Source organism: Ixodes scapularis, unplaced genomic scaffold, assembly GCF_016920785.2.
Source record: "Ixodes scapularis isolate PalLabHiFi unplaced genomic scaffold, ASM1692078v2 PGA_scaffold2__306_contigs__length_199485367, whole genome shotgun sequence".
Lineage (NCBI taxonomy): Eukaryota > Metazoa > Arthropoda > Arachnida > Ixodida > Ixodidae > Ixodes > Ixodes scapularis.
The window spans coordinates 111,094,178-111,159,079 of NW_024609857.1; the positions used below are offsets into that span (position 1 = coordinate 111,094,178).

General features: G+C 45.8%; 1 protein-coding gene across 1 annotated transcript; it reads left to right on the top strand.

Annotated features, from left to right (window-relative positions):
• Window positions 1-21,077: 21,077 nt before the first annotated feature.
• Window positions 21,078-58,535, top strand: LOC115329931 (beta-alanine transporter-like). Its single transcript, XM_042291500.1, has 7 exons — window positions 21,078-21,485; window positions 26,556-26,659; window positions 30,304-30,458; window positions 33,884-34,052; window positions 38,297-38,423; window positions 46,547-46,656; window positions 58,304-58,535. Exons 1-7 carry the CDS (start codon window positions 21,078-21,080, stop codon window positions 58,533-58,535), a joined length of 1,305 nt encoding a protein of 434 aa, XP_042147434.1.
• The last annotated feature ends 6,367 nt before the right edge of the window (window positions 58,536-64,902 follow it).

Genomic DNA, 64,902 nt, shown 5'->3' on the forward strand with positions numbered 1-64,902 from the left:
GGCTCACTTTGGTTGTGCGGTGCACCGCAGAGCTGCCTTGCCGCTTGTAGTTCCCGTGCCGTGCTAAGTGATACTGTGCTGCTTCCCAAATTGTTTCGGCGTAGACGTGCTCTTTTACGGAGCACAGGTGCGCGGCGCGCCGAAGAGCTGTCTTCAAGCTGGTAGTTCCTGTGCTGTGCTTTAGGTGATGATGCTGCCTAGTAAATTATTCTGGCGTAGACGTGCACCTTCACTGAGCACAGGTGTTGCAGTTGGTATTGAGTCCGCTGGTCTGTCGCACGTTTCGTCGACACCAAAGTTTCAACACTCGTTACGCGAATATGCAAGCTGTGTGGACATTTCATCGCGCGCGTTACCTACCCAGTCCACCCATTCACGCCGCTTTGCGACGGCAGTCTGCAGCGGCTCATTACCAGAAAAGTGGTCTCACATCGATTTCAGTTCAGCTCGTCCACGGCAGTCGCCAGACCCCGAAGGAGAGGATTTATTCGGACAGAATGCCACTAAAGCAGTGCAGCTTCTTTAGTGGTCAGGATCGATAGACTCTTTTCTGTCTGTTTTGTTATATTGTCTCGAATGCTTGCTCCAGTCCTATTTTCTATCAATATTTACTATTCTGGAAAGTTCTAGGCCATGCTCAGCTGTCATTGTATGTTCTGGTGGAGGTGCTGCGCACTTTACCCATAGCCCTTCACTCTGTGTCTACCCTGGCGGCTCCTCAGCCGAGCTGCCCGATAACAAGACACGGGTGGCACATTATCCCGAGTCTTAAACCCCCGGCGAGCCGTGAACCAAGTCCTATCCCGAGCCCGGCAGCAAAATTGCAAGACGAGCGAGTACCACAAGGGCGAAACTCTATCCCGAGCCCGGCAGCAAAATTGCAAGACGAGCTAGTACCACAAGGGCGAAACTCGGAAATACACCACGAAGAACTTGAAATCCAAGCCAGGCGCTGCTACCAGCAAGAACCAACGGAATTAGGTCTTTTGCCAGAAAAACCGAAGCTGACTAAACCAACAATGACAACCCTGTCGCAGCAAACCACGTTCGCTCCCACCATCGTTTGAATGCCCGTCGCACCTCGCACTCCGATGCCGTTTCATGCAAGGTGCACAAGACGTCGAGGGCTGGATTGAACAATATGACCATGTCGCCCGCCACAGTGGGTAGATGGACAACCAGCTCCTGCAGAACCTATACTTCTCGTGGAAGAAACTCTGAGGCACTGGTTTGAGAACCACGAATTCTCCTTAACGTTGTGGGAAGTTTGCAAGACCGAGCTGAAGTGCATGTTCATCAGCCAACATTGACAAGAGAGAGCTGAATTCCCGATTCTGTCCAGGACACGGCCCCAACGAGAGCGTCACCACCTTCGTGGAGAATGTTTTGCTTCTGATCGAGCACCCACGCCAACCCTGATGCTACAGAAGACAAGAAGCTAAGAATCCCATGTTCCTCATGTGAGGGACACCTTCAGCAGCCTTGTCCGCAACCCCACGACAACAGTCGAAGGGTTCATATCAATGCAGCTTCCAACATTGAATGCACACTGCAGGCCCAAGCACGTCACTATTAAAAAATCCCCAGCGTCGCGACACTCAAGTCGTCCAGCTGCAACTTCGACGCCAGCCCCCCAGGCATCCGTGACATCATTCAGAACGGTGTCCGGGAGGAGATAAGGAAGCTAGTTCCTGTCATCAGTTGCCCGGCTTTAATTTTGATCGCCGAGATTTTTTCAGAAATTTGACAGGCATTTCAACTGGAGACTTCTTCGAGCGAAGCGGCATCTGACGAAACGAGGGCGACTTATGCCACAAAGTCACAACGACCACCACCGGCTACCTGTTACTATTCAATGCCAATTCAACGAAATACCCCAATGTTGAAGCATTCCCGATATCGAGAAGAACCAGTGTAGGTCCGTGCTGAACAAAGTACACCGAGGAAGACGGAGGTACTGCGAATGGCCAACCGAAAACCACTCTGCTACCACTGCATGAGGCCGACCTTGTCTACTGGAGGTGCCCGTACCAATGAATTGGCTTGCAAGGGTTCGTGCCGAACGACCCTCGACCACGTCTTGACGAGCGTCCGGGGAAGATTGAGGATTATCTTCGGCGGTCTTTGTCCCTGGTGCCGACATCACCCCGAAGCTCGTGATCTACTTCATCTGGACGGGAGGTAAGCACGACAAAGCAGGTGAGCGGCAATGCAAGGATAGTTGATCTGGTGTCGGTTGTCGCCCAAGGACAATACCTAATAATTTGCTGACACTAATTATCTGTGTCCACGCCATGAAGCTCACAATTTCCAACTTTGAGGGAGAATGCCGCTGAGTGACCTTAAGAAATAGAATGGTTGGGTTCTCTCAAAAGTGGACTGCAAGCATCACGAGACTTCACTTTGCCACACAAGACTTGCACAAGTTGCAGTGGTCGTGGGATGCACAATAAATCTCCATTACGAAATGGAAGTGAAATGGCTTGGATAGCAAACATTTTTCCCAGCTATCAAGTCAACGGTACAGCAAAAGGCACAGCCATATAACCAATACATGCCCGAGCTTGCTGCATTGATGCAGAAAACTACCAGGAAAATTTTGCGGATTAGAAGCCAGCCCTGCAGCTTCAGTGCATCAGATGTCAGTAGGCGCATATGACGTATTATTACAAGACGGCATCAGTCGGTTAAAGTTGCTACTCGACCAAACTGAACACCGACGTGCCAGGAGCGTCATCCCACAACAAGGTCCGCAGGTATTACGATTGAACGCCTGACAGGAGACTGTCGCAGAAAGAACTCGTTCTAGAACCTTTAACTAAGAATCAATAATTATGTAATGCAGTGGAAATAAACATTTGATACACTAACCAGATAAACCTATTTCCGCTTGCCTTTATGCCTTGAGAGTTTATACACCAAGAATTGTGTTCACCACACGCGCAGGTCCTCATACCATACCAGACATACCAGACTGGCAGACTTGCTGCATTGGGCTGTACTCATTCCACTTTTCCTGAACACACCTCTGAGCATATACTTTAATCGTATGTGTTGATGCATTGTTATATAGCAGGACACTTCCTATACATAGACCCTTTGCAGAAACCCATCAAGCAACACAACTGTTGCCATTTTTTTTCGGCGTAAAGCACACAAATGGGCCCCAGTTCATGTCAAATGCTAATGCAGCATTCGAGTCCAATGGGCGCTGAGCCGAGTTCACAGTGATGGCGGACGTAACATTCTTGTCGAACAAATGACCAAAGTATGAAAGCCTGGGGTAATTAGAGTAGTAGCTACTGTAATTTGTTTCATCACAATTTGGCAAACAGCAAAGGCTACAGTCTCGGTGAGCCAATAGGCACGTTGGAGAGAGGCACATGACAACATGTCATTCAGAGTGCTCGTCTGCACAGATTTGTCACACACCTTCGCTCTGTCTCTCTGATTGGCTCGAGGGGGCTGTGGTGGTTGTCCTTTTCCAGGTTGCAATGATACGAAGTATAGACAACCCACACTTTTCAAAAAAAGGCTATTGAAGAGACCGAAAGGAATGGTCAACATTTTTCAACAAGACTGCTCTTCAGGCAAGGGATGAACACAAATATGAATAATCTTATCCAGGTAATTATACCAAGTAAATAATTGACTGACTAATACAATGCAGTTTTGATATAAAAAACTATTGCTGCAATAAATCCTACGAAAGAGAAAAAGGTGCAGTTAATCTATGCATACACCAAAACAGTTGTTGTTATTGCAAGTCGAATAGCTTTGAAGCAGGTGCCTGCAACGATTTATTCATCCCCACACTCAATAAAACGTCATCCTCGTAGCTGAAAATAAGTGTGCACTTCGCACTCACCAAAAAAGGAAGAAAGGCGATCGAATGTAGAATCGCCGATTAGCACAAAGGGCGCAGGAGCTTCCTCGCTAAAAGTTGCTATGGTTATTCGGTGACGCAGGCCTGAAACAACTTCTCCTAGGCCCTAACGCGACGTATACCTTTCGCGTCGATTCATAGCCATTTCAATGTTCAAACAAAGCTAAGAGAACGCGAAAATGTCATGCTAAAAGCACTCAAAGTTCTATCGATCCTCGAACGCATCCCGGAATCCGAGCACCGGTACGGCGATACGGCTGATGCTGTCTCACAGGTGTTAATATCCATATGATCCAGAGCGATCTTGCGCAAAAAGGGTATAAAGTCTCATTCCTTATTTTCACAATATACCTGCGTCAGCGAGCACGAAAAAGCCCGAAATCGTCGGAAAGCCGCTGCACATCACGGCTGCCGCGCACCGAACAAACTCGCATCCGCCAGCTCTGGGCGCTGCCATCTTACCTGCGACGTCACGGCTCTTGTGAGGTCACGTGACGAGTGGTCACATTTGCGTAAATTATGGCGGCAACCGGGGGGGTGCCACTTCGGAACTTCCGGTTTATCACTCTAAGCCCCTCTACCTCGTTGTCGATACCACTCATATCTATGACAATTGCTAGATCTCGCTTCCCGCTCACTCTAATGAAGCCACCGGACGGCCATCTTGCATGTCGAAAGATCGCGTTTTTTCAACGTTGCGGAGTCTGGCGGCCGCGTGCTGAAAGAGATGCTGAACCGAAATTTGGATTTCACAAAATAAGCTTGCAGAAGTGTTCAGCGGGGCGCCATAACCCATAACCCAGGAAACATCACCCAAATGGCCATATCTCGAGCGGATGGCCGTGTTTCTGGAAACTAAATTAGCAAATGAGGGAGAATATTGACGTCATCTTATCGCCGAAGAGTTGAGAAGGAGAAGGAATGGCATCGCTCCCTTTCCTTTCCGCACCCTCGCGGAGTCAAAGAGAAAAGAGGAGGAAATGAGCATCGCAACGTCACGCGCCTTTTCAGCCTTATGCGAGCGCGCTCTTCTTTTACAAAAATACGACTATCCGTTGGATATACCGCTTTATGAATGACCTTTTGGGGTTTGTAGCGTCCCGTCCTGCCTTTCGATTCTGCGTTGTTTTCTGAAATTCGATTTTCGGTTCAGCATCCCTTTAAGACACACTTTCTACTCGTTCGTCGTCATTCGTCGAAGACGTTCTTTTAAACCCTGTGCAAGACGTGACACTTGCCGTTGAGAACAAGTGGAAATTTTTACTGAATCATAGATCCGTGGCACGCCGAAACGCTGCGTGTCTGTGCCTGCGTCGCCGGACATGGTTGATCGATCTTATCTGAAAACGCTCCGGAGCGTTCGCGAACTCGGGAAGTTTGCGACGTACGGGAGATGTGACCACGTGACCGCGGACGCCACTCACACTCCGCTCGACGCGACTGGACCCAAAACTCGCCCAAAAATCGCTGCCAAAAAAAATATCATGACGTCTCTTTTTTTCTTGTTTTTTTGTTATTAAGTTTTATGAATAAACTATAACTAACTGCAACTAAAGAATCAAATACATCTTAAATGAAGGTGATGACGCGGTCCAGAAGCTCTTTCAACGTGATTTAAAAACATTGAAGTTGAAGCATTTGAAGCGGTAAAAGTTCGAAACGCAGAGGATCCGTGCCGTTGAAGCGTGCGTAGAAGTAGAAGCGCTAGTTGAAATTACTATTACAATTGAAAACGAGCGTGTTGGTTAATAGATAAAACTTGAAAGTATAAAACAGAAAGGACGAGGACGGGAACAGGACATCTTTCATTTAGCAACAACATAGAATGGCACACCGATAAAACCGCCCCCCAGGGGTCTCAACGTTCTCAAAGAGGGAAAGGAGATACTAGTTATAAAGGAAAGGGAATACACTAAAAGAAATGTTTGAAAAGCGCATCAGTAATCTAGTTCTTTTCGATTACTTAGAATTCAACCTTTGTCATTGTCAGTGATAATGCGGAATTATTCTTGTTTGCAGTCCAAAAAGGGAATTGTACTATAAATATAAGAGTTTAAAAAACTGTAGCGTCACGACGAGGTGTCAATATTCTAGTCGTCTCTGGTGTTAAGAATTCGACCTCTGTATTTGTCAATGATAATGAAGGTGCAAAAATGTTGTTAACAGTCCCCATGGCAAATGATTCGATGATTTCTCTCCCAAATATGTTGTTGTGCCCGCCCAGTATTTTAGTATCAGAAAAATGAGGAGTACAGTCATCGCATGTGCGGCTGTGAACGACAATGGGGTGATACGACTCAGTTGAAGCATTTGATGCTTCCAAGTTATGTTCTCTGAGTCGGTGGTTGACGCATCTCCCAGTCTGTCCAATAAACTGACTGCCACAGCTTAGTGGAATCGAATAAACCTTCCATTCCACGAACTTTTTGGCATGTTTTACATTGCACCCTCGGGGACTGTCGCTCCCATTAACCTTTTTGCACATCTGTTTGAGGCGCATATGACAAGAAAAAACCACACTCGTGTCGAACTTGGACGCGATAGACCTTAAACGGTGCGCGGAATTGTGCATGTAGGGAATCACAGCGAAACGACCTTTCTTTTTTGAAACAAATTGCGGAAGTTGTGGTTTGATAATGAACCTCTCAAGGGTGCAGCGAAGTAGGTCAGCAGGAAAGCCTGCTTTTTCTAACCTCTGCTGCTGCAACTTGAGGCTACTTACGGAGAAATGCGTGCACGACTTGGAGAATGAGGACTTGAAAAGTGGCCTTACTATGCCATGCTTAACGGACTTGGAGTGAGCATCGGTGAAAGGGAGGACTGGCTTCTCCGACCTCTGCTGGAAGGCCCAACAAACACCTGAGGAATGAGGATGCAATCGTAAATCCAGAAATTGTAATCCTTCCACTGAAGGACTTTCCCGGGTAAAAGTTAGCCCTGCCGCACAGTCTTTGAAAACTTCTAAGATGCTGTCAGCGGACGCAGCATCTGGATAAATGACCAAGTAATCGTCAACATACCTAAAAACTAGGCAACCCTGGAAGGACTTTTTCAACTGATCGTTGATAGCCCTGCCAACAAAAAGAAGAAGTATTTCACTAAGGACAGGTGCAAGGCAAGAGCCCATACAAACTCCCTTCTTTTGGCTGTAAATATTTTCTTCGTATTCTACCAAAGTGGACTGTAAATAAGTATCTATCAGGTCGATGAAGCCCTCAACCGAAACACCGGAGGAATTTTGAAAGTCGCAAATTCCGTGTTCATGGATTGCATTTATCGCAGAATCTAAGATGATTTTTGGTTCTAGGCTGTAATGAATATCTTCAATGTCGAAAGACATAACTGAGTGCGGTATGGAAAAAAATTAAGCAAATCGAAGCGGGAGATTAATTCAAGGGAGAATTGGACTCTGAAAGGCTGAGGGAGGATGATATTAGACAAATGTTTTTGTAGATAACGACCCAGAGGCTTTTGCCAACAGAGTACAAGTTCATCATGGATCCTGCTGCCAGTCGTCTTCAAGCATCGTGGAATAAACTGCTCAAGGAAGTCAACACCTTGTGTCTACAGGTAAAGACCACCAAGTTGGAACCTCCTGTGATGCTTTCTACAAAAAGCTCTCCGCTGCCACAATGGATCTGCTGTCGAGGGGACCAAAGTTTACTCCAGATCTTCCTTCGTTGAAGGTAGACCAGCTAGCCTCTGTGCATCAAGAAGCGTCGTCTATACCTGAACATCGATGGCAAGACTTTCTGGGCTCGGCAGTGCGTGCAGTGTGTCACCATCCACCCCCTCGGCCAAGCAGGCTTCCACTACCTGCGGCTGTGCAAGAGCTTCGCCAAGAACACCTAAAATTACTTGAATCTGACAAAACGGGTGTTTTTGTAATTTTGGAGGAAAGTACTTTTAATGATAACGTTCTTGATGCATTGTCAAAGAATTTTGAGCCCTTAAAAACTAGGCCTTCGGGTAGACTGCGTTCGAGGGCAAAGGAACTTTGTTCCTCCTTGAACTTGACCTCTCTTAAGAACGTCATTGGTAGTCCTGCCAAACAGTATGTGTCTGTTTTCTTTACTGCAAAGACTCACAAGTATGGAGTTCCATTCAGGAGCATAATTTCAGAAATTGGGTGTTGGCAAAAGCCTCTGGGTCGTTATCTACAAAAACATTTGTCTGATATCATCCTCCCTCAGCCTTTCAGAGTCCAAAACTCCCTTGAATTAATCCCCCGCTTCGATTCGCTTCATGTTTGTTCCATCCCGCACTCAGCTATGTCTTTCGACATTCAAGATATGTATTACAGCCTAGAACCAAAACTCATCTTAGATTCTGTGACAAATGCAATCCATGAACACGGAATTTGCGACTTTCAAAATTCCTCCGGTGTTTCGGTTGAGGGCTTCATCAACCTGATAGATACTTATTTACAGTCCACTTTGGTAGAATACGAAGGAAATATTTACAGACAAAAGAAGGGAGTTTGTATAGGCTTTTGCCTTGCACCTGTCCTTAGTGAAATATTTCTTCTTTTTGTAGAGAGGGCTATCAACGATCATTTGAAAAAGTCCTTTTAGGGTTGCCTAGTTTTTAGGTTTGTTGACGATTACTTGGTCATTTATCCAGATGCTGCGTCCGCTGACAGCATCTTTGAAGTTTTGAAAGACTGTGCGGCAGGCCTAACTTTTACCCGGGAAAGTCCTTCAGTAGAAGGATTACAATTGCTGGATTTACGATTGCATCCTCATTCCTCAGGTGTTTGTTGGGCCTTCCAGCAGAGGTCGGAGAAGCCAGTCCTCCCTTTCACCAGTGCTCACTCCAAGTCCGTTAAGCATGGCATAGTAAGGTCACTTCTCAAGTCCTCATTCTCCAAGTCGTGTACGAATTTCTCCGAAAGTAGCCTCAAGTTGCAGCAGCAGAGGTTAGAAAAAGCAGGCTTTCCTGCTGACGTACTTCGCTCCACCCTTGAGAGGTTTATTATCAAACCACAACTTCCGCAAGTTGTTTCAAAAAAGAAAGGTCGTTTCGCTCTAATTCCCTACATGCACAATTCCGCGCACCATTTAAGGTCTATCGCGTCCGAGTTCGACACGAGTGTGGTTTTTTCTTGTCGTATGCGCCTCAAACAGATGTGCAAAAAGGTTAATGGGAGCGACAGTCCCCGAGAGTGCAATGTAAAACATGCCAAAAAGTTTGTGGAATGCGAAGAAAGGAAGGTTTATTCGATTCCACTAAGCTGTGGCTGTCAGTACATTGGACACACTTGGAGATGCGTCAACCACCGACTCAGAGAACATAACTTGGAAGCATCAAAGGCTTCAACTGAGTCGTATCACCCCATTGTTGTTCACAGCCGCACATGCGATGACTGTACTCCTCATTTTTCTGATGCTAAAATACTGGCCGGGCACAACAACAGATTTGGGAGGGAAATCATCGAATCATTTGCCATGGGGACTGTTAACAACAACATTTCTGCACCTTCATTATCATTGACAAAGACAGAGGTCGAATTCTTAACACCAGAGATGACTAGAATATTGACACCTCGTCGTGACGCTACAGCTTTTTAAACTCATATTTATAGTACAATTCCCTTTTTGGACTGCAAACAAGAATAATTCTGCATTATCACTGACAATGACAAAGGTTGAATTCTAAGTGATCGAAAATAACTAGATTACTGATGCGCTTTTCAAACTTTTCTTTTAGTGTATTCCCTTTCCTTTATAACTAGTATCTCCTTTCCCTCTTTGAGAACGTTGAGACCCCTGGGGGGCGGTTTTATCGGTGTGCCATTCTACGTTGTTGCTAAATGAAAGATGTCCTGTTCCCGTCCTCGTCCTCTCTGTTTTATACTGCCAAGTTTTATATATGAAATTACTACTTTACTACAGTAGGAGTAGTAATTTCGCTAGTGCAGCGCCGGCGAAAGACGGCGCAGGTTCAGGTTGTGCCACGTCTTACTTCCTATATCATGTTACCGCCAATGTTGTAGGCTGATCTGTTTGCAAAGTCGCTCCGGTTGCTTCCTTTACGTCGCCTAATCGGAGACGCTACACGCCGTCTGTTGAAACAAGCACCGCGAAGCATGTTACAGGGGCTGTGTTGCAAATCTTACCCAAATGAATCCGAGTTACCCCGGCGGGTCGTGTCACGTGACAACTCAAATTGAAAAGCGCTCGACGCGGGTAGGTTTTGGAACGCCAAGGTACAAAAACCTTCCCCTTGAGTAAGATGGAGTAAATTGTGGAACACGGCCAGGGTGGCGCCATAGAGTTATTATAATGTAGGCGCCCCTCGATCCTTCCAGCTCATTGGCATATTGGGTCGGTTGAACGGAAAGGTACTATGAATTTTCTCTTCGAAACTACCGTCCACCTCTGTGCTGTCAGTTCGTCTTTTGCTGATGACGCCGTAGCATTTTGACGCTTTTTAATAATAATGAAATAGTGGAGAACGGGTATTTGCACGCCCCAGTTATGGCAACTGCGTTAGCGTCACATCGGCCATATTTCTCGCTTTATAACTTCAAAGCCACACAAATATTGCATTATGTCTTTGCAGATTCTATTAGTACATATTATAAACGCTAATTTCGGAGAGTTTAAAGAGTAATAAAAATAATCTTTTTTTAATTTGTTTTAAAATAATGCATATTTCGTCGAATGCCCTTGTGTGAGCAATTCTTGTAAATGTCTGCCCCCAACCAGGACAACAATTTTTTTTTTGCAAAAACGAGCTATATACAGGGCAACACACTGGCAAAGTTTGAAAGCCTTAGCTGTAATAGATACGGAAAAAAAATCTTTAATCCAGAGCGTTATTGCCAAATGTGCCGTATTTGCGATTTTTTTCCTAGAAATAACGACTCTAATAGTCGGTCATTCATACCTTTTGTCAATCCGTCCCTTGCCTCATTTGTCAGTAAATGTTTTTAGACCCGCAGCCGGTGCAGTGTTTTTTGAGAGAAGTCGCCCGAAATGCGAACATCGCGCAATACGCAAAGCGCGCACGTGACTGAGAGGGTGCTTATATTTTTTTTTTTCGCATATACCAATATTTTTGTTCCTTGAAACAAGGATTGTTTGTGTGTTTCTAAGCACGTAGCCAGCGAAATTTTTTTTTCATCAAAATAAAAAAAAATGGCCGCAGTACATGGCCGGTTGTTCGATCGCATCTGAAAACGCCCTCCGCCGCTCCGCTCGCCTGTTTCTCGGTGCTCGGTTGTAGTTGTTGAAAACTTTACTGGACATAGCAGGAAAGATTGGGAAAGGAAGGGGGAGTTAAAGAGATAGAGAGTGGGTGTATGCCCTCATTCCAGAAGTCCAATTGCGGCTTGGGCATGCAGCGCGCGGGTCACCAGCAGCTTTTGCACATCGATGACTTCACTCTGCAGCCCCGGTTCCCACTCTTCACTTGAAGGCTCCTTCAGTGGAGCCAGTCCAGGGAGCTTCTTACACTTCCAAGTAATGTGATGCACGTCCGCCCGGGGGTCACCACAGAAGGGGCAGGCTCCCGTAGTGCAGAGCCGTATATTGGGAGAGTTTGGCCAGTGGGTGTGGCGACGAAGGCGCCGGAGAGGAGAAAAGTAAATGAAAGGGAGGAGAGCGCCGAAGGAGCGAGAGAGAAAGAAGGGAGCAGAGAGGAGACGACCGCCATTTTTTAGCAACACTGTCGGAGACTGGTCGGGGAAGAGCACTGCTGAGGCTACGCGTCGTCTGCCACGGGCCGACTTCTTTTTCGCCTGAATAAACGTTTGAGGCCATACGCCGAAAAATCTTCATTTATTAGCTTTTTCACCCACCGAGGAATAATAGAATGCCATTTTCTTGCCAGAGCCAGCGATATAAAAGGCAGTAATCGAGATTTTGATGCCGATCTCACGCGTTCCGCCGGGAGAATGATCGAAGATGGCGGCCCTCCGCACTCAGCTGGGAGCAGCCGGGAGTTCACGCGCATGCGCTCATGCCTTTCGCTCTACGCCGCGTTTTGTTTGACTCACTTGGAAGGAGAGCGTTACGGCGGCGAGATCATAGACTGACCAAACTCTCTCCATATACGGCTCTGCCGTAGTGTACCGGTCGGGGTACCACTAATGCAACTTGGCGGGGGTCATAAGAGTGCCCGTCTGGAGCCTTCTCCAAGTCCATTCTTCTTCCTTCCCAAGCCCCCCGCACGGGCTCGGAAATACGCGCCTGTCGAGTTTCTTCATTTTCAGTGCTTCGTTAAACGAGAGGTCCGTGTTTACTTGACCACCCGATAGGGACGAGTCCCGGAGAATACAGCCTCGGATCGCAGCATTTGCTCGGTTAAAAACGCGGACGTCGGCAACGGTTCGGCCGGTTGACGACCAACGGGTCTCGCCTACTCCGCCTGTGTTTTTAGCACTAGGTTAGAATAAATCTACGAGATCTCGCAATCACTCATCATTTAATCGCAGTGCTGTGGTGCGCACAGTCCCTGCTACCAACGTGCAGTTAGGCCCAGGTTTTTGCGAGACATTTAGCGTGCCGTCGACGTAGCGTCTAGCTCTACTGTATTACGGTCTCTGTTCCAAACATTCTTATGACTTGTTGGACTATCTGCTTTTTTAGAACGTAAGTAGTTTCTTTCACACTGTTCGCCCCGTGGAAGCCATTCGTATCGTGTAGCATTACAGTCTCTCTCTTACTGTCGTGCATGCTGTGCATACCGCGAAACGGTTTTGCTGTAACCTAATGCGTGAACACTGAGGAACATCGCCGCATTTCTGTGAAGTAATCCAGTTGAGAAGGTGTTTGCAACAAGTATTGTTACATAAACATTTTCTTTTAATATGATCTTGTTTTTATACATTCGAATGACATTAATGCAAACGCAGGGTATACCCCGTGACATCGTTTAAAACCAATGCTGCTCCAAAGCGAAAAAACGAAGGTTATAAAGAAGTTTCTCTAAGTCTAAGAAAAAACTTCTTCGTGAAGAAAATTTTCTAACGAAAACGTTCATCTTCGCCAGTTGCCTTTCTAGTGCGTCAGCGCGCGATAGTGTTTGAGACGAAACTGTTCTTCGCGAGCTCAAAAAGTTCTTAGGCGGGTGTTCTTCTTTTTAATTTATTTATTTTTATATATTTATCTATTTTTACCTGGGTGCGTTTTTGGGTATGATAGTTCGGGAGGAGGCCGCAGCGCTGCGTGACTCTGATCTTCTCCTTTCCTGCATGTCTCGTTCTTAGAGTTATGGCGGCAGAGAGGCCGCGGCACCAGATATGGCGGCGCTGCAATTCTCTCTACATCGACGCTGTTTGACATTCGGTGTTATCACTGCCTCTCCCACAGTAGTGGGGAAAAGTGGCGATTTTTAAAAACGTGTTCGTCTTTTACTGAATATTATGTGTGAAACAGGCTAACTTGGGTATTCTGAGTAAAACAAACTAACTTTGTCAACAGATGATTTAATTAAAGATGAATTACACTGTCAATTTCAAAGTTCTTGATAATAACACACAGAGGCCCTAATTTGAACACTTCGCCAAAGAGTCGTCGAGTAATTTAACCGCCATGAAACACAACCAAATAAAATCAAAAACTTCCGAAGGCACAAACCACAGCCTCCTTTATACTTATAATGCCTGCCCAATCTTTACCTTCCCCAAGCTTTGGCGCCGTTGCTCCTGCTTCACGCAACCACCGCCATTGGGGTCATTTCTTCATACAATGAATGTGATACTTGTCCCCTGCGCACTGGCTACTGCCGGAATATACGTAGTTCCATTGCTTTCGGAACCGATATTTCAAAGCGGGTGAGCAGCAACATGTGTAGTTTACAAACGTGAATAAATGCAGTGGGCGGTAGGTATAACCCAACACAAAATGCAGACGAGCTAGTAAACTTTTACAATCTCAAAACGGCGAACAATGAAAGTTTTTATTTCTACAGACAAGGACCAGACAAGGAGCAAAAGGCAAAGAGGAATTGCAACGGCCAGGGTCATCTGAACCGGTTTGCTGATCTTGCGGCCGCGGCTGTGGCTGCGGCCAAGAGGGATTTTTCTGTCACGTGACCAGCTCCATGGGGACAAGGAAGTACCTAGCGTCCCTGCCTAATGGCGGAGAAATCCGTATCGCTTCAAGCACCAAAGCCTAATTTCGCTCGCAGAAACTGACTGCTGGGACTTTCAACTGGAGCCCAATTGACCGCACCCTTATACTGTAGGAGCGGCAGATAAAGTTCCGGCCAGGAAGGGTGAAAATGAGCCGAAATAAAGAAAAAACCACTCGAGATGAAAGCGGTGGCAGAATATTTATATACCTCCGCCAGCGCCGGCGTCTCGCGCCTTCTACTGTGGTCGAGAGGTTAGAGCGCCGGTACTTGCCGTCGCGGCTGTGAAAGTCCAGCACTCTAAAAAAAAGGGAGCAGCCTCTCTTAAAGAAGGAACTCGCGTGTCCCTTATATTGCTCTATAAAGGGAGAAAATTTTCTCCTACAAAACGGGGAGGAAAATTGCTCCCCTAAAAAGGGAGGAAAGTTTCCACCTTTTTCTTCTCAATGGAGGAAACTTCCTCCCCTCGTGTAATTGATATAGCTTCCAACAGATGGCGCTAAAAACGGCAAAAAAAAAAAAAAAGTCGGAGAGGCGTTTTTTTTTTTTTTTTTTTTTAGGTTCTGCCGACTTTCGAACGCTAATTGTAGAGATGCACATACGTCACTGAACACACAGAATACACGGAACACAAGCAGATCAATCCCACGTACATAACAGCAGCAACGCAGCCACACCGGGCCCTCTCGCCTCTCTACGTACGCTAAGTTCGCACTAGCTCTATATATGGCAGTCTTATTTTTCAATCCGACTTTTTCGGTGACTGCCATCATCTTACTTAATACATTATTTGAATTATCTTGTGGAATAGCCCCCATCTCTTAATTCAACACCCTGAGCAAAGCGAATGTAGATCATTAGGCTACTTAACTAAAATTTAATAATTATCTTCTTAATAAGTTCGATTAATCATCTTGACAATGCAGTGCTGAAATGCAGTACACTGTGGTAAACATTGCAATTAAGCTATTTCTTGATTGCAGTGTTCAGTGCCAGTGCAATTATTTTCAGTTTTGGTGGGATAATTAATCATTTAATTGTTTCACAAGTTCAACGGATTTTCAAACAAACAATATTACTGATTTTAACAAGACTCGTTCGAACAGCAGAGAAGATATCTTGTTTCATGCTTTTTCACCGGTGTTACAAAAATTTAGAATTGTTCTAATATACTAATCTGGAGCGTTTTTCCTATAAAAAGTAAGTGCCGGGAGTGATAAAGACCCACGAACCATGACTTTGGTATCCTCAGCAGACAAGTAATATAAAATTGTCTTCGGTGATATAATGCAACTTATTGAAAACATCACATTGCCCGAGTCAGAAAGTTAAAAAGCCCGTGTTGAGAGTTTTAATAGATCGTTTAGTCACTCCCGCAACTCCATACGCAATCCGTCATGGTAGCGGAGCCGCGTTTTCATGTTTTAGTAGAACGTTTGCAGCCCGGTGCAGAATATAGCGTTGTGAAAGCTAACCTAACAGAACTCTTTCGGACACTGAAGCTAAAATAGAGGTTCGTAAAGAAATTGTTAGTAATCTTCTATTCATGTCTCTATCTAAATAGTATTTTAATTTATTATCGAGTGCTTATGTTCATGTTTGCTCTTTTTATAAGTACGTGCAGTACGTTTGCGACGAGTTTGAAATCCAAGTTGTTGAAGCCGGGTTCGCTTGGTCGTGTACTACAGCCGCGTTTGTTTCGCGACACAAAACAAATCGCGTGATAATAGACTAAGTCGGCCGCATAAAAAAAAAAAGAAGAAACAGAAACAAAAAAACGGAGATTTTTTTTTTTTTTTATTAGTGCGAGTTTTGACATGTAGCAGGACATGCGGCGCAGCACAAACTAAAAAGAAGCAGCGGTGAACCGTCGGCTGTGCGGAATCATTCGTTCCTTCCAGCCCGTGAATCTGCCCTCCTCCTCCACTTTGCCCCGCAACCAGAATGAAATATCTGTACTACCCTTTCTTCCAAGTGGACTCTTCCCGAATGCATAGCTGGCCTTGCTTCCCGGATCCGTTGCCTCGTACCTTCCCCGAATCGTCATTTCAGTGTCGTTTCTTGTGCGGGGCTAAGGTTTTTGAAAAACGCGTGTTCCCGCAAGCCGGTCGTGGTCCCGATGTGGACGGACTACAGCATGTGTCGGACGGAGTCGCTCGCCGCAACGCAGTGCCCGTTCCTATCAACTGGATATGCTGTTCTGTTTTATACAGAACCGAAATAAACGTCTCGCGGATTACCTTTCGCTGTATGGTACGTACGCTTTATTTCAAGAGTATACGTTTCTCGCGAAGGTGACGGCAACCAAGCTACCAAGCGCTCAAGTTGCCGTCCCCGCCACGAATATAGAGGAGGAATTTTCGTCCCTTTTTCAAGCGCCACTACGTCGCGCTGCATGTGGATCAGTGATAGGCAGGAACGGGAGCAACTTTCTCCCTTCTGTAGGCGACAAGGCGGAAAATCGTTTTTTCCTCCATCTCTCCCCCTTTGTTTTTTAGAGTGCGGGTTCAAATCGCGTCAATAACTCTTTTTTTTTTTCTATTTGACTGCACTCCCACTAAGCATGTAGACAAGGCCATATAAGCTCTTTAAAACCATTGGGCGAGTGGTTCTGACTCACCAGTTCGTTGTTCATGACATCCGAAGAGCTCGTACATGTCCCAGGCTTATTTTACCAACTTCCGCCACGCCTCCAGCATCTGCCGTACACTCCGCGGAAAGTTGACAATATCTTCCCATGCCCGTCTGTTCGTTCGCCAGGTAACTGTGCTGCTGAATTTCCCTAGAATTTTTTGTTCTCGTTTTCCAACTGCTCTATACTCCGCGACAACTTTTCTTGGCAATGCAGTGGAAGGTACAGGCCCGCGTGCCCTCTCCCATTTTGAGCGTACGCAGGCTCTCCTCCTCCCCCATTTCCGGGGAGAGGAGGAGAGCCCGCGCACACTCAAAATGGGAGAGGGGACGCGGGCCTGTACCTTCCACTGCATTGCCAAGAAAGGTTGTCGCGGAATATAATTATTTCCATTTGTTGACCAAAGTCATTTTAGGTGTTTGCGTTAGAGAGAGGGTTTGCGATGTCGACGCCTGATTCATTTTTGCATTCGGTTGCGATCGTCTGCTATTCTAACTAAAATTCAACAAGTAATGTGCTAATATTACAAAACGATTGCTACAACAAAAAGTAAAGGGTAAAAATATACCTTTTATCACATTCCATGCAAGTAAAAGTATGATCTCTTTTATTTCGGTTTTACTACTTTCTCAGACGTTTGACTTGCTGCCTTGCCTGTAGGATTTCGCTCAATCAATGCATCCACAGCTGCTGTTCTGTTTGTTTTTTTTCGTTTTGCATATTTTGTAAAAGTCTTTTTTTTTTTTTAATTGTCACACCTGCAGTTTTTATTAGTACTAAACGGGCGTCTCCTGTTATTGAAAGGAGTCGTAGCAAGAGCGTTGTATATTTAAAAACACATAAAATTGTAGTTGCTGGGGAAAGGATGCTTGTTTCGGCTCCGTTTGTGTGAAAGCCATACTGATGCTGTTACCTTGGTTTCCTTTAAATGAACATTATGAAATGATTGTATTAGCATGTTAACTTGCCTCGATCTTTTTTTTTTTTTTTTCTTAGCGATGTTTCGATTGAACAGGTGGGACTAACAGTAATCACCGTGTAAGGCGCAATAGTGCAAGTGGATGATTCGTAAAAAGGATCACAGTTAAAAAGTAAGACGCGCGCAAAATACAAAAAAAAAAAGTTCCTAGCGCTATTTGAACCCAGAACTTTCACGCCGTGACGATACGTACCGGCGCTCTAACCTCTCGACCACAGTAGAAGTTTTTTTTTTGCTTTATTGCGTGGAAGGATAAACATAAACCACTTATTCACTGTTCACGGGCATGGTTCTATGTCATTTGTTAAGTCAAAATTCTTTGATATCTATGAGACTACTAAACAAAGGTAACCATTCCGGAACTACTTCTTGAATGTCATACACACTTTTGATACAGGTTACAAGGTCAATGAAATGTAAGCGTACAGTCTTTGGGTACAAATTCTCATTTCTAATGTCAACACGTGATTTCCACATGCTGTATAACGCTACAAGCATCACCTGATCGAAAGGAAAAGTATATTTAGATGACACAGGAAGAAAGACCATAGTAGAAGGCGCGAGACGCCGGCGCTGGCGGAGGTATATAAATATTCTGCCACCGCTTTCATCTCGAGTGTTTTTTTCTTTGTTTTGGCTCATTTTCACTCTTCCTGGCCGTAACTTTATCTGCCGCTCCTACAGTGTAAGGAGGCGGTCAATTGGACTCCAGTTGAAAGTTCCTGCAGTCAGTTTCTGCAAGCGAAATTAGGCTTTTCTGCTTGAAGCGATACGGATTTCTCCACCATTAAACAGGGACGCTAGGTACTTCCTTGTCCCCATAGAGCTAATCATGTGACAGAAAAATCCCTCTTGGCCGCAGCAGCAGCCGCGGCCGCAAGGTCAGCAAACCGGCCTGGGGTTACATCCGCTACGAAGTCACCGAAGTAGTGTGGAACATATAGCTCTTCTGGGGCTCACGTTAGGGACAGACGCACTGTGCCTATCGTCAGGCACCCGTCACTACCTCGAGGTGCGCGAGAAAGTTCTGGGCAGTTAAGTACTAAGTGCTAGCTAAGCAGCACCGAAAGAGGACCTGGAAGAGCACATGGGCTTGTCCAGTTTTGACACCAGGACCCGTTTGCTGGAAGCCAGTTAGCTTTAACCGTGGTAGTAAGTTGACCGCATTTCTCTACTAGGTATGTACAAGTACCTAGTAGGGATAAAATTAAATATCGCCTACTTCGACTCTAATGGAAATTGGAGCGCGGTCTAATTCGGAGTGCCATAAATTTCCGGTCAATCAAGTCAAGACAATCCCCTAGGATTCCAAAGGCGTTGCCATGTTGATAATTACCGCGACCCTTTAGGCTTAGGAATGGCAACAATCGAAAGACGATCTAGAAATACGGTGAGATAATTGCTCATGCTCTGCGATGTCAGTGATGTAAGGGAAAGCGAAAGCCTCCTGCACCATTCATTGCTAGAAAACGTGCCTGATAGTGCAGCCAGTGCTACATATTTGTTCCAGAGCGAGCGACGCTCGTCCGGAGGGGCACCGCGATGTTTCCCTTCCCCGCCATCCCTATACTCCGCTGGTCACGTGATCTAAAATTCCCCCTCGTGTGGTAATACGGTTAACTTTCTGGCGCGGTTAAAGTTAACCAGCTTCGCGGAAACGGGCCCAGGGAGGCCCGAACCAAGCTGGGCTTTGAGTGAAGCCTAAGCATGATGCATAAATAGGGACCAGACAGGCCTTCTTTAAGTCGCAAAAAGGTGCCTGCCGCATATTGTAGAGCAGCAGGAGGTAGAACTTAGGACGCTGTTTTTCCTCGAAATGAGCTCCATTCGCTTTCCATGGTCCCGGGTGTTGTTTGGGTCTTGAGAAGTGACAGCCCCGACACGTTCTTTCCCACAGCTACCACGACCGATGTCACAGACAGCACCAAGAATGAAAGAACGCATGAGTAAGAGCTATTAGTGAGTTTTAGTATTGCGTATACGAGTGAACGCAAGCCCTGTGCGTTTGCGTTAACGTTGCGTGTTTCACACTGCGCGCACGGCGGAGCCCAAACTACGGCCTTGGAGTGGCGCATTGCAACTTCGCGCAAGCGCAGCGTGGAGAACACAACGCTAAGGCAAAAGCACAGCACTTTTGCTTAATCGCATACGCAATACTAAAACTCACTACTAACGGCGCTTACGTTTTCTGCTTTGATTGGGGAAGCGGCACACACTTGTGGTGATAGCTGGGAACTGGCAATTGGGCAGGCATTATACCCTAGGCCATGCACAAATATGTTGTATAAGAAATTCGTTTCAGACATTTATTTATTTTGTTTATTTATTTCGGGCTACCCCTCAGCGCTCGAAGGCATTGTTGCAGGGGGGGGGGGGGGGGTACATAGTTGTGAAGGTAGAAATACACTCGCGCATATGTACCAAAAAAAAAAACAAGAAAAACGCAAGCACGCAGGAAAACACACTTGAACAAAAGTAAGCCCAGAATATGATAAAAGAAACATCGGTTACTCGCATTCCAGGCACGTGCCAGATAAAAATATCAGCTGAGGAAAATATGCGCTAACAGCAAAAATAAATAACTCTCGCATGACGCTTGACACAGGAGTAAAAAAGAACACACACACAGATGTAGTTTTATCAACTTTGTTTCTTTTTGTTCTTATTCCGAAAATCTTTGTTTTTAATCCGAAAATGCGTACAGACAAATTCCCTCATGAGTGACCAAATCGGCAGCGCACGTAGCTGCCACGCGAATGCCCATGGCTTCAAACCCAGCCGGCTAAGTTTTTTTTGTTTTTTTTTCTTTCACTTTTTGCTGCAGTCTTTTTATGCTCCAGTTGATTTTCTGCAGTTATCGTGCTCTAGTTTATAACCTTCCTAAGCGCAAACGTGTCTACGCATTCCCAGCGCCTATCGTGAAGGCGAAAAATGCCAGGTTCTCTGAGCGTACGCCTAGTCGACTTCTGTAAAATGTCAGACACTCAGCATGCGTGCCCAGCTCAGTGGCATGGTACCTTTTGCTGTGTCACTGTGCTACCTCAAAGCAGCTGCAGCGTGAAGCAGCTAGCATCTATCTCGAAACAGCTGTAGCGCGCTGCTTTGATGTAGGCGCTTTTCCGTCGGCGCCGCAGATTGTACGCCGTGCCACTTTTTGTTGCAGGCACAACGTCGCCTCGTGAAACTTGTATTGATTGCTTTACATCCGCCTGTTTTTTTATATTCGTGACACTATAAGGTGGTATAGTTAACAAACGATGAAAAACCGCTGCGAACGCTCAAATAAATCCTTGGTGGACATGCTGAAGACCCAATCTTGTAGCTTTTTCAGGCGTGGTCTCCAAGCTCTAAAACCCTCTTGTTAAATCCGACTCGTGCCGGACGGTTTTGCCATACAATGTTATGTATAGTATGTTAGTTTATTATCCCTAAGTGTTTTATGTCATTGTTGTTTTTTGTGTTTTTTTTTTTTTTTTTTGTTAATTGCAGGTTTTGCTGGAATGGCCGATACAGAATTCGAAGACGTCATCGAAAGCATCGGTGGCTTCGGCAGGTTCCAGAAGACATTATTATGGCTTTACTTGGCACCGGTGTACCTGTTAGTTCCAGGATACTTCTTTGGCCTCATCTTTATGTTGTCGGTGCCTGAACACTCTTGCGTTCTCCCGAGTGCTATGAAGACCTTGAACCTAACAGAAAGCAAAGCTGCATATCTCCGGGACCTTGTAGTAAGCAGCGACAACTGCTACCTGTCCCTGTCCGCTTTCAACGCCAGCTTCATTCAAGATTACCTTCGAAAGGCTGAGGATGAGAACCAAACAACGCCGGCATTACGTGACAAGCGGAGGGTACCCTGTACGCAATTTACGTACGACGACACAGACTACGCCAGCACCGCTGGAACGAAGGTTCGAATTTTTCGGAAACTCTTCCACCGCGTGAGCCAAATGAATTTCTGGCCCTTTTAACTAACCGTATAAATCGTCTTCTTAACATATCAAGCCAAATTTTGCTTCATAAGTGGTCACAGACAGGGCACTTCAGGCATCAACATTTGAAATCACAACTTACCTGCGTAATAAGTAAAAATGTAAGAACATTGTTTTGCGACCTACAGCGTCCGTCTGCTAACAAGAAACGTCTGATTGGCACAAAAGTCGACAGGTAGATCCTGATAAGAAAGGGCACATACACTGATCTACGATAGCAGACGATGTATTTGAGTCAAATGCGGCTCAGGCCCATTTGGCGTGGTGCATAATTTGATTATGCACTATACCAACATTTGCAAGTAAGTTTCATTGTCGGGTTATTTTTTTATATTTTGTTTCGCGGAAAGTTCCGCGTGGGGGGGCAGAGATAAAGGCTTGGTGCCTGACGGGGCGCAGTGGCAAATACATTATACAACAAAATGCGCCATTTACCAAGCCGATCTGTTAGAAGAAAATAGACCGAAACATTTGTGAAACATTTTAGAAATATGTAATCGAAATTAGAGTTTCATATACCATGAAAAAAAAATAAAAGACACTGATCATCGAAAAGGACCAGGAACAAAGACATACGCTTTCGTTGTGGAATACAAGAAATACAAGTATACAATACATCACACTAAAATCAGCCACAACACAGTGGTATTAATAAAATAGCCTATAAAGGATTTCCTCTCACACTTAAACATCAAGAAACAAGGAATGGAAATACGCACAAAAATGGATGACATATTTATAACACTCATGAAGTACACAAAAACTAACAAAGATGAAAAGGCAATTTCACTTGTCACGAGCATCCTTCTACAAGCACTTTGAAAGCTATCAAAAGGTTGATAGAAATCTACGGATATACCTTTACTATTTATTGTTTAATTTATCAAGAAATTTAGACTTTGTCGGCCATAGTTAGTTCTTATTGCCGGCATCTTTCTTATTGGGTTTCGAATAATGTTCGTGCTCAGATTGTATGTTGGTGCAGTGTGGAGCTTGTATCTGTGTATCAATTGTAATAGTTTGAAATCAAATACTTGATCTGCTTTTAGCATATTATATTTATTAAAAAGTGGCTGCATGCTTAAATTTCTTCTGTCTCCTCTATAATTTTCATACATACGCAAGATTTTCGTTTGCAAGACAATTAGTTTGTTGCTATTAGTTTGTGAATAGTTCCCCGAACCAAGATGCCCTAGCTCATTTTTGAGTAAAATAGGGATTAGTATAATGTTTGTTTAAACCAGGTAGGTAGTAAATTGTGTACTTTGTATATGCTTTCAGTAACTCGGGACAGTTCAGCCTTGAGGATATTAACGTAAGTTGACCAAGAGAGGTCCTCGTGTACCACACGCCCAAAAATGTTTGCTCTGAGCGTGATCCAGAAACGTACCTTTAAATGTTATGTTGATAGAACTCTGATCGCGTTTGTTTATCGGCTTAAAAGTAACTTATTTTGTTTTACTGGTATTTAGACCTAATCGATTTATCTCTAACCGTTTTGAGAGTTTTAAAAGATAATCATTGGCTAATTTCTCTACGATCTGTTTTGTCTCACCAGCAAAAAATACATTTGTGTCGTCTGCGTACATTATTACCTGAGGGGAACCAGGCATTTCCGTTATATCGTTTATATAGACAAGGAATAGCAGACGCCCTAGAATAAAGCCTTGGGGAACGCCATGTTTTATGTTCATTTTGCTAGATGACTCATTACTTAAGCATACATATTTGTAGCGTTCATTTAGATAGCTTTTAATTAATTTTAGCCCTATTCCTCGTATACGGTACATATTAAGTTTTTTTTTTTAAGTAAAACATTGTGTTGTTTAGTGTCGAACGATCTTTCTAAGCCCAAAAACAATTCCAGTGCTACCAACTTGTAATCAATGTTTTCAGCAATTTTACCTTTTATGTCGATGAGCGCTGATTCTGTAGACTTTTCCTTCTGGAAACCATATTGAGCAGGAGTTATTATATGATATATATTTTTTTAACTGTTATCCTGTCGTTGAGTCAAAAATCTGGGAGAAAACCGGGAGTACTGAAATGGGCCTATAATTATTTATTGAGGTCTATCCGCCACCCTCGTAGACAGGAGTTACTTTCGTGATGTTTAATTCATAAGGAAAATTACCGCACTCAAGCATCATATTTATTATGTGGGATAATAGAGGACCTATTACCTTCGCGGTGTACTTAATTGGTAGCACTTTTACTTCATTGTCATCAGCTGCAACATCATTCTTTAGACTACCCATTATCTTATCAATCTTAGTTGCATGGTGTCGTTGGAAAAAGCATGATAGATTCTATTTGATTTCCTGCCACCATGCAGTTATTTCAGCTTGCATTTTTTTCCTATGCACGTGCCTATGCTGACAAAATGCCGATTCGTTTTGTCACCACGTGCTGTGCCGACGACACTTTTGTTATTTATGAAGATTTTCTTCACGCTGCTGCGTATTTGCTTCCTGCTCGTTAGATAGTTAATCGTATCCCGTACTTCCTTGTCGTCATTGGGAATACGCAGAAATTTATTTTGATAATATTCACACTTTGCTGTTTTTAAGTCGGAGTTCAATTTGTTTCTAAACTTTTTGAAGTCATCCAATGGAGCGGGATCACGACTTTTTATAAAAGCATGATCTATGCAGTTTTTTTCTCGTATTCTTTTATACAGTTTGCCAGTTATCCACGGTTTTAAATCTTTCTAGGCCCATGCTTACTTTCCCAGAGAGGAAGAGCAGCATCATAACAATGTTTTAGTTTCGTCAAGAAGCTTTAATAGGCCATTATAGGATTGCATTCTCTATAAACGTCGACTCAACTTTCCCGCTCTATTAGGCAGTCAAAAGTACTAAGCGTTTCTTCATTTATTACGCGCTACCAAAACTTTTTCATACCACAATTTAGTTTACCATTTGTAAAAGATCTTACACAGAATATGGGTAGATGGTCACTAATATCGCGTAAGAAATTCCACACTCAGAGACTTCAAAATATTCCGAGATTCCCAGCCTTATTTTAATACTTCTCACGTTTAGATGTATTGTTGAAAACTGTCCATCCGCTCCTTTATACTTTTTAATTGAAAGCTTAACAATCAAAGCAGTCACACTCTGGCTGAAATTCTTCCATCATCATGTCTTTGTGTGTTATCTCAGGGATTGGTTACGTTTCAGTTCGTTATTTTTGCACATCAGTCATGCCAGCGATTCTGAGAACACCTGACGTTTCATCGGTTCATCATCGATACATCAATTGCCGCCGTCATCCCTTGGCAGTTGCTTCTCCCAGACGTCTTTCCTTTGCAGAGGACCGCCATTGGTAGCTAATTCACGCTATTATTTTTTTTATTATTATTTACCCATTCTTGACCATTTTTTAATCGTGATGCAGACTATCTATTTATTCATAAATACTACATGCTTATATTTGGAAATATGGTAGGAGCGAAAAACCACTTCCAATATACAGGAAACAGCAGTCCAACAGCCGACCGTGCCAAAAAATGAACAATGGGCTCTCATGTATATACACCTGGAAGCATAAATACAAATGTCAACCACGCCAAGCCATATATAGCCTATAACAGAATGCATAATATTCTTCCACGTCTGTACGAAATAATATCTCGATATGTTATATGTAAGCAGGGTGTAAGATAGACAGGTGGGGAAACAAGAGCCAAATGAGCGACCGGATTGTGTCCCCGTCGGTTTTCTCTTTTTTCTGTGGCGCCATCTATGTGGAGCACCGCGAACTCTCACTCCGGGTTGGCGACCGGTGGCGACCGGCTAAACTGACGGAGATGAGTTCTCCCGGATTTTGAATCGACGACTGTCGTGCTCTCGGTTTATTTTGCGCACTCTCTCATAAAGTTCCATGCAAATCCGATTCCAATTTTTTTACTCTCGCCGCAGCGCCATCTGTCGCAAATCGGGGGTACCCGCAAGCAGACGAGTACACAATCCGGTCACGGCGCTGCGGTAGGCTTCTATTGGCCGTTTCCCCACCTGTCTATCTTACACCTTGTAGGTAAGGCTAAGAATACTATGGTTACTCCAATGCTTTTTGTGCCCTGTTTATGAACAAAACACCTACTCGCGGTCTTTGTCTCAAATCAGGCGTCCAGCCGAAAACTGAAATGCTAACTGAGCCCCATAAATGACGATTGTCAGTAAATTTACGATGCAATAAAAATCTGCAGTTTGGGAGGATTATTGACGCGTGATACATACCGCATGCTCTTTTGCAGCCCAAATTGAATTTTATTCTGTGTACGTTCGATTTCTTTGCGCCATCATTATGAATAGTTTCGATGTGTAGAGGAAGAGGAAGAGGAAGGAAGAGGCGCAAAACTTCTTTATAAGAGTAACAATGGAAATATTCGAGTGATTCCCTAAATCAAATGGCTAATACATTTTTTTACGAAGAAATTCTAATTGAGCAAATGTAACCACTCAGTTAATTAAAGACATACTGCAACCGAACATGTGCCGCGTAAGTTCTTGATACGGTCTATTTAACCACTGCCCAAATATGGGTCAATTCTTGTCAAAAGAATGGGAGAAACAATCGATGAACGACACTCTGGCACTTCCTTGTCCCCCATCGACCTCAGGAACGGGACCGATCAGGACCTTTCACCCTGTAGTCATTTGCTTACGCTTGACGGAACTGCAAGGCAGCTTACCTCGACATACGACAGCGAGTTGCCAGTACCGCAACCAAGTATTGTGTAACTTGGTTGCTGCGGTAACATGCATCTTTATCTCGACGTTCTACGTTCCAAACGTAATCCAACAAACGCGTGCGAATGTTGTTCTTATAGTTGTAATGACTAAAACCATCTCGGTCGTCATCCAGACATCTCCGAGCTGAGTCACTCGGTCTTTCTTTTAATCTGGCAGACTAATTACACCGGCCATAATAAGTGACTTCTCATCATTAAATGTATCTGGCGTTTGTCTTTATTTCTTCTTTCAGTGGGACTTCGTGTGCGACCGGGATCACTTGCCCAGCCTTGTGTTCACCATGAGCAGCGTTGGTTGCACAGTCGGAGCTCTTCTATTTGGCATTCTGTCAGACAAGTGAGTAAACATATGATTGCAATTTTTTTGTTTGCTCGATCTCACGAAGCTCGTTTTTTTTTCAGCAGCAAGTTTCGCGTGCTTTTTAGAAACTGTTGGTCAGACTTTTCTCACAATACGATACAATCATCATTTATTTCGTAATAAAATATGTTACAATGTCATTCTTACAGTGAACTTCCAGCACATACGGCATTCATGCACGTTCAAAATCGCTTTGCCGAAAGTGAGACGGGAGACATGCGATCTGATCTGCCGAAGCCAGGCTTGCGGCACCAACAACTTGCGCTAGATTGGTCAATCGGTTGAAACACTGTCTAATAGACCAAAATCACTAAGCATTCGGCGCGTGCGTGATGCCGCCATAAGTTTAGTTCACGCGAGGCAGACGGCCGTGCACGCGAGGGCTCGTGCCGTCTCGTGCTCCACTCGCGCAAAGCTCCAGCGGGGGTGTCGCACGCGCAGAAAGACAAGTTCCCTCAATGCATTGCGGCAGCGGTGGGGTAGTCAAAATGGCTTGTGAGGTCGCTCTACTCTGTTCAGCTTATTGTACACCAGGGGTGTTCTTTTTGAAAGGGCTTTGTATTATCTAGACTGAAATCCGTAGTCCAGCAGACTCACCGGAAAATGTAAGCTCATTGTGCTGTGAACTTCTCTTTTATTTATTTATTTATTTGCTTTACCCTCAGGGCCCGAAGGCATTACAGAGGGGGAGAGCAAAGTTGGGATCAAAACACTGTAATGTATGGATATTCACACTCAATAAAAAAAAATGATTGGTTAGAGCAGACCTAAAAAGCACACTCTCGGTTATGGATGCAATAGGTCCGGAAAGGTGGTTCCAGTCGAGGGATGTCCGAGGAAGGAAAGAAAATTGGAATGTAGATGTGATAGCGACTGGCATCTCAACTTTGGGCTGATGATCGTGACGAGCAGAAATATAAAAGGGACGAGTGATTAATTTGTCGCGAAGCACAAAGTTATGAAAATAAATTTTGTGAAATAAAGAGAGGCGTGAAAGCTTACGTCGCAGGAAGAGGGGCGGAAGTGACAAAGTAGTTTTCATAGAAGTTACGCTAGATGTATTATGATAATTAGAAAGAATAAAACGAGCGGATCTATTTTGAATGCCCTCCAACGCGGTGATGAGAATTGCCTGTCCGGGATCCCAGACAGAGTCTCCATATTCTAACTTCGGTCGAACTAGAGTTGTATAAAGAATTAGCTTGAGGGAAACAGGTGCCAATGAAAAGTTCCGCCTGAGGTAGCCTAACATGCGGTTAGCTTTAGATGTGAAATACTGTACATGTGTTTTCCATGAGAGATTAGAAGTTATCTGTACACCTCAATATTTGTAAGAAGATACCGTGTCAAGCTGGGCCTGATTGAGAAACTAGTTCCGAGTTTCACGTGACTGCCGAGATACACGCATGGACTTACATTTGTTAGTATTAAGCGTCATAGACCATACGTCACACCACTGGTAGATAGCGCTAATGTCAGACTTAAGTATGATGTTATCGTGATCATTATGTATCTCACGGTAAATCACAGAGGCGTCAGCAAATAAACAAATAGACGAGGAAACATTAAGAGGGAGGTCGCTAATATATATTAGAAAAAGTAAAGGTCCTAAGACAGATCCTTGGGGAACCCCAGAGGCCACAGACGAAAAGGAAGATTTGCTATTATTTACTGTAACAAATTGTGACCGAAATGATAGAAAAGATTGAATCCATGCAAGAAAATTAGCATCTATGTTAAGTTTGGACAGTTTCAGAAGAAGTAGTTTATGAGATACTTTATCGAACGCTTTGGAGAAATCTAGGAAAATGCAGTCTGCCTGGGATCCTCGGTCCAGGATGCAGTGAAAATCATGTGTGAATGATACAAGCTGTGTCTTGCATGAAAATGTTTTTCGAAATCCATGTTGGGATGTACAGAAGAAGTTGTTAAATTCTAAGAAATTTGCGAGGTTGGAAAATATTATATGCTCAAGGAGTTTGCAAGGAACAGTGGTTATAGAGATTGGGCGATAATTTAAAGGGGAATGTTTGTCACCAGTCTTGTGAATGGGAACCACCTTCCCCACCTTCCAATCCAAAGGGAGAGCATGATCTCTAATCGACTGATCAAAAAGTTTAGTTAAAATGATAGAAAAGTAATGCTTAGTATTTTTCAAAAACTTCGAATTAACACCGTCCACTCCCGCTGAAGACGACAATCTTAATGTTTCAATGACATGATCGACACCAGCACAGTCAAGCGAGATGGGGTCCATCGGCAAGTACTCTGAAATGTCTAAGAGACGACACTCCGTGCTTTTCTCACTAGAAAAGGATTGAAGAAAAACTCGTTCAATACATTCGCACACACTTCGATTGGCATAACATCCCCACTTTCATTTTTTAGACTAACAGAAAAATCTGTTTTTTTATTCATGATGTTCCAGAATTGTTTAGGTTTTTTTATTAACATATCGGGTATCCAGCCTATACTTCAGTAAATGGTATAGAAAAATACAGTAATGTACATGACCGTCAGTGCTAACGCCATTTCGTTCAAAAGATCTAGGGGCTCCGGTTCACATTACGATGTATCGCAGCGGATGCTACAAGTCGCCGGAGCCAAGCTATAAGCATTTCAGGTGACCTCCTGGTTGCAGAGACCGACGCACAGAGTGTGAAGTCACATGATGCGTGGGAAGCACCGAATTGGCTAGAGGGTGACCTGTAGTGTCCATTGCGGCACATCGTGAGGTGAAATGAAGTTTAGTGTGCCATCAAACACTAATATGCAGCACTAAATTGAGTAGAACTATTCGATGATATGCGCTTTTCTGTGAGTGATCTGAGATAACATGTCAATCATGTGCTGAAGCTAAATATAGCGCACAGTGTACGCACGATGTTTCCACAGTCTCGGAGCTAACGGGTAAAGTAGTAAGAATAAGAAAATTGCTGAGCAGAATTATAGACGAGGCTCGTACGTTTTTGGTTGTGCTTTTTCATACATTTTGAGCAGAAAGGCTTACGTATAGCGCCACGCAAATGCTTATCGCTTGTCCGCTACAGGTGCACCTATACAATAGCTTGTCTCAAAGCAGCCAGTTGCGCTAGAGTCCTGAGAACAAAGTGTATGTGTTTCGAATTTTGTTGCAGATGACTAACTTTACGTGTGCCACCGTCATTTTCTAGTTTTTGTTTTTTAAGTAGCTCAGAGCAAGCACCATTTCACCGCGCGCAAAGTGGAGAACGCCACGCAAGGGGCGTTGTTTATAAAAAAAACAGCCTTATTTTTGAGTAAACGCAGCATCTCCCCTAATTTAAGAGTTCCACTTTACTAGGTAATATTAGGAGGCTGTTAGGAATGCGCTTTGGCCGGGCCTACAATGCTCGGATGTGTAATAAAAAAGAAAAGGAGTTCCATTATCTTTTTTTTTTTTTTTTTTTTTTTTAACAAAGTGCCACTGGCCTAGGTAGGCTTAGCACAGCCAGATAAACTACTTCTGCGAACGCGTATTTCAAATCGTGGGAGCCTGTACATCAACAGATTAGGAAAGTGAGTAAGTCCTAACCAAAGAGCGGCAAACAGTGAGAGTTGCCTTAAAGATGTTTTCGACTGTAGCATCTTGCCCGTTTCAGGATTGGCCGGAGGTACACCTTCTTTGCGCTCGTGCTCGTCGCTGCAGTGTTCGGATTATCTTCCATCATGCCGACACACTTCTTTGCATTCATCGTCCTGCGAGCCATACACGCCAGCATCGAGCCGCAAATATTTCAGCTGCCCCACATCATGCGTGAGACTATTTCATCGTTTACACTTTTCGCAACTCCAACACCCTACGGATGGCGGGGCAGTAGTTCCAAGATGGCGGAAGTGACGGGGATAGATTCTCCAGGATGTCCCGTGCGCTTTGTCACTAATCCTGATCGATAAGCAGTAATGAAGTTACTTGGCAATAAATACGACAGCGATGGACCTTATCTGAGCCGAGGCGCATGCTCTGGTGCTAGCTAGAGTTCCTGTATAGGCCCCTACGGGAATTAGAGTTGCAAGTCTATTTTCCGCGCGCCGCAGAGCCGCTATTCGCCGAGATCCGATCACGTGAGGAGCCGGGTCAAGTGCCGTGCAGGAGAGTAGACGTTGCGCGTGCCCCGGCATACGTTCCCCTGCTTTTGAGCGCGCCGTGCGACTCGGACGCGCGGCGCCGTTATTCGCCGAATTCAGTCACGTGAGGGGCAGGATCAACATTTCGTGCAGGGAAGACGGCGCTACAGGGATGAACGCGCAACTCAGGCTCCCGTAGGGATCCTATACAGGAACTCTAGTGCTAGCTATCGCCTAGGGCCATCTACATGCTTGTATTTGAACTATTCGTATTGTTTAGCTCACGCCCTCTATTTTAGGCTACAAGATGTACTTTTCTGCAAATAGAGCTTGTGTACTCAGTAACGTTGTAGTTACGATCCTGTCCAGTTCGAAAACGGCTAAAACGGCAACACTGCCGGCTAGCGAAAAGCTGTGTGCCTTGTCACACTGCACGCAAGCAAACGAATGAAGATTCACGAAAGTCCTGATCTTTTGCAATGGAGAAAAGATTCCTTTCTGCAGATACGAGCAATTCAGCGTTTTCAACGCCCACACACAAAAGAAAAAGTGCAAAAGGTCTTTTTTTTTTCTTTTTTTTTTTAGCGTTTACTAGATAGCGTTGTCTGCATCAGAGCTTCTGGTTACGCTTGTCTTCTGTCTTAATCCCACAAATGACAGGTCTCTTCTCCAGAAGAGACCTATCAGTAAGTTGATAGCGCAGTAATAAGTTGTGACAACTTATGACTGCGCAGTTTAAGATGCATGCCCCATTTAGAGCTTCAGATCATGTGCCTGGGCTCGGATAAGGTCCATCACCGCCGCGCTGTGCCGTGAAGTTGCCGCATGGAACCACTCCGCAATGTGTCGCGGGAGCTCAACATCAAAAAACATTTTCTCGCTTAAAAAAAAAAAAAAAAAAATATTACTTTGTTTAAATTTTATAAATCACAAGTTCATATGGCGCTCTATCGCTTGAGTGGTCTGGCATATTTTTACTTAGACCACCTCACTGCAAAAGTTGCAGTTTAATTTAAACCAAAATGCCGTTCTTGAGCAACTTTACGCTTTAATATAACAAAAAAACTTTTTTTTTTCTACGGTAGGAAGCTATTTCATACAACAAGTATATCTACAATAGATGCGGAAAACACTCTTAGCACAAGTATACAAACTCCGAAATTGAAACAAAAAACAAATCTCAAAAACGGCACACTTTCAGCATTTTGTCTTCAATTAGAAACAACAAAAAAAGAACACTATATCATTTAAAATCGGACTCAAATGAAACAATAATGCCAGTAGAATTGGACAGAAAAAATTGTGCGTTGAAAACTAAAGATTTGCACTTTTGGCAGTTTGTTTACTTGAGTCTAGTTTCGCGCCTCTTCGGGAAATTCAAACGGCACTAGCGCGGCCATCAATTTTTTTGTGGACGAAAATATTTAGGCAAGTGGCTATTCAACAGATAAGGAACCCCTGTGATTTTTTTCGAAAGAATCGGTGATGGTCGAGCGTCACGCCTGGGACGTTTGGCATGGAATGACCGTATTGCGTATAAGAGCAAACGCAAGCACCCGTGCGTTTGAGTTCGCGTTGCGTGCTCGACTCTGCGCACGCAACGCAGCGCGCTATGCGTACGTACGCTCGCTATAAATTTTTGAGCGGTTACGCAGCGGTCCCCTATGTGTCCCCTTCACGTTGCCACCGTCGTGCGCGTCTGGGAAAGGGCGAGACTTTCCCAGACTGAAAAATAGAAGCCCTACTTCGAACTTATGGCCGTAGAGTTTTAAACGAAAAATACAAAGCACGTTCACAGCCGCCGCCCAGAAAGGTATTCAGATTATTTGGGAAACGATGGGATTTACGACATCGAATAGATCTCTTCTAGAATCGAAGGGATACAAGCGGCGTAATGCCGCGCCAAGCAGCTTGGTATACTGTTGTCCTCTATGTTTCGGTTTTGATTCGCCAAGCTCACTTCACGACATCCCGTCACGACCAAATACAATGCTTGCATGATCGAGTAGACGACTCTCTTAAATTTGTAACACTTTAGGTGTTACCTATTGATACGGGGCGCTTCAATCTCCTCGTTAAGAGGTTTTTCATGGCCGCTGGAGATTCCTGTTTCTACGGGGACTCTCACAAAGAAGAATGGGTGCAATGCAAGTGGGCGCTGACTTTATTTTTATGCAATGCTGAGATACACTCAGCACTGCAGGTCAACGGTGCGATTAAAACCAAAACCATAGCCACTCCCCTTCATGGCCTCCCAGGTACCGTAATGCAACTCGCGGAGTGTTGTTTCCTGGGATTTTTTGAAGTAGTCTATTGGCTTGACAGAATGCGGGCCTTTGAGTTTTTGGAGAAGTTTGCATACGCACATCTAGATGGCGCTACAAGTACTTACGAATGCGTTTGCGTTTCGCTGTACTAAAAGTGCTAGATTAACGCACTCCGCAGCGTTCCGCTAAGAGCTTGCATGAGTCTTACACGGGTGTACGCAAAGATCTTTACGCTATTCTAGAACTCTCTATTGTAAACTGACATTCGAACGTAAAGATTAGACTTGCAGTTATATTTTGTATATAGTGTGCATATTACACGCATGAATGCCAGGAGTGTGAGAGTGTCCTTTAGCATTGAGTAGCGAAGCATCTTCTCAAGCCTGCATGCCGTGACATTCCTTTCCGCTATGAAGGCTATAGGAGTGATGATGCGCTATTCAATTTGAACAATTCTTACATTCCTAATAAATATATGGTATTATTGCACCGGTCCCATTAAAAAAAAACTCATGGCATGTTTTATCATTTTCTAAACCATTGGTAGCCTATAACATTCCAGAATAATTCGATAAGATACTCAGGAACCTATCGTTTGCGAAGAACTATGTCATTGTTACACTGACATTTAGAGGCTGTGGCCGGTTTGACGGTAATCTCTCTTATTGTGCTATGTGGTTTAAAAGAAAGCTATTAAAGAATTATTGTGAAGGTCAGATTTATACTCTACTTCGGAGAGTCGGGGGGGGGGGGGGGGGGGGGGGGTTATGGTGCTCAACTAACAAAGGGCGCACTGAGATGGTCCTATCTTCAAGAATCCTGTACATCACGTTCCTTACCCACCCAGTTCTGGAGCTGGTGGGCCCCAGCGAGAGGACCCTGGTTCTGGGTGTTGTCTGCATTGCCTGGACTCTTGGGCTCTGCCTCCTGCCGTTCGTGGCCTATATAGCGAGGTCTTGGTTCACTCTCGGCCTCATATACTCGGCCTGCGCTACAGCTAACTTGCTCTATTATAAGTAAGTACTTCTGCGGACTGTTCCCCCAGAGTTCTTACCTTACCCAGTCTCTATTCTAAGCGAAAACATCTGAGCGTCGAGGTTATCCCGCAGACCAAAATTTGAATCACATCGCGCTTTATATTTTATTGAACAGTTTTACGAAGGCAAACTTCTTTGTTTTTTTTTGTTGATCTGCAAAGCACCCGAAGTTTGCCGCAGCTTTATATTCTGAAATTTACTCAAAAACGACCCCAAAACGAGGCGCCTCTTGTTGTCGTTGTCCTTCCTTTTTCTCTGCTTTTTAGCGCTTTTAACACACCTTCGGAGCACGTGTAGCGATAGTTCGTGCTGCAGAACCCAGAGATCCTGGGTGTAATTCCCATCACTGCCTGTTTCGATTTGGATTTCTTATTCATGAATCGGTAACAGTCTCGCCATACTCTGGCACACTAAACTCGAGCTGTCTAAAGAACGAAAGATTATATTTAACCAAGTAGTCAAATTTGTCTTGCCTAAAACGAGATTCCACGGCTTTGCAAAAGTGGTGGAATATTGTTCGTTATTTTATTTTTTCTTGTCCCAGGGTTTACAGTATGTTTTCTAATAGCCGCGTCCCACTAGAGCGATAAACAGCAACCAACGACAGCGACATACGACAACGAGCGACAAACGTTACTGACAGGTAGTCGGTTTGTCGAAGTCCGCCGTCCCACCTGGCGGACGCGACGCAGAACACGGGGAAAGGAAACTTGTTTCCTAGTGGGGCTAGAGTTGTGAACAAAACACTTCAAAATACGCAGAACGACAGAGTCTGGCGACGCGGTTTTCGCGTTTTCCTCTTTGGGCGTAAAACGCGCCGACAAACGCGGTTAAAATGAAGACGATTACTTTATTTCTTGATTAGTCTTAGTTTGCCGTTGCCGACTTTCCGCTAGCAGTCGTGACAATTGACATCAAACTTTTTCGAAACTAGCAAATCATTCCTTTTTCTTTTTTTTTTTTTTTTTTTTTTGAGGGGGGGGGGGGGGGGTTGTTCGAGGCATTTTTGGCGATAGCCACAAATTTTTACGTCGATCCTGAATATGTTTAAAACTTGAATTCCAGATTATCAAAAGCAGGTTTTTTTTTTTTTTTTTGTGTGTGTGTGTGTGTGTGTGTGTGTGTGTGTGTGTGTGTGTGTGTGTGTGTGTGTGTGTGTGTGTGTGTGTGTGTGTGTGCGTGTGCGTGTGCATGTGTGTGTGTGTGTGCGTGTGTGTGTTTTTTTTTTGGAGAGGGGGGGGCTAATACGGCTTTCCGATTATCACAGAACGCTATGACAAGTCTCCCGTCTGCCGGAATGGCTTGCCGGAATATCGTGTCCTACTTCGTGACGAGCGGTCTTATTTTGGTCAGTCCTCGAACGTCGGTGCATTTATCATGATGCAGGGGCGTAAACCTCGGCGTCTTGAAGCACCACCTCGCGCACCAAGTTTTCGCGAGCAAAACCAGTCACGGCGAATTCCCTTTCGCAACACGACCACCAGCAAGCAAGCCATGACTACAACGAGCATTCGAGGGATGCGAACTGCAGGAACTGCGGCAACGGAGGTTACAAGCGGGGAGGAGGAAAAGTTTGTCCCCGAGAGATGGTCCTCGGTGGGACTGCTTGCGGTGCTTCAAGTTCAAGGACAAACAACACCCTGTCCGTCGTCGATCGTTTGTCTTCGCTCGTCGGCGTTTGTCGTGGGTGTTGATCGTTACAGTGGAACAGAATCAGCGCCGGGCAAAAATCGGTGTTTCTCGCTGTAGTGGGACGAGGCTATAACCAGCTCGCCTGAAAACTTTTGCACTCTGGGCTAGTTGGTAGTTTGTACCTTTGTAAGCGGTCGTCGCCACCTTTAAGAACAAAACTTCCTGCATGGAAGAATAAAATAATTTCTTCTCTCGCCGCGCCATTCCAAGGTGTTAACATTTTAAGCACAACTAATTCTGGGTTTCACTCACCTGTAGACCACGTGACTGAGTAGGAAAGCAAATTACGAAGGCCACTCTATCCTTAAAGGGGCCCTGCAACGGCGTTTAGACTGGTTTTGGATTTGCACCAAAGCTGAGGGCACTGAACGTAGTATCTCAATTAAACCATTCTTTTCTTGAATTTCGCTTTATCTTAAAAGTTATAGGCAAATTAATATTCCAGAAAAAGCAAAAAATAACCTCCTTCATGACGTGCTTAGTCCTGGCTTGAGTGGCCGTTAAATAGAAAAGGGGTAGTGAGCTCAGTGAGCGCTCACGGCTGCCGCACTCCGTGTCAACGCTCGAGGGGGCGCCACTAAAGCATGTGCTGGATAAGCTGGATGAAGCGGTCGGCCAGGGCGGCTCGCAGTGCATTGGCTGCACGATTAAACACTAATTCAGCATGACCTTTCATTGCCACACAAACGACAGCAAACACGGGGCAAAGATTAGAACGGGAGACACTTCGCAGTCCCATACCGCCAAACGGCCAAACCGCAAGCAAAACCAGCTCGCCGAAGGCCTTCGGAAGCAGTCACCCTCGAGCCCATACGACCGCAGCGCTGCCGCGTACATCCGGGGCCTTTCTACGCGGGCCGCTCGTCGGTGCCTGATCCCACTACCCCTTTCTAGTATGCGCCGCCTATTCCACCTCTTTGTAGCAAGCCGTGCCTTATTCGTCTTACTAATACACTCTGCTGTTTGACGTTACGGGGGACGACAGCGGGCGCTAGAAGCTATCTGGGCCAATCCAGCGTTGTTAACCATTCATGTGACCGCGCGTCGCCGCGCACCTTTCGAATGTCATGTGACACTCACTTGACATTGGATTGGCTTCGTTAGTCTTTAGCGTCCTCTGCGGTCCGTCATCTCTTCCTCTTTCTTTCTTTCGGTTTGTCTTTGTACAAGTGTTCCTATTTTTATGGGACTCGCATTAACTCGGATACTAACAAGCCTTCATAAAGGGAACAAAAGATTTAATCATTTCGTTTCAAGCAGAAAAAAAGCTGTGGCTTCCTACGTTGCAACACGCCTGTTTGCAGCTTCTTCCGAGCCCTTTTGTGTGTGTGCACTCGGGCCTGCGTGCTTGTGTGTGTGTTTATGTGATGTGTGTGCGTGTGGGGGGGGGGGGGGGAGGGAGAGGGATCTTTAAGATATATATTATTGACGCCGGATGTGCATTCTTTTCAGATATTCATGTCGAAAATTATTACCTCAGATAATGCAACATTTATCCCATTTCGGTACATTTTAAAGACCTTTCCAGAGCTTGTCACCCAACGAAAAAAAAGATGCGGAGTCACTGAGCTTCCAAAGCATGGGCAGCCTCTGATATTCGTTAGAAGAAATCTATTGTTCATGCTGAAAACGCCTTCCACAGCCCAGTATACAATAATGGCATCATGCATGCAGAAGACGCGATTTGTTGGAATTGCCCACTAGCATTGTACTGATAATCGAATGACTTTTGTTGAGTGAGGCATTTTTCGCCAGTGTAATAATATAATGTTACGAGCGAATTGGACGGCGTTCTGGCTGGTTACGCAAAATTTCTTGTCACCCGTGGTTTTAACACTTTACATGTTTACTTATTGTGCCTTTTTTTTTGCGGGGGGGGGGGGGGGGTGGAAGTTAAAGGGGTTCCAGCATTTTCTAGGGATTTTAGCTCATATAATGCAGTTTTTTTGTGAGTACGAGTATTTGTAAAGGAAAGGCAATATTCTAATTTCTGTCTACCTCTGCGCCTTCAGAAACCCAGTACAATATTTTTTTTTTCATTGCCGTTTATCTCTTTTTTTCCTACAGAACTCGGACACTACATTTGGCAGAAAGTATGCTTAAGCCTAGAAATGAAGTCAAGTGTTCACGCTATGTTCACTTTAGCGTTGCAAAGTTGATTTCTAGGCTGATGTTTTTTATGTGGTAATATGCCAAACTCCCTAAGTAGGCTGCGGGGGTTGTCTCTCGCAGAACTGTGAGAATCTCTCACAGAACTGTGAGAAAGTGGAAACTTACGGGTTTTAACTTTAAGTGTATAATGTTTGTGAAACTCGGAATCAATAAAGATAACTAAATTATGAATCATGATCTTGTCTTGGATGTTCCCATACGTAACTAATGAATTAAAGATCGCCATTTTTTATGCTAGACATCAGTCAGTGGAGTTTATTTATTACACGTTTAAAATATCAGCACGCTATTATTTAAGCAATTACTCCTTTGTCCAGAAGTGGTTAAAAAAAAACTTTTTTTCTCGCTTTGTTCTTAAGAATACTTCCAGAATCTCCGCGCTGGCTCCTGTCCCAGAACCGAATGAGCGATGCAATCGTCATCCTGAAACGGATTGCAAAAAGAAATGGTGTCGAACCACCGGAGAATCTGGCGTCTGACCTCGTGGTAAGTCCAGTTAAAAAAAAAAAAAAGAAAAAAAAGCCTGTCTTCCTTCAACTTAGATCTCAATGTTATTAGGGACCGCATTACGTCCAACACGTTGTCAATAGGGAGTTCTCGCTGACCGCTTACGTCGTCCCGCAGTGCCCTTCACCGGCCGCCAGGAAATCCAGAAATCCGCAAACAAAGCTAGCAGCGCGCAGCCTCAGTAGCGGCGTTATCGAGGAGGAGAAGGAGAAAAGCGGTTACGAAATGTTCCTAATGACGTTAGTAAAAATACAGCTGCAGACGTTCCGTTTCGGAGCATAGCGCGTCAGCGCAGCAGGTAGCGTCAGTCTAAACAAAATACAATAAGCATCTCTTCAACGGACGAAATCATAAGCTCAAGTGACAAAGGGTTTAAGTCGTAAACTTCTTATTCTACGCTCGTGCCATTCAATATAAAAATGTTACAGCAATACGATCACACGTGTTGACATTTAAGGGGCAGTGCAACGATTTTAGTGTTCGAATAATTGACAGTTTGTATTTTTTATACTTTTTACCCGAGGACAGCTGACCAAAAACGCATCAGTTTGCTGGTAAAAACTGCTATTTTGGTGCGTAATCGTAAAGAAGAAAGCGAAATATTTGCCGATCTGCAGCCGCTTTTGGTGGTTAACGGAACTGGTGTGTGATGTACTCTTGGGGATGCGCGGAAGTGAACAAAACCTGTCCCCCCCAGCTGCTACACTCGCCCTCACCCCTGTGGCAAACCGTCTTTTATGTCGATTTCAGTGATGTGATTGGCCTAAGCCATTTTGGAGCACCTTTTGGAGCTGCCAAAACAGTGTTTTGGAGCAGCAAATGTGGCCTTTGGAGCAGCCAAAAGAGTGTTTCGGAGCTAAAAAAGTGACTTTTGGAGCATATATTCTTAGAAAAATAAATATTTGTTTTAAGTGCTGGACAAACGAAGGGCACTATGTGTTGTGTTGTGATGTGACGTGTTGGGGCAGAACTCGCTGCTTGTGTTTTTGTTGCTGAGACATCCCACAAGTATACAGTGCTGTAAGCGTTGCCGAGCAATTCCGAAAAAAAACAACACTCGCTATTGTTTTACTGCTTCCCGACGTGGCAGATTTTTATAAAAAGTAAGCAAATGTAAAACAATGAATTGCAACCGTCCCGGCTGGTGCCTCTCGTGCAATCATGTTCACATGCACGTGAAGGCAACTTCGGCAGGCTTGCAGTTACACGTGGTTCGTCGCGCGAGCGGAGACAACGGCTGTTCGACCGAAACCGAAACCATGCCACTCCGCTCCGTCGCCAACTGGTTCCCAAAATAGTATGCAAAATGTAACTGTCCAGCATACTACAATAAACAGTCCAGCGGCGCCTGCTTGCCAGGCCGGCAGGCGAGGTACAGGCTATACACACAGAAAAAAAAAAACCTGAGCGTATCGATGCAAGACATTGCGAATCAGGGTCAAAAAGTTCTTGGGCCGCTTTGTGCAACGACTGAACTCGAAACAAACAAGCGCGGTGTGCGGGTTCAGCGTGCAGACATTGCCTTCTTTGCTTTAGCTCACTTCTCGTCGTCAACTTTTTTCGCGGCAGATTTTTCACGTACCGGGGTCCCTCTCGAAAGAAAGCTTATCGAGAGAAACCTAGGTAATCAAAACTTCGCCAAGCAGTCATTGAGTTAAAGAGGGATTTTTATAGCAGCGTATGATTTAAACAAGAGCAGGAATGTCGATGCGTTTCAGTTTAAAAAGCGCCATATCTGCAGCGACCTGGGGACGGCAACACACGACGTCGCGCAACCACGGCTACTGTGGTCGCGCGAGCGCTTCAGCCAACGTTACTAAAACACTCAGTTGGGAAACTCGCCGTCGAAACCTGGGCCGCTGGCGTCCACCGAGACCGAGCTAAATGCGGCAACAGCGCCACTCGTTTTCGTTTGTCTGTACTGTGGTCACCTTAAGCTTTTTGAAAGCCTGTTTTCGCGTAAAAACAAACGGAAAAGACTCTTTTCGTATGAAATTTATTGGAGTTTAGTACCAAATGATGGGCGCGTAATGTTTTTATCATCTTTAGTTCCCAAGGTTTTGCGGAACAATTAATATTGTTTTCATACAACCATGCCTCAGCGGGCCTTTCAGGTAGCACGTCCTGACCTAGGTACATTTTAACGTCGGTAGTTGGACGCGGCGCGTCCGCCGGGGAGGAGGGGGTGGCACCCCTGTAACCTCTGCCGCTGTATCTGTTTTTAAAGCCATAATAGTAAGTCACGTGCAGTTCCTCGAGAGGCCGCTGCGGGAGAAATGGTGGCGTTGTGTTCGTCATTAGCTCGGTGCTCGGAGACAGATTGGGGTCACTTTTTCAAAGCTGTCTCTATGGGAGTTTCTCAACTGAGTGTTTTAGTAACGTTGGCTTGAGCTCACAAAGTAACCCGCCGCGCAAGGAACTATCGCCGCGCGGCGTGTCTGGCACTTGGCACACTAACATCGGAGCGTCCGCAGAGGCCCGCGTCCATCGCTAAAAAAATTTAAAAAAAAAAAACTAAGAAAGACGCCAGACGAGATTCCCGAGACGACGAGAGCGCGAAACGCGAGACGACGGGAAAAATCATGCAAGACCGAATAGACGATTGATGCAGGGTACTTTGTGTCCGGCGGCGTCTTTTGTGCCACCAAGCTCTAGCATGCTCAATTACGGTTCTCAGTTTAGTTTCGTTTTTGAAAGGCGACCAAAATTGGCCGTTTGGCGCAGGCTTGGCGCAGATTAGCCACATTTTGGCGAAATGTAGCAGGATGTAGCAGGGTTAGCCCCTTGGCGAAGTTTGGCGCAATTGGCGCCGCAATCACATCACTGCGATTGCTCCCAGCGACCTTCGACGATGCTAATCCTTTAAAAGTCAACAATAGCGGAAAAAGCGGCTGGGATCTCTGAAGAGAGAACTCCAGGGGAAACTACGTGATCCCCAAGAGTGCGTCCCTCGAAAAGCGACGTGGAAGGTTGAGAAGCACTTTGACCTTCGATTTGTTTGGATTTTTTTTTTTCTTACATAAAAAGTAGGGCTTACAAGAAAATAGGGTTTTCTGTTCTTTGTTCCATGGGTGACATATTAATTTCCGCAGTTAATTGGCCCAAGTCTGAAAATCGTTGTACCGCCCCTTTAAATGCTGGATAATGATCGGTTAACATTCCGCTTTGACAGTTAGAGTTTTAATTAATGTTTTAACTGCCATCTGGTGGTAAGTGGTATAGCCACATGCCTTTTCGCCCCGGAAATCACGTGACGCGTGGCGTTTCCGGTCTTCCAGCTACTAGTTTCTTGACTTAGAAGCCGTTATTAGCCTGACCGTTGCTACCTACGGTTGCCGGGTACCTACTAATATAAGTGACAAGCAGTTTCTAGCTCTTACCTAGTAAATACTATTAGTTTTTTTAGTTTTTTTTAAGAGTGTAGTGCGCCAGGTGGCAATAGTGCTTGAGGAAGAACCGTTCTTCACGGGTTGAAAGAGTTCTTGTGACGTCGAAGAACCGTTCTAAAACGGATTTTTGGGGAGAATAAGCTTGCAGAAATAAAGCTTTATACTAACGCACTCCTACCCAAAGTCTTAAGTTTTTTTTTGTTTTCTTTTTCTGCGGCGGAGGGCTTTGCTTGTTGGTGTTTGCTACTCTTTAGAAAGGGGGCTAAAGTAAAGGAGCGGAGGGGGAGAGTGCAACGGAGTGTTACCGCGCCTCCTACTCCGAAATATACCGTCTTAAGTTTCTATCGTACGAGTACGCAGCTCCACAAACCGGGGTTTAACACGGGTGTTCCTTTACACAAAAAGCTGCGCTAACGTGATTTCTCACATTTAAGATGTTTCTTGACCGATTCGGCGCGGTTCAGCAGTATAGGTTAGCTTGCAGGCCTCTTGACATTCTTGCCTATTTTATGAAATTAAGCATATGGCGCAATCACTAGATAGCAATCTTAATTTTGAGCTCACATCACCTAGAACAGGAAAAATACTACGCTGAGCCCGTGTAGCGAACCTGCGACCCGCCAGAGGCAGCGGTAAGAAACTTAGCAGTTCCGTCATTTAAAACTAAACATAGCCGTCAGGGGTTCAAGTGTAGCCTCATCCAATTTTGAATAACACTTTCATTATGCAACACCGTTAGTTATGACACTCTAAATCATGTGTGAACGACGCCCTTTATTCAGTACGCTGGAGACATTGAGAGATTAGCAAACGCCGGTCGTGACTAAACATGTTCATATTAATCGCTGCGTGATTCGTACTTGGTATGTTCTTATCGCTTGATACCGCTATCTTGTTAACTACAAGACAATAGTAGAGAGCGTAGATCGATCCGACAACTCCTCCAACGATCCCCGTAACTATGCGATGCACGCGCAAAGGCGCGGGTGGTGTATAGGGTATACGCGGCGTGCAAGTTTGTCTGCTACTTGCGCACCACATGCATTTGTTTAATCCTCAAATGCGCCCCCGTGCGTTTCTATATAGCCCCGACTTCAACCATAGCCTTCTGTACACTGACAAAGCCCGGCAGATCGCCACGAGACGCAGCCGCCAAAAGTGAAAAGGTAGAGCGCCAGACAAGAGGCACGCAACGGGCGCCCCGCTGCGGCGAGACGCCTAAACACGCTTATCCCGAGCGATTGATTGCCCGCTCGTGCTTCTCGCGTCCTCGGGTTACCGCTTCTTTTCTTGTCGGGTTTTAAAATCATGACTCGAGTCTTCGCTGCTGAAACAAATCTCGGCGCTGACAGCAGGCTCCCCGAGAAATGCTCTGTGCCACCAGATCCTCGCGCTCCAAATCTGCGACCGGGCACTCTATGGCTCCGTCATCGAACTGCCAGGCTCCGTGAGCATAGAGGAGGTTATGGTTCAACCCATGACGGCACGAGCTTCGCTGGCTCGTCATCGCAAAATCTCTACGCGTTTTTTTTTTTTTATTTCTTTTTTACGTTTTTTGATTGGTTTGTTTTTCTTTAAGTTTTGATGAGCCAAAGACAAAGTTTAGAACACTTGCTCGCCGTATGTCGTTATTGGAAATATCGGTCACGATCTACCAAAACTTCCTATTGAGATAATAGAGAGTTTTAGGGAACCGTTTCTGCACATCCGATACGGTACGATGGGCCCTCCGGTACGAACTGCGCATGCGCCTGTCTTCTGCGACCTTACCGTAATGCGCTGTTGGAACCGTAAGGCACGACCGGCACGACCAATGGCCGACATGGACAGTCTCCTTCGTTAGCAAAATGGCTATTTCGCTGGCGGAGAGAGCGTGCCGTGGCTCCAAACATGAATAAAATAACTCGTGGCAGTGCCTAGCAGGAGCGCGATGTGTGACAGCAAGTCCATAAAGTTTGAGTCAGCAAAAAAGAAAAAGAATAAAGAACAGAGCGCAATAGGACTTTTTTAATCTCAATAAATTGGTGTTTAGCGCAGCCAAAAATCGTCTGCTCGGTAGCTCAGTGGATTGGAGCGCCGATTTCTTGAGCTGTAGAGGACCGGTAGTGGAGAGTTGGAATCCCGCTGGCCCAGAACAATTTTTTTTTTTTACATATTATATGTTTTTTTTTTTATACAAACATTGGATGTGCATTTTGAGCACTTATCACCCGTTTTTTACAGCTGCTGTTATGACAGGATTATCTGTAGTGGCAACAGAGTGTGCAACAGCCTTCTGCTTTAAGGCTCTGGATACTTTTTAGTTTAAAAATGTTGCATGAATTAAAAATTTCTGTACAAATGCTAATCACATATATCCTATAAAACGAGCCCTTTGAATATTTGGTGATAGTTTTAATAAGTGTACAGCAGTAAAGTTACAGGTTTTCCTTTATATTTTCTTCGTGGTCGTACCGTACACGGCGCAACGATCGGTCCGCGTGCGTACGACCGTGATCGTCTGCTACCTGTACCGTAAGAGAGCAACATGAGCGCCGCATCTACCTCCGTCCCTCCGCCTCCTCCTCGCAAGAGATTTACAGTAGTAGACAACATCTTTCTACTTCAGGAGCTGCTAGGCGCTACTCCTTTTTCGCTCCAGCACTTTGGAATGACGCAGCGTTGAAAAAGAACTTATCGTTGCGAGGAGCGAAGGAACGGATTGACCTCCTCGTAAATAAAAATAGAGATTTAAGACATACTGAAAGATACGTCATTTCAAAAATATACACACTGTATGGAAAGTAACGAATTCCCAGAGTCCCTTATGAATATAGAATCCACTAGGGTACTAAAAAGGAAACTAAGGAATTGGTGTCAAGCATTTGAGCTGTAGATATCGTAGCCTAACCGTTGGAGATATTTCGTGCTTTTATTTCATGGTTGCGTGAGTAGACTTGGCTATAAACACCTATATTTCATGCTCTAAAGTGTTCCTTTTTGTATTTATTTGTGCTGCTAATTTTGTGTTCCTTTCATTTTTTTTTTTTTTTTTTGTGCTGCTGAGTGTTTTTTTTTTTTTTTGTAACAACATGTATTGTAGTTGGTCGCCTGATCCCACATACAAGCAGAATGCTGCTTTTGTGGGCCAGCTCTTTATTTCGTATGACTTGATCTTAAAATAAAAATTGAATTAAATTGAAAATTGAATTAAAAATTGAATTGAATTAGCTTTGTACAAGAAAAATGACCGCATCAACTTGAGAAAGTGAGTATATTTTGGTTATTTTTGAATTTTCTTCGAGATTTAATATTTCTAGTTTTATTTCTCCATAGCTTTCTTAATACTCGATCCTGCATTGGGCCTCGAGGGAAAAAGACAGGATCGCTAGCAGACGACTTCGAATGTTGATGATAAGCGCGCGCGAGCGTGTTCTTGTGCCAAATCGAGTTTGCTTTCGGCAACGTTTCAGCATATCAGGACGTGGTTGGTGTAAACATCATATTTGTTGATGTAAAACACCGAAGTTTGCCCGCTGAGAACGCATGATGTATTTGAAAACAAGTTACCATGTACGGTCGAGGCATTATTTTATTCCCCAAGTATATAAATCTGGTAAACTGAAAGAAAAAAAAACCAAAATACGCTGGCACTTCATTCGTGGTATCCGCACATCATTCCTGGTATCACAACTTTTTTCTTTACTCAAAAGCTACGCCAAGTTGAACGTTCTATGCCTTGCCGCCAACAAGCGCCTTCTCTTAGTGTATCGGTGCTCGGTGGCACCCGAAAGAAATGCGACTGACTCCGTGTCACGGCAAACCAAAAAGAATGTTTATTCACTCGTGCCCCTGCACAAGTCACGGGCCCCACGGCACGCGCGTGCGTGCCTCGCTTATAGAAAGCGGGAAGTTCAAAAGAGACTCACGCCACACTTAGTGCGCAGACAGTCGTACAAAATCACTTTTTCTAAATTGCTTTCGCTGAATAGAGCCAACTCCAAGTCATGGTCAAAAAGATCGAGCGCCATTGTTGTCGGAAAGCTCGTCTGCTTCTTTAGCAGACGAACATTTTAGAACTTCGCCGTGCTAGGGGCGACACGCCGCGGTGCGCCAGTTTTTGTATTACGGAAGCGCATTCATTCCAGTAAAAAAATGAGACGAACTATAAGTAGGTATACTATTTTTTTGGTTCTCTATATATTTAGGGTGCGATCTTTATTTACTTGAGTTTCTGCGAGTTGTACAAACAAACGCAAATTTGTCTTTTCTCGATGAGGCGGATGCAGGTTTCCGTTGCCAGGGGGCGCGACCTGTACCGATCGACTGCTATCGTCTGCGAATACGGTTCCCCCAAAGCCGTTTCAGGGCACACGATCGGTCCACACGCCCGATCCAAGGTATCGATCGTTTTTGTTTATCGATCGTATTTTGTTCCGGTTCCCTAAAACTCTCTAATAAAGGAGCGACATTAAAATGCTCACGAATCGTTTCGCACGGCGTTTCTTGAGTCGGTAGTAACTAACGCACAGTCGAAATTCATCCTTTTTACCAATGTTGAAAATATTTTACTCTAATTATCTTTCTTTTCTTATTGCCTAAAACTGTATACTATAAATCAGGCTTGGCATTCGCGAATATTTATATTTTGTTGGCGATTTCTTTTTACGTGATTTTATAGAAAAATTGTGACCAGTTGAAGCGATAACCTAATGTGGCCCCCTGTTTTGAAAGAAAGTGCAGAGGGAGCTGGCTCAAGAGACCGAGGCAGAAACGGCGTCGTCACGTGACTTGTTCACCAAGCCCGAGATCCGCAAGAATCTGCTCATCATTACTCTGTGCTGGTGAGAGCATGTTGAAGGCACAGTATCGACCTACCTACGCCTCGATGCTTCTATTCACCTCACAAAAACCAACGAGACGCATGAAGAATGTTTCGTCAGCTTTTGCTCTTGGAGCTGTTTGTGAGCGTGTGTCTGTGCTGGGGGAGCGGGGAGTTTACATCCCAACCATTTATTCTCCCTTTCATTTTATACACTTAACAATAAACACATAACAGTTCTATTGATGTAACGCTATACCTTACAAAAAATCTGTAAACCTCACACCCTTAAAAAATGTGAGACTTTTCTAACACCTTGACTAAAAATGTAATACTGCAGTACACCTCCTTATAAAAGTGTAAATTCACAGTACACCTTCTGCTAAAAGTGTAATTTTCATAGTACAAATTTTGTTAAAAAATGCACTCCGTCCCGGAATCCTATGAAATGACTGAAAAAAAGAGAAATTTACGCAAACGAATCGACCCAAGTAGCACGGCGATCCTTGGCCAGTGCCGTGGTAATATCGGCCCACCGGTTTTGCAGCACGTCCCGACATTCGGCAGGTATACTGGCGTACCGCCGTTTCGCGACCGGTCTTGTAACGGCGGTATACCGTGCGAGCACTGCCCAGGTCGCTATGCCGGTCAGATATTGGCCTGGGGCGGTTTGCTCATCTTGCGGCCGCGGCTGCGGCCAAAAGGGATTTTTATGTCACGTGACAAGCTCCATGGGGACAAGGAAGTACCTAGCGCCCCTGCCTAATGGCAGAGAAGTCCGTGCCACTTCGAGTACAAAAGTCTAATTTCGCTCGCATGCAGAAACTGACTGCAGAGGCTTTAAACTGAAGTGCAATTAACCGCCCCACCGTATTTTAGGAGCGGCAGGTAAAGTTACGGCCAGGGAAGTTAAATATAAGCCAAAATAAAGGGAAAATAGAGCCAGATACAATCGATGCAAGTATATTGATATCCCTGCGCTAGCGCCGCATATTCGAGGTTTCTTCCTGTAGTCGAGGGGTAACAGCTCCGGGGACCCGCGTCGTGGCGCGAAAGTTTTGGGTCCAAATCGCTCCAAAAGTTTTACTTTTTTTGCGTGTTTGTGTGTTTTTTTAAATCTTGTTCATTTTTTTAATTGACACGACTGCAGTGTGTATTAGCACCAAAAAGGCGCGTCCTGTTATCGAAAAAAGGTATAGAAAGCGCGTTTTATATTTAAAAACATAAAATTGTAGTTGCTGGGGAAAGGATGGTTGTATCGGCCCCGTTTGAGTGAAAGTCATACTGATGCTGTAATCTTGGTGTTCTTTTAATGAACATTATGAAACGTTCTTAATTGCGCGTTAACTTGGCTTGATCTTGGTTTCCTTTTAATGATTGAAACGATTGTATTAGCGCGTTGACTTGGCTTTACCATTTTTTTTCTTCCGGTTTGTCGGTCCAACAGCTGGGGCAAACAGTAAAACCGTGTAAGGCGCAGTAGTCCTCGTGAATGATTTGTAAAAAAAGATCACACTTAAAAAATAAAACACGCGCGGAATGAAAAAAGAAGCGTCCGCGGAGATTTGAACCCGGAACTTTCACGCCCTGACGACAAGTCCCGGTGCTCTAACCGCTCCACTACAGCAGAATTTTTTTTTTATTTATTTATGACATAAAAATGGAGGATGTTGTTCCGGTGCTAGCGCAGATATATAATTACACAACCACCGCTTTCGTTTTGCATGATTTTTCCTTTATTTTGGCTCATATTTACCTTCCCTGGCCGTAACTTCACCTGCCGCTCCTAAGGTATGTACGGGGCGGTTAATTGCACTTCAGTTTAAAGCCTCTGCAGTCACTTTCTGCGAACGAAATTAGACTTCTGTACTCGAAGCGACACGGATTTCTCAGCTCTTAGGCAATAAAGCTATGTACTTCTTGTCCCCATGGAGCTGGCCACATGAAATAAACATCCCTCGTGCCCGCAGCCACGGCCGCGGCCGCAAGATGAGCAAACCACCCCAGATGTTACATATGCGTCTGCTCTGTATCGGCCGGACGTCGCCTATGCTCTCCCTTTGTATCGGCAACATCGGCAGTATTGGCTTGCGCGTTAAGTGCAGATATCGGGCTCGCCTAGCACGCACACATGGGCAAACGGGATTGTTTTCAATCTCCCACAAAAGTTTATTAACACCCTATCATCACACACAGCTTGTTCTCGGCATATTTAGAAAAGTGATACTTCTCCGTGGAATGGAAAACCAATTATTAAATAGAATTACACTTCTTCGTTGCCAAGCGAAGTTCATAAATCAAACACGAAGGACCGTGCATATTAGATAGTTTTAATAGATCGTTCCTGTGGATCCGATAACGATACCCGATACTTCGCAACCGCCTTCGCGCATATATTGTATCGTCATTGGGGATATGGAAGACATCGGAACGATATACTAAAACTTTTTATTCAGACGGAAGCAGGACTACTATCAGAATCATGATTGCCGTGTACTTGAGAATAAAAAAGCAATATCACGTGGTTCGTGATAGATCATAATCCGACTGCGGCAGCACGAAGCAACGCCAATATAAATTCCAGAAAGAAGAAGGATTCCCACATTCAACGAAATTCTCGTTGTTGCGGATGAGAAGTTTGTTGTCGAAACGGGTCCAACGAGCAGAGCAGAATATTTCCATGGAGTCCGACAAAGAAAAGGTGCGTTACTGAAAAGTAGGCACAGGCGTATTCCGGACGTTCACGACAAAAATACCACGGCCGCAACTGCAACGCACGAAAAGCAGAACATTGAAGAGCGCATTTCGGAAAGCGCGGAGTTACGCAGCCCCTTACACATCACCACAACTTGGCGTATACGGCAAAGAGTACGGCCCCAGTAAGCCCATCAGCGTGTCAGGGCGAGTCACGTGACAACTTTTTGTCCAAGCGTTTTCCCTACGGGGAGCTTTCACGTGTTTTGCTCCACCACTTTGATTTTATTGAAGCGGTTTCCGCGCTCCCTCACACCCGCGCGAAAACACAGAAGACGGTGGGAAGGCTTAACACAAGGCGAGGTCGAAGAGAGATAGTCAATGCAGCTGAGCTCCCTCTGCGTGTTTTGTCTCTCATTCTCGGGCTAAAAGTAAAGGTGCGTTCACATCGGCGATGCGATCTAGTCGCGCAATAACTTTCGTCGCAAAAGTGATCATCGCAGAAAAAAAGTGACGCGATTCGAACAGTCGCTAGCTGACCCGACTTTTTGCGATGCGATCTAGTCGCGGAGTGGATCAACCAATCAGCGGCGTTCGGAGCGAGAGTTCTCGAGAAGCGACTCGGATATCGGGCACGCCCGTGTGACCATCTGATTTTTTGCGATGTGATCTAATCTAGTCACATCGCGCGAGTGCTTTTACATCGCCTGTGCGAAAGCGGCTCAACCAATTCCTGTTTGCTTTTTTTTAACCTCGGTTATGAGTTGGTCATGAAATCCGAATACCTGGCCAGCATAGCTGATTAACAAACGAATCTTCCCCATACTCAACGGAAAAAGGTGGCGGGTACAGTATGTCAGGATAGGGTCGGCGCAATCCATCCGATACCTCAAGGATATCGGCTAGATTAAAATGGTATCGGCATAATTTTTCCTATATTACGCTAATATCGGCGCCATACTGGTGCTGCCTGGATGCCAACACTTCTGTGAAGGTTTTGTGGGGTTCTGAAGGATTGATTGCTACGATGTTGGAACCTTGAGCACGATCAAGGAACGGTATGAATTGTGAGATAGCGCTAATGTCATCTTTACGTATCAATTTGAGACGATCGTGGCAAACCTTGGCTAACACGATAGAAAGGGGGGAATAAGAAATCGTGGGCGTATTCGATAGTATCGCCATTACACCTTAACACGGTGTGCATTAAAGGTGTAATGAAGAGGACGTACACCCTTTAAACGTGATTTTGCCAGCTGGAGGGCGCAGGAAAGGAGTAGGAAGGGTGTAAATGACCATGGCACTCTTTTTACAACTGCATACTCTCGAAAAGCGTGTAAAAACTTATGTAAAAAGGATTGTTCGTTCCGAAACACATCCTCTTTACACCATTATAGGTGTGAAAATGTTTAGCGGTGCACCCCAATTGGGGAGGGGGGGGGGGGAAGGGGGGGACGCAGCGAACCGTCAGAGCCAATCCGCCAATCCAACTCTAGGCGAGTGTAAAGTGATTTTCGGAGGGGCGCAGAGAGACTCGGGGGTATAGGATAGCCACGTGCTCCGTGCGCATCGCTGGGTGTGCCGAGACGCCTCGTAGCGCTCGCTGCCATTCGTGGAAAGGTTAAAGGGAGTGTATTGCCATTCCGATGCTTCGCCAAAGTCAGTGTTCCAAATTGTTGTTATTTTTATTTCTCGTCCTTTCGAGGTAGACAAGAAAATACCTTGGAAAGTTTGCCTCCACCTGTAAAGTACGAATACCCGTACGCCTGCCGTCAACAAGTGTCGTGGTGTTTTCGTTTACTGCGCTTCTGTTAAATGCATTGATCATAAAAGCATGAAATGCTATTTCATTAACGCTACCCTCAATCCCAAAATGCTGTCCGTCGGTCCGTCCGTCCGTCCGTCCGTCCGTCCGTTCGTCCGTGCATTTTCCCGCTAAATTTAGAGGAGAAAGTGGCGTCACGTGTCTTATACACTTGAGGAAATTGACGAAGCGTGACCCATACATCAACTCAGTTTCCCCGCAAAATTTAGAGGAGAAAGTGGCGTCACGTGTCTTATACACTTGAGGGAATTGACGAAGCGTGACCCATACATCAACTCAGTTTCCCCGCAAAATTTAGCGGGAAAATATGACACCTGACAAACTAATTCCTTAAATTGTAGTTCATGTATTATAAGACTTCAAAGGAATATGTTGCTGCCACTTCTTTTTTTTCTTGCATGGTATTGTGTAGTTACAGGCGCCCATGCAATTGCGGGCCGCCTATCTGTCGTTGTATCTAAACAAAAATAAACTTATCGCTGAGTGGTTGGTTGATACAACTATGAACGGGCGTGTCAACCTATAAACTGGGGCTGTGTCGAAAATTGCTCGTAATTAGAGTGTTTTAGTAGCTCTTTGCGATGGCCTCGATAACGGCACCCGATACTGCGTCGATGGCGTGGCGCGCGCATCGTGTCCTTATCTGTTACCGATATCAGAAGTATCGGAACGACCAATGAAAACTTTCTCTTTTCGTAGAAACATTAGGCTTTTACTGCGCTTGTTACCCGGCCCGGTGAATGACTTCCAAGAAACTGGGGCTTTGAAGGTGTGCACCGCGTCTATATCTTGCTAAACATGTCTACTGCTTAGGGTGCCTTCTATAACACCATAGACAGAGCTGTGGAACGCGAAGAAAGCGATCGTTGCAATTCTTTATAGACCACTACACTATTCGTCTTCTGCGCACTGCCACATCTGTCTAATATACTCCGTTCAGCTTTTGGTCTGACGGTAGCAGGCGCTACTATCCAGTAGAGCCAATCAAGGGGCGCAGAAAGTACATCGTCACGGCGCTCCTCCTCTTGCTGCGTTTGTTGTCACCCAGTACACCAATCCTGCACATCGAATGCGCAGCGATTCATCGCTTTTAATTCGTTCGCATTAGTGACCTGGTATGGTGCCCTGCAATATGAATCACCCCCTGTGCGCGCCACGCGTTCCACCGGGAACGCGCTTATCAGCAGAAACTGATTAGCGTGTTTTAAGCCCCGAGTGAGCGTCCTCCCCTCGAAGCAAAATGGAATTGCTCGGAGCGCTCGCAGCGCCCGCGCCAGCCACCGCCCCGGCCAAGCGCTCCCAGGGGGTCTTTCATATTGCAGGGGACTGTACATGCGCCGACCTTGAACTGTGGAAACTGGCTAGGAAACACCTTCTGCAAGTGCCGACAGACGGCGGCGCGGTGCATATTTCGAGAGGCTAGGCGATAGGGCGCATAGCGACGGAGGCCGCACTGGATTGGCTGGTTATGGGAAGCGACGCCGGGACGTAATACATAGCAACCGAAAATCGCCAGCGACGTCCCCTTCGCCAATTTCGGCGCTCCGCAGTTGGGGACGGCAGATGTACCTCCTGCCAGATGGCTCATTATAAAATATTAACCCACCTTGGCCCACTCGTACACGCCGCTTTGCGGCGCCCAGCCGGAGGCCATGTCCGCCCTAGCCCTGCTGTCCCCCAATGCACCTCGGTTATTCCTCAGTTGACGTCACGCCGTCGTTCTCTTTAACCAGCCAATCCTGTGAGGCCGCCGTTGCTACGCGTCCTATCGCCTAGCCTCTCGACATAAGCGGTCAGGGGGAGTGGGTGCGCGCTTTGGACGCCTTCATAAGCTCCTGCCGCAGGCTTTGGAAACCTGTAGACGCACACGGGCTGCGCGGTTCCGTTCTTCGGCCTGCCACGCCGTTCTTGACGCCCAGCCGTCTTATACCTTGTCACCGGGCAGTAAGCGCACGGTGTCGTTGTCCCTCTGTGCACAACATGTATGCAAAGCATTGAAATGGATCTGTCGTTTTCGCGGCGTCGCGTGCCACCTCTTTCATACGCACGCTAAGTGACCTATACTGATCTGCTTGCACCAGGGAGAAGAAGGGGTTTTGGGAATCCTCATCCGGCGGAAAAGTGCCGAGGATCAGTGCCGAGGACAATATTTTGGGATATATCAGTTTGGTACCGCCTACCCGTTCTGTGGTCCGTAGCGCCCTCTGGGGCTGGAAGGACGGACCGTGCTTACGCGTGCACAGCCATTTAGATTATAGTACGGTTTCGCCGACACCAGATGGGCGGCAGGAAGCGTCATAACTAGAGTTCCTGTATAGGCTCCCTACGGGAGCCAGAGTAGAGTGCCTTCATACACACGCGCGCTTTTGCTTGAGTGGTGACATCTCAGACATTTTTCCGCCCGGTAGTTTTTTTATGCATTTTGAAGTGCGCGCAATCCGGTGTCACTCAGCTCGAGCGCGTAGCTTTGGCTAATGCATAGACGCCATCTTACCGCCCAAGTCACGCACCGAGGGCACGAGAGCGCCACGCGCTGGCACATTCAGGGCAACAATGGATGTCTTCACCCTGAGGCAGACAGACATGTAGGCACCCTAAGCCAGAGTTGCGTGTTCATCTCCGTAGCGCCGCCTTTCCTGCACGGCATGTTGGTCCCGCTCGTCACGTGACTGAATTCGGCGAATACCGGCGGGAAACGTACGCCGGGGCGCGTGCAACGTCTACTTTCCTGCACGGCACTTGTTGCGGCTCCTTACGTGATCGCGCAACTCTGGCTCCCGTAGGGAGCCTATACACTCCGTGCGGGAACTATAGGGGGCGCTTTGAAAAACGCGCGCAGCGCCGCTAGCGGAGGAGCTGGCGTTCGACTGTGAGGCGCGTTCAGCAGCCTGCGGCGCCTTTTCGCATGCCAAACTGTGGCGGCGGAAGCGCGCGCGGACGAAACGTTTGCTTTTTGAGCCGATAAGTTGAGGGTGACGTTGCATGAGTGCTGGGGCAGAAGGGCATTTAGCTGTTCTCCACTTCTTATATATTGAGTTTGAGTCGTTATTAGGGGCAATTTCTCTAGTTGCGGCCGAAAAAGGAGTTGGAGCAATTTTCCGAAAAACAAGACGGCCGCCACCATAATTGCTCTGAGTGGGAAATTTATTTCGCTCGTCGCTGTAAACCTAGGACTGCTGGAACGATGATATTTGGAGGCGAGTGAGATGTTCACTAAGTTTGTGCACCAAGAGTGCCAGGTTTCTTTAAGACAGCAGGTGTGAAAGTTATGTTTCTAACGAATAAAGAAATAAAGCTGTACGGGATATCCAATATTGGACCCAAAATGTTGTGTTATAGCGGGCTGTGCAAAGTGCAGACTTGGGCAGACAGGTGCTTGGACTTGACAGTAACATGACACAGCACTTATTATACAAAAAGAAAAAGGTGGCATAGGGAAACCAGGTGAAAATTTGGTTTGGGCGGCGTAACTCAAAGGGAACCGGTTTTGACCATGAGAAGGCTGTCAAGAGAATACCACTGATTGTGGGAGGTAGAGACTTTACAGGTAGGAAGGGACTGGTGGACCGTACTTCCTATTGAAACAACTTTACGGAAGGTGCTTCCAAAGCCGAGAAAGTAAAGCTGTCGGCCAACACACGGTTTGGCCGCCAAGGGCTTTTGCGGTCAGCTGTTGTGTAATAACCTGTTGTACGATGTGCTGATTTTCGGCGCACGGGTACTTTGACATGACCGTCAATTGGCACAACATTATTATAACAAAAAGAGCTGGCATAGCGAAACCAGGTGGAAATTTAGTTTGGGCGGCGTAACTAAATGGGAACAAGTTTTGACCGTCAAAGGCTGTCAAGATAATACCACTCATCGGGGGAGGTGCACACTTTACAGGCAGGAAGGGACCAGTGGACAGTACTTCCAGTTCGAACCACTTTGCGATAGGTTGCTCTAAAGCCGAGAAACAAATTGTTGTCTACAGAACTCAGGGTGTCAGCGTTTTCACATCCAAAGGAGGCTGATCCAGAAAGAAAGCACACCACATAAACTTCCATACTCAATCGTCGATTCTCCAGTGAATCCGAGTTTCATTGTTGTTTTCTTTAGATTTATATTTGTCACTTTTTTTACCATTCGAATCTTTCTTCGTGAAGTACAGATTGCACGCCATACTTGTCCGGAAATATCAATGACACGTACGATGGGGACGAAACTTCTTTGGAGGGCATTCCTCCAACGAAATTGGCATTTCATAACCGCGAGTGTGGGATGGCATTTCAGTTCGTTCTATCGGCGCTTACACATGTAGGCGTTACTGGTACGAAAACAAACGCAGAGCGCAAAGCGGCAGTGTAGAATATGTCAGCCGTGATGACACAGTGGCAGACATGATCGGGAGACTAAATTTCTCGCGTCGTACGGCACGGCTCCATCGTTGTCGCTGTCCCAGAAAACATCGGCGAGGTGAAAAACTGTGAAACTTTGTCTCCACGAGACACGACGCATAACTATTGAAGCACTTAATGACGCAGCACAGGCAGCACTTCATGCTGTGAACCCAGCGCAACCGCACCGCTCCGACTTCAATATGCGTACCAACGTACGCGGCGTGGTTTCGGTTTTGTTTTCTCCGGGGTTCTCACTGCCTACCTTCGCTACCGGCCGCGCGGCGGCGCGCCAGTCGCGTCGCACGGAGTGTATAGACCATTCCATCTAGCGCTCTCTGGGCGGCACCATTTTGCTCGACAGCAGCGCCCTCTCCATACATCCGGGAAATTCAGCGGGTTCGGCGGGGTAAAACTAGAGAGAGGGCACGCGCCCGACTCCGCTAGCAGACGACAAACCGGGAAGTTGCCGTTCTCCGTCTTTGAGCTGTATCGGCTGGCTGTACGGAATATCAAACTCTCGCTCGTGGCTGCCGTTGTGAAGTGGTTCGCGTTCTTAGAATAGTTGTGGCTACTCCAAAATCATCCTATAGCTCTCTGTTGTTCTATTTCTGTAAATGATCAACTAGCATATCTTTTTTCCGTTACTTAAATAGCAGTTGAGTCAGCCGGCAGTACAACCCTCAACTACTGCGTGTATTGCGGCACGAGAGCACGTTTTTATTTATATTTCAGACTTTCACTCATGGTCGCTATAGGCCTACACCAGTACGAACTTTGTATAGTAAAAAAGGTACAGCAACCGGATTTACTTTTCACCAAAGAGACCGGCCAATCTGACACAGTTTTCCCTATTGTTTTTTTATTTGGACGCAGGTAACAGCGCAATTGCACCCTGTGAGTCTTTTTATCTAGCATAGTATTACACGACAATTGGCGTACCAAAATCTGCGGATCTGCGCTTAAAAGTTCTAAAATGACGCGATTTTAAACACAGTTTGCACGCCAGCCGGACGCTACCTACAGAAGGGTTTGGATTTGGGCTAGTTGGTTGAACATGTTTAGGGGTTAAAGCGGTAAAAACGACGGACGAGTAGGAGAGACACACACCACAGAGCGCTTTGCAACTGGTTTATTATTGGAAAACCACACGTACCGCGAAACCAACAAAACACACATCCGTTTCGCGGTACGTGTGGTTTTCCAATAATAAACCAGTTGCAACTGAATCGGATGTGTGTCTTGTTGGTTTCGCGGTACGTGTGGTTTTCCAATAATAAACCAGTTGCAAAGCGCTCTGTGGTGTGTGTCTCTACTACTTGTCCCTCGTTTTTAGCGCTTTTAACCCCTAAACACGCTACCTACAGCCCTCTCGGAGGAGCGGACGACATTCGGGGTGAGAGGGGAGTGCATTTTTTTCCCTTTTACCCTCTCTGCTATGACCCTAATGGACCGGTCTATTGGGCAGGAGATCGAACTATAGGGGGCGCTCTGACCCGTTTGTTTTCCCCACGCTCTGTGTTTACTCAACACAAGGCCTGTGCACATGCCGACAGGCCTTATGGGCATGGCCATGCAATCTTCTACAATAGAGCGCGGGGTGCAGTTTAATAAAAAAAATACTAACAATCGACGAAGCGGATCTATCTTCTGAGAATGCGAGCTTGACCCACTTCGGCTTTTGTGCTGAGCTGGAATCGTGCATGCTGCATTGTTCATGCAGGCCGTAGTGGAAACAAAACAGCCCCTCCTCCCCCTCGCCGGAGAACACGAACTCCAGCCGAACGCTGACGCCGCGTTCGGTTATGTCGGCCGAACGCTGCGTCATTGTATTTGTTGTCCCCATCCGTGTAGTTGTTAGGTTAACCGCTTGGGGCGTCACGGTCTGTCCTCCTCCCCAATACATGAACTCTAGTCGTAACCGTAATGTTGTTGTTTGACTGACCGCGTCGGTGTTTGGAGTTTCTGTCGAAGAATGGCGAGGACGTTCTATTTTTTGGCTTTGCCTTCGCCATTTTTAGTCTTATTTGAAAATTGTTTACTGTGTGGCTCTAACATCCCAGGCACAGTCGTCGCTCCTCGTCTACACCTTGAAATACGCAGTTATAAAACGTCTGTTACGTCTCCCTCCAAAAAAAAATGAGTTTTTTTCCCCATTTTTTATCGCGAAAATAAATTAGGTACGCGTTACTGAGCATTCAGTCTCCGCCTAAATGTAGCTGTCGAAACTCCAGGGCTTGCCTTTTCTTACTTGTACGATATGGGCGATGCCAGTTGCAATAAAGGGCCCATTCCCGATAGCTGACGCAATTTCTCTCCATCTGTATGTGGGCTCATCAGCTGCCATGTTTTCATTGAAAATGTCCGAAAATCAATAATAACTTTCGAATCCGATAGCACTTTCTTCCCGAACTAAACTACAAAAAAACTGCTATCCTTTTTTGGGGGGGCTAAAGCTGTGGAGAATTACACACTGTCCAAATAAACACTTTTTCAACAGGGAAATATGAAATAAAAAAACGATTCCTTCCGGAGAGGCTAATTGGCTGCGGCGAACGCGTAAAACACGAGTGTCACGTGGTGACATCAAAAAAAATTTCGGAAAATTGTCAACTTAGCGTGTGAGCTTCTTCTTAGCCGGCCTATTTTAGCCGTGTTCGTAGTCAGTTGTCAAATAGCTAGAACCGTGGCAAATTTCGGCATTCAACGAAAACTAAGCCCCGAGCCCCGCCCTAGCTCCGGTACAATCAATTTTCCTGAACTGCCGACAGGGTAGCAAACAACGCCGCCTACTACGGTCTGCACATCAACGTGACCAACATGGCTGGAAACGAGTTCCTCAACTTCTTCCTTCTGGCGATCATTGAGCTTCCCAGCTACGTCGTCGCCTGGTGGACCATGGAGCGGCTCGGACGTCGATGGTCCAACGTCGGCTTTCAGCTGATCGTGAGCGGCTCGTGCTTCGCTTCTTGCCTCGTTAAGCCGGGTACGTCAGTTAGTTGAGTAGTGTATTATGATACACGATGGAACAGGAAATCAACAAGGGGGGCTGGGCCCCGCCCCCTTGTTTATTAAGGGGGCGGGGCCAGTCTCGACCAATCACAGAGCCACAGGGCGGGGCCTCTTCCCTCTCTCCCATCCCAGGACCAGTCTCGACCAATCACAGCGCAGTAGGGCGGCGCCTCTTCCCTCTTTCCCATCCCAGTAACCAATCGGAGCTCATCGAGGTCCGCCCTCTGGTGACGTACGCGGCACGTGCCTCGTACGTAATACCAGGAGTTAACGACTCCTGGTATTACGCACGTGCCTCCTGGTATTACGCACGTGCCTCCTGGTATTACGCACGTGCTTCCTGCTATTACACACGTGCCTCCTGGTATTACGCACGTGCCTCCTGGTATTATGCACATGCACGTGATGTTAACCACGTGATTTTCCTCGGGTTCGAGGTGTGTCCGACAGAGGGCGCTCACGTGATGTCATCAGGGTTGGTGTTGCATCCGACAGCGGGCGCTGCGCTGCGGTCACATGACGGTCACGTGGGATGTCATCAACACGACTCCCATCACGTGACCCCGTGATTCACACAGGGTTCGAGTTGCGTCCGACAGAGGGCGCTCACGTGATGTCACACAGGGTTTGTGTTTCATCCGATAGAGAGCGCTGCGCCGCGGTCATATGACAGTCACGTGATATTATTCGAATCGCTGCGCGGTAAATGCTCCTTTTATTCGATAAAAAAAGCTCCGCGGCCGACTGGGACTCGACCGCTCTACCTTCGGCTCAGAGGTCCAACACTCTACCCCCTGAGCTACGAGCACATTGCTTCCTAGAGGGCGTATTATGATACACGATGGAACAGGAAATAAACAAGGGGGCTGACCCCACCCCGTTGTTTATTACGGGGGCGGGGCCAGCCCCGACCAATCACAGCGCAGTAGGGCGAGGCCCTTTCCTTCTCTCCCATCCCAGTGACCAATGGGAGCTCATCGAGGTCCCGCCCTCTGGTCGGTACGTGCCTCGTAATACCAGGAGTTAACGACTCCTGGTATTACGCACGTGCCTCCTGGTATCCCGCACATGCCTCGCGGTATTACGCACGTGCACGTGATGTTAACCACGTGATTTTCCCCGGGTTCGAGTTGTATCCGACAGAGGGCGTTCACGTGATGTCATCAGGGTTGGTGTTGCATCCGACAGAGAGCGCTGCGCTGCGGTCACATGACGGTAACGTGGGATGTCATCAGCACGGCTCCCATCACGTGATTCTAACCACATGATCTCACACAGGGTTCGACTTGCGTCCGACAGAGCGCGCTGCACCGCGGTCACATGATGGTCACGTGACATTATTCGAATCGCTGCGCGGTAAATGCTCCTTTTATTCGATAAAAAAGGCTCCGCGGCCGACTGGGACTCGACCGCTCTACCTTCAGCTCAGAAGTCTAACACTCTACCCCTTGAGCTACGAGCACATTGCTTCCGAGACCGCTTAACTCTTCGTAGTTGTCCGTGTGTGCAATTCAGATCACGTGATTTCCCGCGCGCTACTTGGCTTTTGTAATACGGTTAAAAAACAGGATGCGTCGTTACCGTAGGTCATGTGTCCATGGTCGTGTGACGTTGATCGTCTTGATTCGTCACCACGGCTCCCATCACGTGATGTTAACCACGTGATTTTCCCCGGGTTCGAGTTGCGTTCGACAGAGGGCGCTCACATGATGTCCTCACAGGTTCCGTGTTTTCCCCGGGTTTGAGTTGCGTCCGACAGAGGGAGCTCACGTGATGTCACACAGGCTTCGTGTTGAATCCGACAGAGGGCGCTGCGCCGTGGTCACATGATGGTCATGTGACATTATTTGAATCGCTGCGCGTGGTTTTCCTGGCACTTGGCTTTTGTAATAGGGGTAAAAAACAGGATGCGTCATTGCCGCAGGTCATGTGTCCATGGTCGCGTGACGTTACTCGTCTTCCTATCACGTGATTTCGCGCGCGCGCGATTCAAACGATGCTCTCGAACTCGTAGCCTCGTGGCGGCCCCCTTAGTTGTTGCAAATGGTGTCTTCGACCCGCTTATTTTCGGCGTCATGTGACGGTCTCAAATAGCAGCAGCTGGGCCCCGCTAAAATTGGGGTGAATGTAAAATTTTGAAGCTCGCGGACCGTGATTGATGTTGATCCTACGTAAAGCTTTAAAGTGGCCCTGTTAAAATTTGGGGGCAAGCTCTTAAAACTTTGCAAAGACCCAGCGAATTTTGGGAATAGGCGCCATCTAGTGTTCAATGTGTGAAGTGGTCCTCGTCAAAATTGGGTGCCATCTGGTGGTAAAAGCTTCGACCCGCTATAAATTTTGGGCGTCATGTGAAGGTCCCAATTATCACCGGTGTCGCTAAATTGGGGGTGAGGTCACGGTAAAACTTTGAAGCTGGCGGACCGTGTTAAATCTTGGTTCAGCGTAAAGCTTCGAAGTGGACCTGCGTAATTTTGGGCCAAAGTCTTGAAGCTCACAGAATGCGCTGGACCCAAATATTTGTTTTTCAATAGACAACATCTAGCGTTAGAACTTTGAAGTGCTCATCCCTGAAATCGCTGACCTCTGGTGGTAAAAGCTTCGACCCACTAAATTTGAGCGTCATCTGAAGATTTTCTTAGCACCAGCTGGATATCGACAAAGTTTGGCTGGGGTGAGGGTAAAACATTGAAGTTCACAGGCCGTGCTACATCTTGGTCCAGCGTGAAAGCATTCAAGTGACCCTGCGAAATATTGGGTCTCAGCGTAAACTTTTGAGAGCTCACAGACCGTGCTTGATCCCAGTGAATTTTGGGATAGGAGTCGTTTAGTGTTAGGACTTTGAAGTGCTCATCGCTAAAATTGCTCACATCTAGTGTTAAAAGCTACGACCCGATAAATTTTGGGCGTGACATGACGGGTCCTTAGCACACTTGGTCACCTGTATCCAGTTAATTTTGAGGGGAGGCGGTAAAAAATTCGAAGCTCACGAACCGTGCTAAGCTGAGAAACAGCGTAAAGTTTTGAAGTGGCAATGACATATTTGGGGGGCTGGCCCCAGCGTGTAAAACTCTGAAGTGACCCTGATGAAATTTCGGGCCCAGCGCGTGAAACTTTGCACAGTCCCAGCCAATTGTGGTGTATCCGACACCTAACGTTAAAACTTTGAACTGGTCGAAGAATATTTTAAACTTCAATGAGATGAAGATAGCATTTCCTCTTCTCGATTTTGCGCGAACACAGTTTACATTTGGGATTTAGGCGTATGAGTTGACACCTCCGTTCATAGATGGTGCGAGATTTTGTTGCTAAGCGCCTTCGTTGTTAGGGCATGAGTGACATCTGGCGGTGTGGGCGTGACCTTGCGACATCTTTTGCTGAAAAGTTAAATTGCTCGTGTCGCTAAGGCGTGCTCATCCGCATTTTCGCGCTCGCGCAAGTCCGGGCTTTGTGAGTTGCCGATTCCGTTTGTAGATGGCGCGCACCTGAATCCCTTGACTGGCGTGAACCATTATCACGGGAAATGTCTTCCTAATTTTAGCGCCAGCTGGTAGATGGCGTCAACTGTATCGCGCGCGCGAAATCTCTCGCTAATTTAGCGTCATCTGTAGCTGCTGAACGGAGCAGTGTGGGAAAATGGAACGGAGCGTGGCCGCATCCATACACTAAAAATGAGAAAGATATGGTGTTTCATTTTTTTTTTTATTCCCATACGCTCTAAAGACAGCCACACTTCTAAATACAGATACGGCGCTTAATTTTTTTCACTCTACGCAACAAAGACGTGATTGGAAACGCTTTACACAAAAATGTGACTCGGTTATTTTCCTACCAAATCTGTTATGATGCCCTCCAAGAACCTTTGTGTTCCTGAAGCAGGGAACACAGTCAGTGCATGTGCGGTCATGAACGACTATGGGGTGAAAGGAGTCAGCTGACGAACGGGAAACCTCTAAATTATGCTCTCTGAGCCTGCGGTTAATGCATCTTCCTGTCTGCCCAATATACTGTCTCCCGCGAGACAAAGGAATGGACTAAACTTTTTCCTCCTCTCACGGGACGAACTTGTGAGCGTGCTTAACATTGCACCCCCGCGGTTTTTTCCTGATTGTGGACTCGCTGACAGAGCTGCTTAAGCCGCATTTTGCAAGAAAAAACAACATTTGTCTTGAAGCGGGATCCACAAGCCCTCAAGCGATGAGTTGTGCGTGTACGGGATGACGGCAAATCGTTCCGGAATTCTGTTCTTGGTTGCTAGACAAGGACGATTAACGCCAAGAACGAACTTCTTCAAGGTGTTCCGCAAAAGGTCCTCCGGATACCCCGCGTTGACAAGCCTAAGATGCTGAAAATGAAAACTTCTTTCCAAAAAGTGTGGGTACCCCACGTTACCGTCATGTGAGCGCAGCGCCCTCTGTCGGATGCAACACCTACCCTGATGACATCACGTGAACGCCCTCTGTCGGACACAACTCGAACCCGGAGAAAATCACGTGGTTAACATCACGTGCACGTGCGTAATACCAGGAGGCATGAGCGTAATACCAGGAGGCACGTGCGTAATAGCAGGAGGCACGTGTAATAGCAGGAGGCATGTGCGTAATACCAGGCGTTGTTAACTCCTGGTATTACGTACGAGGCGAGGCCAGGTCTCTCCCATCCCATTGGTCAATGGTCAATGGGATGGGAGAGACCTGGGAGAAACCTATCTCCCATCCCATTGGTCAATGGGATGGGAGAGAGGGAAAGGGCCCCGCCCTACTGCGCTGTGATTGGTCGAGACTGGCCCTGGGATGGGAGAGAGGGAAGAGGCCCCGCCCTATGGCTCTGTGATCGGTCGAGACTGGCCCCGCCCCCTTAATAAACAAGGGGGGGGGGGGGGGCGGGGGGCCAGCTCCCATGTTGATTTCCTGTTCCATCGTGTATCATAATACACTACTTAATTTGCATGCTTTTGGAACGTTAACGCAGCAAATAATCGAGGTACCGTATACCTTCCGGACTACAATCCGGGGTTTGTATATGCGTAACACTATAAGAATCACCCGGTGCGAACATTGTACAGCCACTAAAAATACGAGAATTCGTTTTAATGCACAATCGCAATCTTACTAAAGCAGATTAGCACTCTCATTTAGCCTAAAAAAGTGAGCGTCGCGTTCCAAGGTCTAAAAGAGTTGACTCGCTGCCAAACACTTTTCGGCCCAGGTTTCTGGCAGCCAGTATTTGGCAGCGCATGTCCTGCGGCACCAGCACCGTCGGCCAGACAGCGCAACTGTAACAAAAAAAAAAGATATGAGGACAGGAGAGACCAAAACATTGACCCCGAGACGGACGTAGAGGACTTCGCCTGCTGCGAAAAGCTTGAGAAACAAAGAGAAAACGCTATGGAAGGAGGACGTTAAGACACTAAACGCGACGTCGTGTGCCGTGAGAGGTTGAGACTAGTCTAACTCCGCATTCACACTAACGGTCTAACCGCGTTCACAAAGCGGTTGCCATTCGAACGCTTGTGTGAATACATTTTTAGCGTCCTCTACGTTCATCACAGCACGGAAATCTGCATATGACGGTTTGAACCATAGATCAAAAAAAGTAATGTGAATTGATTTAGTATCAATTATTCTAACGAGACGTGAAAAATTTTTAATGCATGAGAGGTTATCTTAACAAATGTTTCGGTATAATACAAGCTACTTTCTGCGCTAATCAAACGCATTTCCCAAGGCGTGTGATGCATGATAGTGTGTTTACTTGCGGAAATGCATCAAGTGGGGGCTATAGTCCGAAAAATACTGCTTATAATAACTTTAGCTCAAATTCGATTATTAAAAAAAAGTAGGTTGCCAATGAAATAAAAAAGTACAATTATAAAATTGTTTTTCTGAAGTAAGTTTAGCTTTATAATTTCTATTCACTACACATTCGCGTTGGCAATAACTGGCAAATCCTCTGTTTAATCAACAAAAGATTAGCTGTGTTTTATGCCGTTTCATATATACAGGTAGTGAAATCCTGCTCATGAAGTTCGACGGAGTCTATCTTCTAAATCATGTAGCAAATTTAAGAATAAATATTATAGAAAAAAGTTACTGCCTTCGTAATAATATTGCCATCCTATTCAGAAGACAGCCATCAATGAGAAGTACAAGAAAACAAAACATAAAGTTTTAATTAAATTCACTGAATACAAGCAGCATATGACATGAATAGCTAACTCGTCTCACAGCTCCACATACTCTGAACATCTACTGGTTAGGATTATACGGAGATCAGGATTCGATCAAGGTTCTAAAAGAAACCTGAGGTGTTATGGCCTGACACAAAACCTTTCCTGAACCCTGGCAGTTTACGCCACGGA

Bases quoted from the DNA above. Each gene is read 5' to 3' on its own strand.
- LOC115329931 (XM_042291500.1), top strand. From the start codon at position 21,078: ATGGCCGATACAGAATTCGAAGACGTCATCGAAAGCATCGGTGGCTTC. The intron at 21,486-26,555 runs GTTCGAATTTTT...TTCTTCTTTCAG, and splicing joins CCAGCACCGCTGGAACGAAG to TGGGACTTCGTGTGCGACCG. The intron at 38,424-46,546 runs GTAAGTCCAGTT...CTGTTTTGAAAG, and splicing joins ATCTGGCGTCTGACCTCGTG to AAAGTGCAGAGGGAGCTGGC.